At 32.0% G+C, this 72,089-nt stretch overlaps 3 protein-coding genes, 1 long non-coding RNA gene and 1 pseudogene across 4 annotated transcripts in view; 4 read left to right on the forward strand and 1 right to left on the reverse strand.

Annotated features, from left to right (window-relative positions):
* Positions 1-4,210: 4,210 nt before the first annotated feature.
* Positions 4,211-23,026, forward strand: LOC147802972 (uncharacterized). Its single transcript, XM_087153932.1, has 2 exons — positions 4,211-7,139; positions 7,516-23,026. The coding sequence occupies exon 1, from the start codon at positions 4,211-4,213 to the stop codon at positions 6,389-6,391; it is 2,181 nt and encodes a 726-aa protein (XP_087010058.1). The 3' UTR covers positions 6,392-7,139; positions 7,516-23,026.
* A 3,583-nt stretch (positions 23,027-26,609) lies between these two features.
* On the forward strand, positions 26,610-28,355 carry LOC147802973 (uncharacterized; annotated as a pseudogene).
* A 12,717-nt stretch (positions 28,356-41,072) lies between these two features.
* Positions 41,073-41,621, forward strand: LOC139426134 (uncharacterized). Its single transcript, XM_071183893.1, has one exon. It carries the CDS (start codon positions 41,073-41,075, stop codon positions 41,619-41,621), a length of 549 nt encoding a protein of 182 aa, XP_071039994.1.
* Positions 41,622-48,072: 6,451 nt separating this feature from the next.
* Positions 48,073-52,916, reverse strand: LOC147802974 (uncharacterized). The gene is made up of 2 exons (XM_087153940.1): positions 52,388-52,916; positions 48,073-52,079 (listed from the first exon to the last, which is right to left on the reverse strand). Exons 1-2 carry the CDS (start codon positions 52,591-52,593, stop codon positions 51,947-51,949), a joined length of 339 nt encoding a protein of 112 aa, XP_087010066.1. The 5' UTR covers positions 52,594-52,916; the 3' UTR covers positions 48,073-51,946.
* A 16,268-nt stretch (positions 52,917-69,184) lies between these two features.
* LOC122271212 (uncharacterized) overlaps positions 69,185-72,089 on the forward strand; it is a 5,909-nt gene continuing 3,004 nt past the window's right edge. The window contains exon 1 of the long non-coding RNA XR_015429941.1: positions 69,185-72,089. This exon is cut by the window's right edge and continues 43 nt beyond it. This is a non-coding gene — a long non-coding RNA (uncharacterized LOC122271212).

The raw sequence follows: 72,089 nt of genomic DNA on the forward strand, positions 1-72,089 counted from the left end.
ATCATTGGAATAGACAAAATAATAATAAATTAAATGAAATTTATCCTAATCTTGATAATTGTAAGACATTAACTGTTGATCGCAAAACCCAGACTTTAATAAATAGACTACGTATCGGGCATACTCGTTTTACGCATATGCATTTACTGGTAGCCGAACCTGCACCCAGCTGTACTCTATGTCAAGTTGACGTTTCAATTAAACACATATTAACTAACTGCAGACGATTCAAATATTTGAGAAAGAAACTTTTCGGCAGATTTTATCCCAATCTTTGATCCCTACTTAGTGACCCTATACATCACAATTTAATCAAAACAATAGGACTGTATTCACTAATATAAGTAAAAGTGCAATTCTTTTACCTAGTGACTGGCGCAGTATAGCCACTTCTGGCTCTTGTGCCATTAAACTTTAACTAACCAACCAACCATTTTTTTTACCCTCTTTTTAAGGAAAAAAAGGGATTAAACCATTAACATTTTTCTTCAATCCACTCCTTATAGGCCACCACCATAGCTTAGCCACATCAAAAGTTTTTATTGTGCTTTCCGCATGTTACAGTCTCGTACCCCTTCAAAAGTTCAAATCGAGGGCAGCCCAATACTTCCAGATCCACGTATTTGATCTTTAAACCATCCAAAATTTTGGCCAGATGCTTGTTTCTCTTTATGGCAACATACGGTCTCTTTTTGCTTCTGTAATTCTCACAAGAGTTCTCCCCATTTTTGCTTTATTTAAAATTTACTATATATATATATATATAATGCAAATTAATGCTGAATTATATCCAACGGCGCCCCCAGGGGCACACTCTTGTGTGACGGGCACGGCGCACCCGGGGCCCCGAGCTGGACCTGAGCATTTTTCTATTTCTCTCCTGCGACGGTCCTGTTTTGAGTTTCTGACTTTCATTATTTATTACATTGACCTAGTGAGCAAATATTTATACTTTTGATAATGCATTATTTTGTTGCGTTTATATATATAAATGTATATTTATTAATTGTGTTTCACTTCTTCATTCGTATTATAGTTATTTATTAAATTTTCATTCTTGTCGTGGTTGCCAAGTTGACTGGTAAAGGGCTTTTCGTCTTTGTTTCGGTTTTATATCGAACTCTGATGGGAAGAAAACCACCCGCGTGTTCGCCGTGCGTGGAGACCCGTGTCCCTGGAAAAGGGGATCCTGGTAGTTGAGGGGCATCTTAGTACCCCAACACACTGCTTTGGCCCCTGCTTCAGGTAAACGGGAGGTGCATAGTGGCCCGTATGCATCAATCGGCTAGTCACAAACTTCATCTGTTGGCTAGGGTCAAGCCCGGGGTCACTTACTGGGCACCTCGTTAAGGGTGGAGGCTGCTTCAGGGGTGACTTTCGGGCGTATAGCTATTGACCAGCACTGGTGTTAAGTAATGCATTTCTTTTTGATACTTGCATCCCCTAAGTTGGACTCCGTGGTGGGTGGTGCAGTTGATGGCGGAAGTTGATTATTTTTTCTATGGCTGAAAATGAAGAGATGGTGTTCAGTTCTGCACACCGAAACAAAAGCGGAACAAACTCCTCACCCAGCTTCAATCTTGCTAAATGCTTAAATTATGACCCAACTACAGCAAAATTTTTGATACTAAGCTCTACAGAAAGGAAACTATCATCTATGTCACCATTTTTAGTTCAAAAATCACTGGAAACAAACATTGGTAATCCTAAAAATGTCAAACAGATGCCATCCGGAGATTTATTAATCGAAACAAATTCCAACAAACAAACTGCTTCACTTTTGAAATTAACTCAACTCGGAAACGTTAAAATCACAGTAATCTCCAACAACACTCTAAATATATCCAAAGGAGTCATTTCTGATAAGACATTACAATCACTCCCAATTTCTGAAATAATCGAAGGTCTCTCCAGTCAAGGAGTTAGAGATGCACGGCATATAACCATAAAAAAAGGTCCAGATATAATTACCACTCAACACATAATCTTAACATTCAACACTTCTATACTACCTCATGATATTAAGGCAGGGTACCGAAACTGTAAAGTTCGCCCTTACAATCCACCAACAATTGTAGAGGAAAAGAGACTTGTTCTCGCTGCAGCGAAACCGGTCACACTTTTAAAACCTGTAATCAGCCAGAAAAATGTACTAACTGTTCCGAATCTCACTCTGCAAATTCTCGCCAATGTCCTAAATGGAAACAAGAAAAACAAATATTAAATATTAAAGTAATGCAAAACTTGTCATATTTTGAAGCCAAAAGTAAAATTTTAAGCTCACAACCTAGACTTAATGTTTCTTATGCTTCAGTGGTAAAAACTTCAAAAACAACTAAATCCATAGGTATACAGACTGACAATGGTGAATGTGAACTTCGAAATACAAAACTTACCATATCACCCAAATGTTCAAAAGCTCTGACAACAACTCCTTCTCAGACATCCAATACGTTAAAATCAAAAACTGTACAGCTTTCTCAGCAATCCAAAGTCTCAACCCCATCAACTTCTGATCAGTTATCTCAAAATACTATTAAAAACAGTCAATACCTAAAAATAACCCCACAAATGGTCAATGTTCTTCACAAAAAATTAACTCAATCCCCATTGGTAAGTAAACCTAAATATGTATCTAAAAGCAGACAAAATCGTTTTAATAAAAACCGGAAAAAACTACCAAACAGCCAACAGGACCAGCTTTCATCTGATACGATGATTACAGACGACGAGAATTGCTCAGATGCTTCTCAAAACTCTCAAATGCAAATAGAAAAAGGGATGGAAACTCCAGAAAACCTGAACCCAAAAACATTAAAAATAAAAAATAATGGCCGATAAACTCATATCGTGGAATTGACGTGGGTTTTATGTTAATTTTCCAGATATCAAAAATTTAATTGAAAAACATAATCCCGCTTGTTTCGCACTTCAGGAAACATTTTTGAAACCTAACCACAAAGCTAATGTACAAAGATATTCTCATCTAAGGAAAGATTTTATTGATGGAAATAAGGCATGCGGAGGTGTATCTCTCTTGATTTCAAAAAGTTATCCATTTTCACCTGTTCTATTGACAACTACCTTGCAAGCAGTAGCAGCACAAGTTACATTTCAATCAAAACACATCACAATATGCAGTCTGTACCTTCCACCAAACCAATCAATATTGCAATCAGATCTAAACAAACTAATAGCTGAACTACCGCAACCATTTATAATCACAGGTGATCTAAATGGGCATAGCATAACTTGGGGAAGTGATAACACAAATTCTCGCGGGAATCAAATAGAAACATTAATAGACGACCACCAACTCTGTATACAAAATATTGATGAAAAAACACATTTCCACTTTCCATCTCGTACATTCCATTCCATTGATTTGACACTGTGTTCACCATGCATTTATACCTTATTACAATTTTTTGTTTGGAATGACCTTTATCATAGCGACCATTTTTCACTAATCATCAATATTTTGAAACCTGGAAATACGAATACAGTGCACTCCCCTAGACTGCTAACACACTTAGCAAACTGGACACTTTTTCAAGAGTCCCTAGCATTCGACGAAGAAATTGTTTATAATGGTAATATTGAAGAAGCTGCACAACATATTACAAATTCTCTAATATCCGCATCTGAAAATTCCATTCCACGTACTTCAAATAATTTACCTAAATACCCAAAACCATGGTGGAACGAAGAATGCAGACAAACACATAAAGCACAAAGACGAGCCTGGAGAATATTCCGTAGAAACCCAACTGTTGAAAATTTAATTCTGTTCAAAAAATCCCGTGCACTTGCAAGGAGAACTAGAAGGCACAGCCAAAGAGAATCTTGGATTAAATATATAAGTACCATAAATAACAATACGAAAGCAAAAGAAATTTGGACTAAAATAAAAAAAATATCTGGACACTACAACCCTTTACCTATTACGCATCTTGAAGTGAATGGAAATAAAATCACAGAGATTAAAGAAATAGTAAATACTTTAGCTGAAAACTTTTCTCGAGCATCTAGTACAGAAAATTACTCTCAAACTTTCCAAAAATACAAAACTCTAACTGAAAAAAATTTATTTAAACCATCTGTTGAACCTCATAATGATTACAATTCTCCTCTAACAATAACTGAATTAAAATCTGCTATTAATAAATGTAAGGAAACATCTCCAGGGCCCGACAAAATTCACAATAGTATGTTTAAACATCTCTCTGATACGCATTTGGAAATAATTTTAAAACTGTTTAATAGAGTTTGGCTGAATAGACAATTCCCATCAATATGGAGAAGATCATATATAGTTGCCATTCCTAAACCAGGTAAGGACCCTATACATCCTACTAATTACCGACCAATCGCTCGTACTAGTTGTCTTTGTAAACTTCTATCTCGTTGCATATTATCGAAGAGACAAAGCGGATTTCGCAAATGTAATTCAACTATTGACAATCTAATGCTTTTAGAAACTGATATACGTGAAGCATTTTTAAAAAGGCAACATCTTGTGACAATATTTTTTGATATTGAGAAAGCGTACGATCGAACGTGGAGATATGGCATTTTAAGGGACCTTTTAAATTATAACATTAATGGAAACATGTTTTATTTTATTAAAGACTTTTTAACAAACAGGACATTTCAAGTTAGAATGAATAACACTTTATCTGACACCTTTAATCAAGAAGAAGGTGTTCCTCAAGGTAGTGTCATTAGCGTAACCTTATTTCTTATAAAAATTAACGATATTTTAACTACATTACCATCTACAGTGGACGGCAGGTTATTTGTTGATGATCTGCGAATCTCATGTAAAGCGTCTCATATGCACACTGTCGAAAGACAATTGCAGCTCGCTATTAATAAATTATCCCTATGGGCTGAATTAAATGGTTTTAATTTTTCAACAACTAAGACAACGAGTATACACTTTTGTCGACGACGAGGGATCCATCCCGATCCTGAAGTATATCTCAAGAACTTCCGTATTCTCGTTTTAAGCGAAACAAAATTTCTTGGTTTGATCTTGGACTCTAAACTCACTTTTGCATCTCATATTAAACACTTAAGAAAAACCTGTGGACTAAAATTAAATTTACTTAAAGTTTTGACAAACTCTTCTTGGGGTGCAGATACAGGTGCTATGCTCAAAATTTACAAATGTATCATTCGATCTAAACTTGACTATGGTAGCGTTGTCTATGGATCAGCCAGAAAATCTGTTCTTAAATATCTTGACACTATCCATAATTCCGGCATATGCATAGCAACAGGAGCATTTCGCACATCACCCATAAAAAGTCTAAACGTTCTATATCATGAACCAACTCTTGCTCAGCGACGGAATAAGTTAACATTGAGATACTATTTTCACATCAAAAGCAATCATACACATCCCATGTTTTCTCATGTTATAACTCCATTTTATGAAAGATTGTTTAGCAACAGACCCTCTGCAATACCGACTTTTGGTTTGAGAGTAAGAAAGCTTTTATCTGCCTTAAACCTAGAGGATTTTAGTATTTTACCTGCATATAAAGTAAGACCACCATGGGAAGCCATTTCCTTCCAAACTATTGATATTTTTAACAATTTGACAAAAGCACAAACTGCTGTTAACATTTACCTACAAATTTTTAATGCACACCGAGAACAATATAGAGATTTTAATCCCATTTTTACAGATGGCTCTAAAAGCCATGACCATGTTGCAAGCGCTGCTGTTACCCCTATCTCTACAATATCTGAAAAATTACATTCGCAATGCTCCGTATTTACATCTGAATGCCATGCAATTTATCTGGCTCTCCAATATATTTCCTCTCAAAGTATTAAAAAATGGTTAATATACTCTGATTCAAAAAGTTGCCTCGTTGCCTTACAAAATAAAGAAATAAATTCACATTCCATTATAAATAATATTTTAAACTTATACACCACTTTACTCCTAAAAGAATATGAATTAATCTTCTGTTGGGTACCAGGCCATGCTGGCATTTCAGGTAATGAAACAGCAGATTACGTAGCTAAGTCAACTAACAATATAACAAACAACCCACTTACTTACACAGATATCAAAAATGCGATTGACAATAAACAGTATTTACACTGGCAAAATGATTGGGAAAATGAAATAAGTAATAAATTACACGACATTAAACCTTCTATAGAATCTTATAAAAGTCTAAACATAAGTGGAAAGCAAGAAGTAATATTAAATCGCTTGCGCATTGGTCACTCTCGAATAACTCATAAACATCTTTTATTAAACGAACCTGCACCCGAATGTTCTCATTGTAGGGAACCGCTCACTATTAAACATATTTTAATCAAGTGTAACAAATTTAAAACACAGAGAACGCCATTTTGGTTGCTTTAATCCAACAATGACTTTATTAATTGGAGATAACCACACAATAACATTTTTAACTATCTAAGGAACATTGGTTTTTACAAATCAATCTAGTTTTAACTTATAGCAGAATGTTTCTTATAAAACAAGTTGTAGGTGCGGTATGGCCAAAAGTGGCTTTTGCGCCAATAATTCTAAACAAACAAACAATAAAAATTCGAAAAGTTTCAAGCAATTCAGGCGTCGTAACCCCATCAAAGAAAAAAAGATCGCGTCATTATTTTTTTTTTTTTGAAACAATATACATACACCATACTTTTTTTAAAAATGGCAAACGTTCAACTATATATATATATATATAATATTTTTCATTTCAAAACTATTTTATTCAGATCGTAAAGTCTTAAAACTTTCTAGAACAATTTGGATAATGGAGTGTTGAACAATTCCTAATAGCTTAATATCAATATATATATATATATTAATATATTTGAACGTTGTATTCAAAGCATAAGTTAGTCAATAATTTTTCAAAATAATCATATTTGTTTGAGATTTTTAGTCTAGTAAGGATTTTTAATCTTTAACCCTAGCGTCAATGACCGGGTACCTTTTTGCGAGAGTCATCGTAATTTTTATCATTTCTAATTAAGCCTCGGCAAAATCGTTATTTACATGAATCTGAACTGAAACATATAAATGTAATATTTTTTCGGAAAATTTATGGTTGGATTTTGTTGCTGTAAACTTTCTTATACCATTACTCAATGACCAGGTTATGGTAGATATTTATTTAATGTGGTAATTATTATTATTATTCTTTATGCTTGCATTTTCATTAGGGGCCTCGGGGCACTGTTAGTTTTGGCTTTGCCACTAACAACAGAAAGGCTCCTGTGTGTTTACAGACAGTGTGTCCCCTGATGAAGTGCTGCTCTGTAAACACACAACTTTATTTAATTTTCTTTTAATTATATTTATATAATTTTTTGAGTAAATTTATATTATTACTTGTTTATAAGATTTGAATTTGGTTTTAAATGCCTTGTGCGCTGTTCCAATTTGAATTTGAATTAACGTAGTTATGGTTATTTTGGTTACCTCCTGTTTTATTTATTTCAATTAAGATTTGAATTTATGTTTGGTTGCAGGTACCCATTAGTCTCTCATCTACATGTAACATCTATCCGACTATTATCACGACAAATATAATAATAATAATTATTATTATCGATACAAATATAATTATAGAAAACAATATTTTTCCGCACATATTATAGTTTATTGCTATTATTATTATTATCTTGACAAATATAACTGTATAAAAAATTACGTTTCAGCACATGATTTACATTGACATATTGAAATTGAATGCTCATCACAAACTCGGTTTCCACACGTTTTACAGGATTTTCTCCGCACCATCTTAGGAGCTAAAAGACATGTTTGGCAAACTCCAACAACTGACTTTCTTCCAGTTGAATCCCGTGCCTGAAAATCTGTGGTCTATCAGCTCTGAATTTGGATTCAAACTCATGCCTAGAAGCAAGGCTTTCCCGTCGAAAAGGAGGACATATGTAGTTTTCTCCTTGTTCATGAGGAAGCAGTAGGCAAATGGATAATATCTCCCCATGATACATTCGTGAATAGTGTAGAGTTGTACAAACAGTTTGGGTACAGTTTTGAAAGTCCCATCGATGAATAATCTTGGACTTAAACACATATATCTCAAACCCTCTTCTGTGCAGAAAACCTAAAATATGTTTAAGTGAGAGTTTATTATTGTTTTAATTTACATATTGTAAGACTCAATAGAAAAAAATGCAATACCAATAATCTATTTGAATCTTTTGTGTCATCAATCATTAAAAAGCCTCTTCCATTTCTGGTTTGATTCCACCTGCCCTCAATAACGATTTCAAACACAGATTGTAGCAGATTTGGTCTTTCTTTCATTCCGGAGGGATTGTCAAATGTTGGCAATACTGCTGCAGTTTCTGAATCAGAAACTGCAGTACACATAGCTTGCCTAAAAAATAAAAGTATTTTACTTAGAAACACTTATTTATTTTTCAAAATATAGATAAAAATTATGAGGTAAACAAACATATAAAAATAATATTTATGCTTATTTTTTTTAAACAAAAATATTGAAAATTGGTTCCCGTGATAAAATACATTTACTTAAAATAACTTTTAAAAACATAATTCTTTTTAAATCTTATAGTTTAAGTACATTTGTATTTTTAATTTGTAGCTTGAAATAATAGATAGAAGTGATTTCCTTGCAATTAGTTTAATAAGTTTGTGAAATGAGCTATCAGGGTTAGCAAAAATGGTTCTTTTTATTTGAAAAAAAAATCTAATTAAATAATATATGTGAAGCACTGAATAATTATCGCTAATGAGAATAAAGTAATTAAAAGCAAAAATGGTTTAAATCACGATATAAATTTCTGAATACATGATAAAAAGTAGGAAAAATAAACTTACCTATAAAGTTGTTGTAGAGGCTGGACTGGATTTTCCTTTACATTATTTTTTAAGTCGTTGACAAAAGATAATTTTTTTTATCCTTGATGTGTCTGGGGGGTGCATATGTGTATTAAGGACACCCTCGTATTGCTCATTTCGGGAAAGCCTTGCTCTACACCAGTTTTCTTTTCTGATACAAGACCTAGCTGTCTTGTTCTACAATTCTCCATGAAAATAATGGAGGTACTTTTTATGTTCCAGGATTTTTTTTCTCCAAATTTTGAATTATGAAGAAATATCTCGATCTTGATTGCTAAAAATACTATATTGACAACACAAGTAGGTATAATCTTTAGGGGTTGCTAAAGAGATGTTTCATTCGCCAAATGTTTGGTGATGGACATTTGTTAAAATTGAAGAGTCCCCACTTCAAAGATCTATTCATAACAATACTTTGACACATTGATGGATCATATCTATTGTTACCCCCTCTACCCCACCTTCAGGTTGGAAAATCCTAGGATAAACAGGGTTGTCCCCGACTCCGGTTACAAAAAATTTAACTATGAAACTGGGATGGTGAGCAGACCATTGATTGTCATTTAGGAATATTTTCTTTCTTTCCAAAACATTAATAGTAGTTTCAATAGCAGAAGCTTTATGATTATACATTGTAGAAATGAGCTTTGAAACTCTTCAGAAACTAATTTTTGAACTACCACGTATGCGTGCCAGATTGTATCAAAAATTTTATGCTTAGGGTATAGTGGGAATTACCTCTAACAACCTCTGTCTAACTCCAAACAACCTCTGTCTAATGTTTGAATGTAAGAGTTTTCAGCATTATCTGTAACATTAAATTTCTCTTCGATATCTGTGAATATGATAGATTTCTCACAAGATGAACAATTTTTACGTTTTAAATAACAATAGCAGCAAAAACTAGCTATATAAGTAAGCACAGGCAAAATACAATCTAATGGCATTAAATCATCTTCTTAAATTTCTTTACCAAACTTTAATATTTCATTTTCTACCTCATTTTCTGCATTATCAGTTTCTACCAAATTGATATTTATTTCACCAAAAGAAGATGATTTAATTTTTAACGGGCCAAAAGATTGTAATCTCAATTTGCTTTCAGTTTCCAAAAAACTTGTCTTATTGAAATATTATATTGCCACCCGAAATTTTCCAAAACACGTTCAATAGCATCAGTTTGTATTTTCCCCTTGAGAAAGTATCTGAAATTTAAATTTTCAAAACAATATTTTGATAACAGCTGTAGTAGTATGAAACAAAGCAGTAAATGTCTCTTTAGATAAAAATCTTGAAGAATGATTTGCTGTTTTCCATGCATTTAACCAATTAAGAAAGGTTTTGAGGAAAATAATTCTTTCATCATTACCAATATTTGATATTAATTCAGAAAATGTATCTCTTTGATGAACACCTTTATTTGGATTTTTTACGTTCATTATTTTCCACCAATTTAAAATAATTTGTATATTATCGCCTGTGTCTGAACAACTAAGGTCATTAGTTTGCTCACAAAGAGTTCTTAAACCTGAAATGACATGATCGTTAAATATTTGTGAAACATGTTTCACATTCTGTCTTTAACCTTAACGGTGATTCCATACTCAAATTTAATCAACATAATTTAATCGCATTAAAAATATACATTCTTTCAAAGAATGTATATTTATAGGAGTTTTAAAAGAGGCTGTTTTCGTTTCAGAAAAATCTAAAACGTCTAAAAAAATACATTTTTTGACCATTTTTTTTTTGCTTAGGCCAATTATTTCTTTAACATTTAAAAAGGTGTACAGGATCAAATAAAAAGAATAATGATCCTTGTGGATCTGCTGGGTGGGCATAAACAAAACTTAGATGAGGTAGAAAAATATGACATTGCTTTACCATTCAAAGAATTATTATCCGAAGTTACACATAACTTTGCAACATAAAAACATTAGCAGAATTAGCTGCTTTATCATTGTTGATAGATTTTCCAACAATATTACCAGCTTTGTAATCATAATTTTGTTTTAAATGAATCTCATCCATCATTAAGGAAACAATTGTTTGGTGTTCAACTAAACATTTAATTTTTTGTTTAGCATAAAGCAAAAAATTTTCATCAAATTGTTTATCTTTAGGATTCATGCTAAATGATGAACAAAGTCGTTCTATAGTTGATGAATGAAGCAAAATTAAGTGGTTAGAATTTCTAATAACTGTAAAACATTGAGGTGAAATAGAATCAACTAAACTACAAAATATTAGTAAATTTTAACTATGACGCAATGTATTTTTGTCAGCAGTAATCAATGAAATTTCTTCAGATAAAAACTCAATGACTGAATTTTAATCTGCGAGCAATAGAGGTTTTAACTTAGTAAGTAAAATTTTTACTGAATCAATAATATCTTTAGAGCTAAAATATAGTTTGTATTTTTAAATACATCCAAAATTTGTAGCGAATCATTTATTGAGGTTAAAGTATAGGGCATAGAAAAATCACATTAACTTTACATTTTTAAAAAAACAATCCACTGTTAATTTTTCATTGACTATGACATACTTTATAATGTTAGGTTGAGGTTCAAAACAGAAAGAAAAGAAACACGTTTTTGGAAGAAAATCCAGGCATTTTTATGAACGCGAACTAAATTCAAACCTAAAGATATGTAAAGTTGTAAATTTTTATGGTAAGTGATGTAATTTTCCTTATTATTTAAATTTGGAACTAGTTTAGTGCAAGAAGTATATTTTACACCGTTTAACATCCCGGTTGCAAACGGTGATAGATGCTCAGCCGTAATACTCATCTTTTCAGGAGCCAAAGGGTAATCATTGTGAATATCATGCAAGTGAGGGGGGGGGTACTCTAAGTCTACTTCTAACACGTACCCATCTTCACTATTGTCCTTTAAATTGAAAATGTGATCAACTAAAGTATCAGAAGGTGTAACCCATTCAAAGTTACCGTATGGTAAATACTGGGACATTGCCCACCCATACAAATTATTTGTGTCCAAATATATTATATGTTTCGACTCCTCCTCCGCGTTATAATTTGGAATAAGGGCATGATTTGCTACAGAGTGACGGTGACTTATCATGGAAACACCTCCTCGAATACCACGTTCGATAAACAAGTGCATGTTAATGTCTGTGAATAATTCGAGAGGCTGTTTCGTCATTTTAAGAGAAGCCTGCCATGCTAAACCAGGTGATGTCATGACATGACCGCAATCCAACCCATAGTGTTGCCAGGCGTCTAAAATGTTGAAAGACATCAGCCAACTGTAGCACATCACATTGTACGTATAAATCATGATATTCCCCCAAAGAAGTTAAATTAAAAGATTTTCAAACCGTTTTGGCATGTTGATAGTCCTCATCAGATACACTTTCCCCAGTAAGAGAACTGTAAAATTCAGTTATAGGGGACAGCGTATCTTCCTCCAACGTATCAAAGGAGGACATATACTTGTATGGATATATACCCTTCCTTAGAAGTAGACTTAGAGAAGGATGATTAATATTTTCTTTTAAAATTATCGAATCTTAAATTTGGATACTAATTTTTCCAATGACGTATTCATAAATTGGAAACTGTCAACGAAATTTAAAGAAACTAATTTTGTTATAAAATTTGTCAATGCTGAAAGAAATATGTTTCCATATTGTTGGCCATTACATTAAAACTATGATTTTTAATTTCCCCCAAACTTTGATGAAAATGAGATGAGCATCGTAATGCTTTAAATTATGAAAAATTCCAAAGTTACGAGAACGATGAAGGGGTGCACGTCTAGCTCCTGTGAGATGGTCTTGATCTCGAACTCTGTCATCACCAAGGGGTTGATCACACTCTCCGCAATTCACGGCAGAACGAAAGGCCTCCTCGTCTTCTGGGGTGAAGCCCATGGGGACGGGACTATTGTTGTTAATTTAGTTGCCAACTCCTCCTTTTCCCTTAGTATGTTTTACAAAAAGTGGTCTGCAGAATCAGGTCCTACGATTACGTAAGCATAATCGCAGGGTGTATGAATTGATATTTTCTCAGTATATGAGACTAAAGGATTAGGTTGACAACTATCAATTTTCTCAATGAGAGACTCAAAATCTGCGTAAATTATATAGGGAATGGGATGCTGAAAATTAATATTATGAAAAGATACAATTTTATTTTTATCATCAGGCATTTTAATATTTTGAGGGGAATTATGTTTACAAAAAGTTAAGTGTTTTTTAAGGGTCTCTTCTACTGCAAATCGATGAAGACATCGATAGCAATAGAAGCTTTTAGGATTATGTTTAGTGGCATCACCCATCAGACGAGAGAAATTTCGAATGAGGCAATAATGATTTTGCGTTTCATTTGAAATAAAAATAAGTTGCAGCATTCAACATCTTCACGCTTGGAAATATACAGTGGAAATATTACCTCGTCATACCCAAAAACGTTAATTCGAATGTTATTGAGTGTCTCGATTTTAGGAATTTGGAATATGGGTACTGGCAAGCTACAATTGCCCAAGTTAACCATTATTTAGCATTCGAATCAAATATTAACTCGTGGATTTTGAGATTTATGAATATTCATTCGAAAAGCCAAAAGACACCATACGAGATATTTTTGATCTAAATTTTGAATATTTAACTGCTTTTTTACTTAAAATTTTAGTGGGAAATGGAATATAACTGCTTGCGCTTAACGGGCAATATTTATCACTGGATACTTCCATAAAATCAATAAATTTGAGCATCCAACCTGAACCATTGTTGCAAAATGTTTCAAAAGCACCATGAATTTCTAGAAAACCAGTTTTTATATATACCTCCAGACCATTTTCTAACAACTGGATGTATCAGTTGCTTCTAAAGCAGGGGGTTGCGTACTCAGGTATCCCCTCTGAGTTTTTTCTACTGCACAAGGTCTTTACCACTAGGTAGAATTTAATGTTCCCCTTTTCTCGAACTTCACCTCTCAGTTTTTCGTTCAGTTTCGGGCGCATCTCGTCGAAGAATAAATTGAAGTCAAACATGGAGTCTTCGCTAGGAGTTAAAAATGAGGATGAGAAAACCCCTAACGCCGGTGATGGAGAAACTCTTTTGGATGATGATTCCTTACTCAACTTCCTTTTAAAATGAAGCAACCTTGTGTGAGCAAGCAGTTCGGATTTATTGGAAAATTTCGAAGGACATTGATCACATTGGTGAACCTGTATGAAATTATACTTACATTCTTAGTTGTGCAAACTTTATTTTTCACATGCTGGTTCATGTTATATTTCCGCGAGAAGGACTTGTTACATTGAGGACAATTAAAATCCTTAATTTCTTCATGAAAATTTTACTGTGTTGTATATAATTGTACTTCCGGCTGAAAAATTTACAGCAGATAGGACAAACTTAAAATAAAACAAATTATGATTTATACACTAACGAAATTTTAATCAATATGATTGAAACTAAAATAGTTTTAGATTACATTAGTAATTAGTTTAAAGAAAATTTAATTTAAGATACTTTTTCACAAATAAGTTTATGCATTGAAGAAATGTTAACGAATGTGATTGAATAGTTTTAGAATACATTAGTTTAAGCGAATTTAATTTAGGATAATTTTTCACAAATAAGTTTATATGTGAAATAAGTTTTAACAAATGTGAATGAAACTTAAACAGTTTTAGAATACATTAGTTTTTAAGAATATGATTTAAGATACTTTTTCTCAAACAAGTTTTTGCATAAAATTAATTTTAAACGAATACATTTTAAACAAAACTTCAGAATACATTTAAATTAAATACTGTCAACTTACAAAATTTGAAGGTGAGACTTTTTTGCCACAGCGTTTTTCCTTTCGATGGATCCGCAATAGGTAATGATGGTCCTGTAGTAGACAATGATGGTTCAACAAAGGGTGATAAAGGTCCGGCAGTTGGCATCTCAGGCTGCAATAGCAGAGTAGATCTTTCCATCTGAGGTGACACTGTTTGCGTCGGTTCAAAGTTGAACTGGATCAGCCCACACTTGAGTCATTTCTACTGCATTGCAAATTTCATTCAACTCTTCGGCGGAAATACCAAAATCAATGAACTTAATAAAGTATATTTATAAAATCATCTCAAGAGTGAAGATTGTAATTGTAAAACATGCACAAAATAGATTTTTAAACATAACATAGTCTAAAATTAGTTTAGTCCGATATAATTGTCAAACGAGCTTAAGTTCTTTTAGGAAAATTAGACTAGTAGTATACTAATATTTTAACACAATAAGAAATTAGTTTAAGGAAACATTTGTAATTGGTAAATTTGTCAAATAGTCTTAAGTTAAGTAGTGGTCATCGCAAATTTTTCAGTCTCACAATCTCTAATTTTTAAATACCAAAAACTTGAACATAAATCAACTTTAGAATAATATTTTGCATTCGTTAAGTCATCAAGAACATCATCAATTCGAGGAATTGGTTCAGTATCTGATTTTGTTATAAAATTTAAACGTCTAAAATCTATTTCTTTTTCCCTCATCTTTTTTAGTTACCACCATTGTTGCAGGAGCTGAATAGGGACTATGTGAAGGTTTAATTGTATCATTTTCTAACAACTTTTAAATTTGTGTCTCAATCTCTAAATTATATTGAGGACCGCAACGATATGGACGTAAAGATATTGGTAATTCAGAAGTAAGAATAACCTTCTAAGGCTCTAATCTTATAAGTCCAACATCATGCCTATCCTCACTAAAAATATCATTATACTTTTGTCTTAATAAAGACAGTCTCTTATCTACTATTTCCTGTGGTGAGTTACAATCCACAGATTCAAGTTATTTAGAATGTTGGCTGATTGGTGATGAGCAAAGACTATCCTTAACTACACAGAGACACAAACATTTTGAATGAGTTACAATATTTTTTGAGCATTTGAGCTCATTTTCGCCTTGAACAACTATAGATTTATCAAAATCTATTTTAATATTAAATAAGTACATGTCGGGTAGTGATAGCAAGCAATAAGCCAAATTCGTATTAATGCTGTACATTTTAGTTTAATTTGTCAATTTACCGATACAAACATCGATTTCAATTAAGTCAAAATCGTGAATTGTGTTTGTTGCAATGGCACCTTATATTTTCTTCAATTTTTCTATATTTATTAATTTTGATGGAACAATTGATATTGTTCCTCCAATATCACAAAGTGCCGGAATTTCAATTTTTGAGCCATCAGTTGCCGACATAATCATATCACAAAAATATAAAGAATTTAAGTGTCATTGTTTATTAACACCATTTTCAAAATTTTTGTCACATTTGTTTTGAGAGGGATTATCATTAACATTTTCATTCTTTTTGTCATATTTGTTCCTGGAAGATTTATCAGAAACAGTTCCGTGGTGAATTTTTTCAGTTGGTTTTTTTTATTTCATTACTATTATACTTAGAATAATTACTATACTGATTGAAACCAGCTCTATATGGGTGATTATAATTTCTTCCCATATAATGCTGTTGATCAGTCTGAAGTCGGAACTGTCCGGGGCCACTCTGATAATTATTTGAAAAATTTCTTTTTACTTGTGGTGCATTATTTGCAGCGCGTCTCTGCAAAGTAGGAGAAAATTGTTTTGGTTTTGTTCATGTCTGTTTATTAATACCGATTCTTAAAGATTCAAATTCATCTAGTTTTTCAGCTAAACTCAAAGAACTATTCATAAAATTCCATGTATCAAGAATATGTTGCTTTACTTCATTTGGTACTCTAGCTTTTATTTGGTTAGCAATAATTAGTTCCTTTAATTCTTCAAATGATTCTATCTTAAGCTCATCATTAAAGTATGCAGATATTTCATTGCAAAAATCGCGCCAAGAATCTTGAGATTTTTTGAGTTTTAAAGAATTTAAATTTTAATTGCTCTGGATTAAGTTTATACCTTTTTAATAATAAGGTATTAATATGTCAATAATCATGAGCCAATTCACCCCGTTCCCGTGTAACTTGGTTAACAATATCATGGGGTAGTATATTCAATAAATATATAACATATTCAGTTTCGGGAATATTAGCTAATTTGGCCTTAGTTTCGAAATACAAAAATATCTCATCTTTATTGGGATCAAACGGTTGTGACAATTTCATTAAAGAAATGTTTGTTAGATGAATTTACACTTGAACATTTTTCTTCATCATTACCTTGAAAACTTAATCTATAGAGTTCAAGTTCTTCAATTTTAGTTTTTAAAATTTGTAGTTCTTGCATTTCTTTCTTTTCTTCTAACATACGACTTATAATTTCTTTGGTTAACCTCTCATTGTAATTCTCATCTGATGTTATTTTTTTCTTGATTTCGGAAACTGGTTTGGTATCACTTACTAATATCCCTAACTCATCTGTCAAAACAATTTAATCAGATTTTACTAGTTTACCTAAATAGGATATATCTTTGTCATTATTTTCTAGACTTAAAACCTTTTCTCTTAAAAGTTGTAATTCTGATTTTTCCCGTTCTTCTTCTAAAATTCTATTAACTATTTCTTTAGTCATATTCGTCATAATTTTCTTGCGTAAAAATTTTATTTCTTATCTCTGTAACTGTGTTATTTTCATTTACATCTAATTCTTTCGCTAAATTTACCAGTTCCGATTTAACTAGTTTCCCGAGATATGACATTTTTCATAACATTAATTATCAATAACTTAAAAATAAGATACTTATTTTATCAATAAGAAAAATCAAAATCAATTGAAAAGAAAAATCAAAGTATTACATTGGCTGCTCTAAATATGCCGCCCAGACCATAGCCTTTTTGATACGACACACCTCAATAATAAGGTAAACCATTTCCCGTTTGGGAAGCATAATGGTCTTCCAACTTTTTGGAGCAGCAAACATTAGGTACTTTCATATTGACAGCTAATCTTGAAATGAAACATTTTTGTAAAAACACTCAATATTTATAGTATTTGTCGCATTCAGAAACGCAGTACTGCCATCACTTTACTTCTTTCAAACGGAACAAAATCACATGAATTCAGTCTGAGTTCAATATGAATTGTTTGAAATGAATGTCTCGTTAAGGGTAAGTAAGGTCTATCATAATACTGACTGCTTGTTTCACCATCATGTCCTATTCGATCGATCCGCAATAAAGGAGCTTGTGTATCTCCGACAATTTGGAGTGAAGAAAGATCTGTGTACACATAGAAAACTGAAAAATTAGACCACACAGCCACAAATTCGCTTACCTGGTTACCCGTAATGATTGTATCACGTTGGAACACTAACAATTCGCCTAACTTCTCTAAATGAAGGCTGCTACCTTGAACAGCATTTATTTTAACTCGTTTTGTAGCTTTGCTGTTATTTATTGTAAACCGACTTTGATTTTTAGGTAAAGCAAGTTGTATAGCTGATACAATATCGAACATTGATTCATAACACCCCCCATCAATCGTTTGCTTAACAGTCGATGCGATATTACCATTGCTAATCGTGTATCGAAATAATTATTAGTTTCATTAACGTTCAGCCAAGAATGCGGACATATGATTTCAGATAGGCCTACTTTCCATTAACCTCTTTAATCCACTGGCATAGGTAATTGAGTTTTGAAACGAGAGATTTTGTTATCAGAAAAGAATCGCGTTGAGCTATCAGAAGGTGCCATCATACGATACGCAGATGTCAGGAATATCTTGTGTATCAGTAGCATCCACATAATAATGTCGCCTAATTTTGTTATGAGAAGCTTTCAGTATTTCAAATTTAGCCTCTTTGTTACATAACACTAAATTATACAAACATTTAGAAAATGTTTTACTGTCAGTGCAAGAAAATATTTCTAGTGATGCATATCCCTTGCCAATTTACAAAAAAGATTGTACTACTTTGTTGTTGATACTGAAACTTCTGCTGGTTGATTCTCGAGCACTGGAAAATGATGGTCCATATTAAAATGGCATGTTTTGCAAAATAGCTTGATTTGTGAAAGCAAACCGTAGGCAAACATCCAGAGTTTTATTCTCACACTGTCTGCATGGCATTTCTGGTAAGAGAGAACTCCACATCCATAACTGTATATGCAGGTTGATTAGAATCAATCAAACTACAATTACTGGCAATTTCCGGTGAAATTTCGGAAGTCCCAACTTCTGAAGATTTATTTAATGATTTTTTATAGTGTGCTAGTCCAGCAGCACGTTTCATTGATGGTCGGCCCTTCGGCTTTCTGCACTTAGAACTGATGACGTGCATAATAACAAGACACATAAATTAAAAATGACAACAAAATATTTTAGAACTTAAGTTGTTTTATTTGCAAAAATCATTTTTAGCAGCAGTAAATAAAGCATCTAATTTAAATTCTTTTAAAAAAGCTTCACCCAAAAAGACTTTAAGGGGTTGTCGAAACAGCCTTCGTTCACTCACTTCATTATTAAAATCCAGAGCAATATTCTTCACATGTAAGTCCAAGCAAGATTCATTGAAATCGTGAACACTGCACAAAACCTGGTCAAAGAAGTCAGCAGACCTGTCTACTGACTTAAGACCTTTCTTCAGTCCAATGCATTTATACAACACAATTTTCAGGCAATCTTTCATAACAGGACCCGCTTCGTTGATGTCAGAATTATTTGGCACTTCTGGACACTGTTGTTGGGTATATTCGTGAAAAATGTTCAAAAAGTCCACGGACCAGTATTTTAAATTAATATAGCCGAATGTCACACTATCTCGACACTTCTGTAGTTCTCTCCACTGTTTGAAACTGATTTCCGTCTGATGCTTATATACGCGGCCACTTCTGGAGGTATATTCGTCCAGTAGTAGTTACTTTCCCTCGTTATTCATCAGCACATAAAATTTTTCATGGGGATTAGCTGGAGGGATCTCTACCAAAGCCATGTTGGTGTCTGCAAAGCCGAAGATACATATCGGTGGACCATGGCAGAAGCAAGCATTATATTGTTCAGACTGTAGAGTTATACCATATGTCGAAGGGTAATAGGAATCTGCATATCTGTTGAATCGACGTATATGAATGGCTGCTTTACCGTTGTGCGTGCTGGCCAAAAGGAATTATTCCTCACCAATTGGATAGTAATACTCTGGAAAGTTTCCCTCCTGGAACAAACCTTTCCTCTTTGGTTCATCCTAATAGAATAAAAAGAAACATTTTTTTAGTCACCAAGAATAATAACGCTTTAAATGAGTAACTAATATTAACAGAATTTAATTATGTGTTAAAGTTAATTTAATGAACAACATCTTTTAATTCAAATATTATTAAAGATTTTTTAAAGTAAACTAAGTTTAGTCACATGCTCTCCTTAAAAACGAATTAGTACTAGAAGTTAAATTAAAACAATTCTATTAACAATAAATTTAAAAGCATAGTAAATTACAAAGAAATGATTACTACTTACTTGAGTTTCAGCATGTTTTCTCTTCATTATTCAGTCCATAACGACCGGGTGAATCAAAAACTTTCAAAACTTAATCGAGATACAACAGAAGAACAAGTGAAATACTAATATAAGAGGGGGGGGGGAATTAAGTCACTCTATCTGTCTAAAATATTAAACTGTATAAATTATTACACTATCTAAAATATTAAACTGTCACATGCTAAACTATTTACCAATGCAAATGAAAGGAACTGAATTCAACAGACGTCATAGACCAAAATCTAGCATGTTTTATCATATCAGAATGACTCGCTACACTCTGCAATCAGTAGATGTTATCACACGGAACGCGTCAAACATTAACACACGCGTGCATGGTCAGTACTGTTTCCACCCTGAGAAAGTTATAATAGCATTAAGAAGGGCAGAAATAATTATTTAGTAATTGATAAGTGGAAACATGTCGATGAAACTAAAAGATATCAATATCAAACAGTTTTAATTTATGCATGTACTTAGAATACAAAGGTTTAACTTATTTACACATGTCTTACCAAGCATTTGTAGGTCAGTGGTTAAGATATCCAACTACTGACCCACGAATGCTTTTTGACTGGCTTGAGTTCGATCCTGAGCCTTATATTTATATTAAATAATTAAATAAATTTAAAGTTATTTTATTCTTAACATTCCCATATAGATGGCACCACTATAATATAAACATTTTCATGACTTCATAATGTACGATTTCTCCCTAATAACAAAGCTAGTAAGTATTGTCACCCTAAACAAGTGAAATAATATTAATTAGTGTTGGCACCATACAGAAATAATACATAGAAACCTTTTAAAAAACAATAATAAAAAAATGAAATTAATAGTAGAGCAGAAATAAGCTAAAGGGGAGAAATAAGCAGTCCATTACGTATTTCATATGATAACTAAAAACTGTTGTCGCCCTCAAAAACTAATAAATGAAAATATCATTTAAAAAACTAAATTAAAAAAAGAAACCGAAACTAAAACCCAGCAGGGCAGAAATAAACTGATTTCCAGTTTCCGACACTTACCCGGACAGAAATTAGCAATCCTTGACGTTCTGTTGTGATGTCACTTCCGTCCCTTAAATCTCGCGGTCTACTACTCACTCAACTCACCACTATCTCTTTTCCACGGATGTTCAAACTCATACCTACCATTTTTGATACATACTCTTTCTTTAAACATTTCATAATTTATATCCTCCTCACTACTTATACCCTTATCTTTGATACCAATAGATTCCAACTCCCAAAAACTCTTTTATGTAGTATTTAAATCACTATCTCGTATTCACCCACAATGAATTTTGTTATCCCTCATCTCATTGACATTTCCGTTAGCCACATATCCGAACACTGTATTTTGCAAAAGTTTTATAAATGATTATAATCAATTATATAAATAATAATAGTTAATTATAAATATAAGACAAATATTAAATTGAAAAAACTAAATAAATACAACTTTATGAAGCATTTATATACAGTAATTACCTAAAAATCTTTTTGTGTGTGATATATTTTAAAACATGGAATTGCTCATAATGGGGCATTACCAAAGCCTCCTAGAGTAGGGGAACAAGCCGTAATCATCTCACTGTGACGTCAACAGCCGGGTCCCTTCCTTCCGTAAGAATAGAGTCGATTTATGAGTTTTTTCATTTTGTTAAATCGCGGTGAGTGATTGCTGATTTGAGAAGGCATTTTTTTAAAGTATTTAACATATTTTTAGCAAGGCAAAATATGAAACATTTTTTAAGGGATGATTGAAAATGTGCTTACTTTTATTTACAAATAGTTTTATTATTGTTATTTTCAACGATTTTGTTATTTTGATTTGCTACAATTTTAATAAAATTATCAGATGCTACTGAAATGAATTTATAAAATAATGTTAAGAAACAGTGTTTCAGTTATCAAAAAAATTTAATTCAACATTAGCAGAGAATTAAATCTCGGTGGGTGATTGTTGATTTGAGGAGGTATTTTTTCAAAGAATTTATCATATTTTTAGAAAGACAAAATAAGAAACATTTTTTTAAGGGATGATTGAAAATGTGCTTACTTTTATTTACAAATAGTTTTATTATTATTTTCAATGATTTCGTCATTTTAATTTGATACAATTTTAATAAAATTATCAGCTGAAACGAATTTATAAAATAATGTTAAGAAACAGTGTTTCAATTATCAAGAAAATTTAATTCAGCATTTAGCAGATATACCACTTCAATTCATAAAAATCAAATTTCTTTGTTATTATAAGCATAATAATGCATTACTTTAATTAAAAAAATTGCTTACAACACATAATTTTATCATATGTTATACATAAATTTGATATATTACACATAATTATATCAAAAATATTTTTGCTTTTGAAATTTATTTGTTAAAATATTTCAATCTAATCTACTAATAATGTAAACATAAGCAATCCCAAAATCACCACTCAATCACCAATTGTACCCAAAAATCATTAATTAAAGACTTCAAAAAAGAGCACTACATTTCAGTCTCAGTAAAGTGTTTATTGTCATTAAATAAAAAATCCTTTACTAAAATTGTATATATCTTAAAAACATTGTTTTATCCAAAATTATAACAATAAAATTTTAATAAGGTATCCTAAAATAATTTTAAAAAATAGACAATAAAATCATCACATAAAACAAGTAAAGAAATAATGCTTTTTTTTTATTACAAGCAAAAATTATATTTTATTTAAAGTAAAAAATTAATAGCACATCAAAGCCTCCACTAAAAATGCTTTCAGTTTTGTTTAGAATTATACAATAAAATTTCAATAAGGCAGATTTTATTAATTTAAAATACATAGACAAAAATTTATAATTTGTTTAGTTTGCAGTTATTGTGTGGATTTTTAAAATTCACGCTATTTTTGAGTTCACCAGCAATTGATATTTATATTTAACTTTTGAAGGCAAAAATCATTTTAATGCTTAAAAATAAATACCTAATGCACTTATGTAAAAAGTGAATACATAGACTAAATTTGGAGGTGAAACTCAACAACGAAGAAAATATTTACCAAGGACCACCATAGTGCAAATTTGAGTTGTAAAAGTTTTCATTAATACAATAGATACTCAGCATTTACTGAAGTTTGAAAATTTATATCTAAATCGCATTATCTTATTATCTTGAAGTGAAGAATATATGTTTTTAAAACTTTTTCGTTAATTTTTAAAATTTTCCAACACCAAGTTTTGAACAATTTTAAAACTCTGTAACATAGTAACTGTACTTAGCAATGCCAGAATCTTTAAACATTTATATTTAAATTTTCACAAATCATAGAACTATGTTTTAACAACTTTTTCCTTACCTTCAAAGCTGTTAAGTGTAAAACTTCCAATGGACTGGCTTATTTTAAAAGCAAGTTTTATATACATATACTTTACATATGTAGATATATACATATGTAGATATATATAAAGTTGTTTCAACACTGTTTTTAAAGAAATTATCACTTAATAAAAAATATCTATAAATACACAAATACTTATTTATATATATACACACACTGTTAGGATTGACATATTTTAGAAAAGCATCAATTCTTCAAAACTTTGTAAAGTTTGTTACCTTGTAAGAAAAATATTAGTTAAAAATAAAATATTTGGCTTAAAATTACAAACGAAGGTGCAAATGATAGACAGTGAACCTACTTATGATATTGTTTTAAAATATATTGCTCGGTCATTCTTTTAACGCATTTCAGAGAAAAGTTATTTAATAATAAGTTAAGGTAACAGATCCAACATTTTGACTTAAATGCTAATCACTAGCAAAGGTTAATTTCGACTTTATTTTTGAAAATCACTCACAGATCTATCAATTGCAATTCATATAAATATCTATTGGAAGTAAATTTTTATAGGTTGATCAACTAAAATTTAATGAATATTTTTATATAATGTAATCACCATAAAATTTTATGTAATTGTGATTAAAATATAATTATAACATGAATATAAGAATCAACTAAAGAATCTTAATTCTTAGTATGCCTGCAGATACTTTTAAATTTAATTCTACCAGAAAGTTTTCACAATTGCAAAGAAAAGCAAATCTTAAACATTTTAAAATTACAAAAAAGCATAAATCTTAAAATTAAATACCTACGGGTTTAAAGCTATTAGTTATCTGTCTGTAACTTTGCTTTTATCTTTTGATGCATTAAAATTTGCATTTCTAATATTATCATTACGAATTTTAGCACAATTATTAAGCAAAATATTACTTATTATATTTATACATGAATAGATTAAAGATTTTTCAGTTTTACTACAGTTACAAATTGTATTATCCAAATTATTGCCTTCATCAGCCAGTTTTTCTTTGGAAAGTTCACAAATAAATTGTCATTGGTTTTTTAAGCGTAGAAATAAATATTTCTTCAAACCCAGAAGAAATACAAGTTTGAAAAATTTTCAAAATTGTCATGCACACATTTAGCAGAAAATCATTGGGCCAAAGTCATCCACCACGATCCAGAGCGGATAAATACTTCCTTGCTTCAACAGCAATGTCGCAGTTGAGTGTCTCCTCAATCTTAAGATGGCTTTTACAAACATTACAATCACCGGCTGCAATTTTAGCCACATAACCTGCAATATAAATCAAGACTTTCAAATTGTCCTTCGAGACATCGTGTAAATCACAGGTTAACAAAATATCAAAAAAAAACTCTTGGTTCAAAATTTTCACCGTCATTCACCTTACAAGAGTCTAAAAATTCTTTAATTTTAAAATTGCCTTCTTTGGCAGATTTTAATTGCATTAAACTCAGAAGTTTAAGCTTTCTTTCTGATTCAAGTACTTGCGTCACAGATACGTGATAGTAACCTCCGCACATCGTACGGTATTGGCCAAACCTAGCCTCTAAATCATCAGTTTGAAATTTACCGAGGAGAATGTAGGTTGGTGGAGGGACAACGTTTCTGAACAAATAGGCACATAATGCCAGCATGGTTTTAGTAGTATGTTCAAGGCAACAAAAGTCTCTTTGGATAGTTTTCCGCTCCTTGAATTAGGTTTTACGAAGGAGGGGCTAGGGAGTGTATCCCATTCCTCCAGCCACTGGATAAATTTTTCTAAATAGTCGACATTAGGCGAATTCAAACTGCTTATCGGGTCAGAATACATATCCCGCTTATGTTTGCCTTTGAAAGGCGTTTTTACATTAACAATTCTCCACCATTTTGATATAATGTTAATGAAAAGTAAAGTGCCAATTACATCCTTCCCAAGCGAACTTCTCATAGTATCTAGAGCAGCAATGTTCTTTTCATCAAACAGTTTCAAAGCCAATGAAACATTTTGCCGCTCTAATCGATTAGGATATAGTGATTTTTGTGTAAGACTTGGAGCCAACTTTATTATGCTATTTGATTCCTCTTTGTACAAGGCCTTTAAATGAGTTATACTGGCATAAAGTTGATTTACCAAGGAAATATCAGGGGACAGTTTCAATTCAAGAATCAAACTTTTCATTGGGCGAATGTAAAAGGTTTGATTTGTTATATTATTGTTAAGCCAATTATTATGTATACTTTTCAAAAGATGTACAGTATCAAAAAGCAAGAATATTTGTTCACCTGGAGATACTGGATTTTCAATGCTGGGCTTTAGAATTCTACCACACAACTTTTCATAGGTTTTGCGATTTACACGATTGTTATCAGCTATTACACATAGAACAGTATAGCCAGCATTTTTAAGTACTTTTAAAACATCCATTAAGGTGACACAGGGCTTTCAAAATCGAAGATTTTGCACAAAATATAGTTTTTTTTTGATTTTTGCATATTTAAATAGTAAAAGTTAGCCTGATTATATTGCAAAAAAAATTTTTTGAATCGGTTAAAAATTTATGAAGTTATGATGATTTTTGTTAAGCCACGCCCTTTTTTTCGTCTACCAAAATAACTGTCAAATTTAGTTTCGTTTTCAGTTAGCTTTAGTTTTTGATTGTCTTACCAATTGTTTTAGTTTTTTTTTTTTTTTCTATTTCGAAAATTATCAAACTTTATTTCTATTTGAATTTGTTGGCAACGTTAATAGATACTGTAACTGTGATTGTCTCAAATGTTTTGTTTGTTTACGAACTATCATAGCGAATGTTTATGCATCGATTTCTTTCATAGTTATTTTAATTTCCATCACCGTTTGATATTTTATTTTTTGTTTTGTTACGTTATTAAATTGCCCTCTTGTTTTACTCTATTACGTTTTATTGTTTTTTAAATTTGTTACATAGTTTCTTAGCCATGAACAGCACATGTTCTCGATGGCATAAGCTGAAAGGTCGTTCTTCTAAACGGAAGAAAACTCTAGCTAACAATTTCAAAAAACGTTGTAATGCTGAAGTAATTACTTCTCCTGATTTAGATATTGATAATGTGGTTCTCTCGCAACCAGATGAGACTGCTTCGACCAATACACAGTATAAACTGATTGATTTGGGATCACTGAACAACCTTCTCAAAACTGTTGCGTGCTCTGAATGCAAATCCCAAACATTGGAAATAAATTCAGGATCTGCTTTTGGATATTCTTCAAAACTCCAACTGTCATGTGCATCTTGTGGAAATATTGCAGGTTCTTCCTTTACCAGTCAGCGTTCTCATAATAGCCGTCGCTTTGACATAAACAGCAAAATTGTTTCAGCTTTCATTGGAATGGGCAAAGGACACGCAGCCTTAGAAACTTTTTCAATGGTGTTGGGAATGCCAACAATGGACTGCAAAACATATCGACAGTGTTTGAACTCATTGGTTAGTTTTAAATCCCAATTCAAACTTGACATTTTGAAAACGTCACGTGAAGCTGTGAGAATTGAACGTGAAGTCAATTGAAGTTGTGACAGGTTTGGTAGTAGATTTTGAAATATTATCCAAATACTGTCACGAATGTACCACAACAGCAATTGACCTTGGGAAAGATACCGCAGACTTTCAAATTTGGTATGATTCGCACAAATCTGATTGTGAAAAAAATTTCAATGGCACTTCAAACAGTATGGAAATGCACGCTGCTTTATTATTATGGAAACGCTCAATAACCTCAGGTAAATTTAGATATGCAAGTGTTCTATCTGATGGGGACACTAAAACTTTTGAAGCGGTGAATGCTGCATGTGTTTATGGTAAGGATTTTAAAATCGAGAAGGAAGAATGCCTGAATCATGTAGCGAAAAGAGTTGGCACTGGACTTCGAAACAAAGTGAAGGAGTGGCGGACAAAGGGACTAACTCTTGGTGGTAGAAAGGCGGGTAGCCTGAAGGAAGAAACAATTTCTAAGCTTCAAGGCTTTTATCGTAAAGCTATCCAAGTCAATGCTCCCGATGTCGACAAAATGAAAACAGCAATATATATGCAACAATTTTTCATTGCATGTCAACTGACGACAAACCACGCCACAATAAATGTCCTCCTGGTGCAGAGTCCTGGTGCTTCTTTCAAAGAGCCTTAGCTACAGGCAGCACTCCAAAGAAGCATTCTTTGATGAAAACAAAATTATCCGAAGAAGTTGTCGAAAAAATATTGCCCATTTATCAACGTTTGGCTTCAACGGAACTTCTTCAGCGTTGCACCAAGGGAAATACTCAAAATGCAAATGAATGTTTGCATAGCTGCATATGGTCAAAATGCCCTAAGGAAATATTTATTTCTAAAAAACGATTAGATATCGCAGTCACTTCTGCTATAAGTGAATTTAATCTTGGATATGCTAAATCACTCGAGTTCGTTTCTTGTGATTCACTAATGAATGATTGCTCATTGACAATTGCACAGAAAAAAGACAACAGGCGAGCTTCTCAAAAGAGAGTGCGGCAGTCAGAGGAATTTGTCCAAAAACGAATTCGTAAAAAATATAAAAAGTCTTTTGAAGAAAAAAAAAACAGAAAAAGGAAGGTGTTACTTACCATGCTGGAGGGTTTTGAAGAATTATATATTTCCTTTATTTGTTCTTGCAATTGTTATAAAAAGTACATTTTATTTTTTGTTCCATAGCAGCAAACATTCTCTTTATAATACTTTTATTTGAAATTGGTGCCATTATTATTCTCTCTCTATTTGGTCGAACTGATCAGGTTTATAAAAATTTACTGAAATTTTTCTTGATAATATTTTTACTGTAATTTTGTATTTCTCTTATTTACAATATATTTTTTAAATAAATTTTTCACATTTTTAAGTACAAATATTGATTAGTAAATAGATTGATATAAATGACAAAATGGAAAATTTGAAAGTTTTGAAAAGAACTCTAACTTCGATATTATTGTGTTCGTTTTATTTAATTAAAATATAAAACTAATGAATAAATATCTCGTTCAATTGTCAAAGAAGTATATTTTTTTTAGTATATTTAAAAGTTTGGGTTAAAAATATCGGTAATAAATTATTTCAGTTGCAAAAAAAATTGAAATTTTGATAAAATCCCGATCTTGAAATTTAATATTTTTCTGTTAAAATTGTGTCTATTTTCCAACAATTGAACATTTTTATGTAGTAAATGTACTTAAAATGTATTATATTGTCATATTTTATAAATATTAATAAAATTTAATGCCATTATACTGATTTACTATTAGTAAGTTAAAAATTGTCTTTTTCTCAGAACATCATTTTTAAGCACGATCATACTTTTCAATTTGTTCCACGCGTAAAATTTTTAATCGGATTTTTCTGAAATTTGCTCAATATCTTTGCATGGATATATAAAGAATTTTGTTGGGAGCAGTTTTTTTAATTATTTAAATTGTTATTGTTCACTTGTGATTTTTGTGTTGCGAAATATGATATTTTTTGCCAAAAACAGATATATTATAGATTTTTTTTAATTTTTAAAAATTTTAATGCAAAATTCAAATAATTATTCCCAACAATTTTCTGAAAATGGTCTAGAGAGTAAATTAAAACTATAGTTTAGTTAATTATTTCAAATTTGAGGCGCGTGGAATAGTTTAAAAAGTTAAAATTTTTAATAATTTAAAATTTTATAACTTTTTAAATTTTAACAGTAGAAATATGAAATTTAATATATGATTTTCGCATTAAAAAACAGAACATCTCTGAAAAATTCAACACTTTTGGACAAAAAATAAAAAAGTTAAAAATAATAGCCCTGTGTCACCTTAAGGCATCAAAAAGCTGGTCTGCATTTCGATTTTTGATGGGATACAAACCAACAACATCTTTATTTTTTGTAAATACAGAGGAAATTAGAAATGCTTGGAGAGTTGATGCTTCGGCATTATCTACATTGGTGGCCAATCCATCAATTTTCCCGCCTTCATAAGTAGCACCAGGTATAACATAAATTTCATCCATCATTAAAATTACAATTTTTTCCCTATCAGAAAGCAGCAAACATTTTTGTTCTAAATATTTGATATGAGAATTTTGAACTCCACTTTCCAATGGACCAAGGTTCTGTATTAAAGTCTTTAGATAATGAGGATGAGGTAAAACAAGTTTTGAACTATTACGCACAACCTTATATGCCGCAGGATGACTAAAATAAAATTGAGCAGCCCATAAAAGAATATGTGGCTGATAACGAGGGGAGGACTTCAAACATAAATCCAGTTGATCTCGAAGGAATAGAAGAGTTTCTTTATTAGAGGCATCTTCACACTCTTCTAATACTTCAGTAAATGCTTTCAGTATACTATGTAGTTTTATGTCTACATTGAGTTCATTCTCTAAGCCATTCAGAAAGCTAATCAAGGAATCATACTTGGACCACAAATCACATTTCAACTCAGAACCGAGAAGCCAATTTAGCTTAGATTTTGGTAGAGGTAAGTTGTTTTTCCAAACTGCAACCACAAAATTAGAAGAGATCTTCAGAGATACACTGAAACTAGGGGCTTCAGACAAGTCGACTTTTCCTTGAAAAATTTCACAATCTGGAATTAGCATCCAGTCCTGTGGCACTTTATCTCTTATTTTGTTCTTGAATTCGTTGAAATCAACTATCTTATCCTGCAAGCACCCTTCTTCAAGTTTTTTCTCATCCTGTTGAAGTAGTTCATTTTGTCTCTCCTCAGGAGTTTTCCGCTTTACAGGCAATTTTGTTGATAAGTAAGATGGCTGACCTTCAAAAACAGTAGGATATGCCTCTTTTGTTAAAATGGGACTTTTACGAGGAATAACAAGCAATGTTCCATCATCTCTCGTAGCTTCATGATTTCTTATAATAAATCTCTCTTCAAATTACTTGATACAAACAACTGAAGAATTTGTCGCTTTGAAATCAGCACGATGTATTTGTTTTTCCCATTGTAATCTTCGCTCTTCATCCTTTGAAAAACTAAAAACATTTGTATAGCATTCACCCTTGTAATTGGAACGACAACCTGGCACACTGCAACGCCTTGGCATCCTAAAAAAAAAATTAAAAAACTTTTATAACAAACAAAAACTATAATTTATTAAACAGTAACAGTATTTATATTTTAAATATATAAGAATATCAATTTGAGCCATCATAGAAAACTTTAGTAAAGAAGTGCCAAATAACATTCCAAAAATTTTTGCCAAATTTTGATATAAAACAATTTTGAATGAGTTAAGAAATAAGAGAAGGGTGAATAGAGAGAAGAGAAATAAGAGTGAAGAATCTACAGCATATAAATACATAAAAACCAATTTCATGTTCATATATGTATAATATTAAATAGCAATAGATCTTTTAATATGTCTTCATCGAAAACATAGAATAAGTCTTATTCTTAAACTGTATCATAGTATTGTGTTAATTTTGTATTGTTTGTTTACTTTTTAATTAACTATGCTATGCTATTTACCAATTCGACATTAATCCTAATATTATGCAACAGCATAACAAATTTATTCAACAGCATATAAATACATAAAAATTGATTTCATGTTCACATATATAATATTAAACAGCAATGCAATGATTTCTTAATATATCTTCATCGAAAACATAGAATAAGTTTTATCCCTAAATATTTAAACTGTATCATGGTATTATGTTAATTTTGTATTGTTTGTTGAATTTTTAATTTACTATGCTATTTACCAATTTTAAATTCACCCTAATATTATGCAACAACATAACAAACTTATTCTACAATATATAAATACATAAAAATTCATTTCATGTTCATATATATATTATTAAACAGCAATGCAATGATTTCTTAATATCTCTTCATCGCAAACATAGAATAAGTCTTATTCTTAAATATACTTATACTGTAATGGCATTATGTCAATTTTGTGCTGTTTGTTTGTTTATTTTAAATTTACTATGCTATTTACCAATTTGACATTAACCTTAATATTATGCAACAGCATAACAAATTTAAGCTACAGCATATAAATACATAAAAACTGATTTCATGTTCATATCTATAATATTAAGTAGCAATTCAATAATTTTTTAATATGTCTTCATTGAAAACATATAATAAATATTATTCGTAAATAACAAAACTGTATATCAATTTTGTACTGTTAGTATATTTTTGTATTTGCTATGCTATTTACCAATTTGACATTAACCTTAATATTATGCAAAGACATTCCAAATTTATTCTATAGCATATACATACATGAAAACTGATTTCAAGTTTTTTAATAATTTTAAGTAGCAATACAATAATTTACAATATCTCTCCACCAGAAACATATATAAAGCCAGATTCTTCAATCTTTGAACCATATCCTGGTAATTTTATATTGTTTAATTTAATTTTATATTTTGTATAGTTTATTTATTTATATATTTACTATACTATAAAATTATATAAAAATAATTTTTATTTTTCCACTCTTATATTATTATATCTAGAATTATTCAGCTATTTAACTGAATCATAACATACCAGTTATATATAAATTGCGTTGCAATTTTTTTAGCATATAAGGTCATGATTATTACAAATTAGATGTTTTAATAGCAAAACACAAATATAATTACTTAATTTAAGCAACTCAATAATGTATGCTCCAATAAATCAGTAAATAACATAAAAGAAAAATGCTTATATTTACATAAGCAAAAACAATCATCATAACATAAACATAGATTGACATATTTTAATTGTACTTAAAAATTATTTTAAATATACATTAATAATATGCTTCAAAATTTCAGTGCATTAAATATAAGTAAAGTTAAAGCAAATTTAATTTTTAAGTGATGTAAAATACAAAAACATTTACTCACCTTAAAAATTGGAAGTACTTCGATATGTTTACAAATTGAAGCACAGCGGTCTTCTTTTTCTACTTGATGAAAAACTAACGCATAATTTATCCACAAATACTATCAATTGAAGGAGGAATAGCTGTGTCATTCATAAATACTATAAAGATGTAGAAATAGTATTGATATTTAGTAAAAGAACTATAAATTCGAAGCTTCAATGAACCGAGCACACTCATAACGTGCCGACGTTGATAGAAGAAAGGGACCCCGTTGATGACGTAGCATTCTCTCTCAAAACTAGTATTACGGCTTGTACCCCTACTCTAGGAGGCTTTGGCATTACAGTCTTTGCAATAAGTACATGTTTCACGGCGAATTCTTTTTCCATTGGCATCATTTTTGCTGCAACATACCACACATTGTCTAGTAGGTTCTTCCTTTTTTTTTCTGTAGGCGGAATATAATCAGGAAAGTGGCGTGCTGATAATCTTTAAGTATTCGAAACTCTTTCAGCAGGTTTTGATTTCAACTGTCTGTCAGTGTGATATTTTTAAACAATTATTTCAGCTAGTTCAAGTCTGAATTCCAAATTTGATTTTCTATTCCCTTTTTTTCATTCCCTTTCCCACAGCTGAATAGCATTAAAAATTGTTATGTCCAATAAATAACGAAATATTTTCTTTTAATCATTTGACGAGATCGAGTTACGTCATAGTATCCAATTTGCTGATCCATGCGATCTACACCGCCCATCGTATTATTATAATCTAAAGCAATCTTAGGCTTCTCTATTTCCACATTTTTGGATTTATTTGGACCTTTTTACGATTTCAGGATTATGAATTGAGCTTATAAAATGAACATATTTTTTATCTCTCCATCGCATGATCATCATCTTACCTTTGATAAGCAAGTAAGTCTCCCTTTTTAAGATTTTCTGTTTTCAGTTCCTTCGGCAAAGCTTTTCTGTTCGGTCTTAACCCCTTACCTGCCGAGTAAAATTTACGTGATTTAATTTAAAATCAGTTTACTTTCACAAGAGTAGAAAAAGGATAAAAAGAAAATTCAAAACTTGAAGAATAAAAATACAATATAAAAGATGTTCAAACTTAACTGTTGTATGATAAATCCTGAAACATGGTTGGACACATAAGCCAACATCACATTCATTGCACTGATAGCGGGATTCACGGCGAATTTTTTTTCTTGAACAAACAGCACATTTTCGATACATTTTTCTTTGAAAACGTTGATGGTACTATTGATACAACTATGATATCACTTTAGTATGCATCATGTAAGTTAGGGTTAAAAATCTAATACTCATATTAACGTTAAATTAAGATTTTAATGATTTAAAATTCTTGAACACATAATTATATAATTACAAGTGGGGGAGAATCTAGAATCACTCCCCAGGGCGTCATCTCTGCTTCGTCAGGATGCAACCCCTACTGCAAGAGGGAACCTCGCCAAAATCCCCCTTTGGCTCACTTTATCTATGTTTTTGGCGCACTTACTATTTTGGGACTCCTTGCTCTGCATCATCCCTCCCACGCCACAGACGAGGGACTGCCGAGAAATTCATTGACGCACCTGGAGAGGAACCTAGTTCTCTAAAAGTGAAAAAAAAAATTATTAGTATCCAAGGCAAAAGTCCATGGTTGCACGAAGTTGCGATTTTTAAAGACATCTTCTGGCACTATAAACAATGTCGAGCTGGATCACGAGGATAATGTCCAAGCTTTTGCTTCGTTTCTCGTAGTCAGATGTAGGCTGCTGAATAATTTCGGAGGAAATGGTGAAGCAGGTATTTCAGATGCAGCTGTTTTGCCTAACAAATAATGCAGGAGCGTTGTTATTTGAGTTTGATTTTGAAATAATCCCAGCCTTTTCTAAATCACGTATTTGTGTTCGAATTCTTCAAGCAAATGAAAAGGTATTTTATAGGAAGGACATTATACATATAGTATAGGAATCTATAACAACAGCTGGCTTCATAACTTTTTTTTTCAGTTTCCGACAAGTTTGCTGTATGAATAAAGCTAAGAAGTGACACATACTTTTTGTCCCGCCATCTCAATATGGTAATTTTGCCTTTCTTCAAAGTTAGTTTGTTAAAATTTCCCGGCAAATCACGTCTATTAAAATGAAGAGTTCCACATACATCAGACCTGCTTTGGATAAGCAGGTCTGCTAATTCTGGTGAGAGATAGAAGTTGTCAGCAATGACGCAATAACCTTTTCCCAAAAAGGGCTCGATAAGCGTCATCACTGATTTTGTTGCGACGCCATACTTCTCATATTTTTTGTCATAAATTGTGCTTTTTCCTGTGTAAACGATGGTGTTATGAATATAACCTGACTCTGCTTCAGCAAGAACAAACAGTTTTACTCCAAAGCGAGCTCTTTTCAATGGAATAAAATGTACCCATGATAGCCTACCTTTGAAAAGAATCAAGCTCTCATTAATGCTCAAATCCCTTTCGGGTGTATTAACACTGGAAAATTTCTCCACCAAGTCAGAAAAAAACGGTCATATTTTTCTGAGTTTTGGGTTTGGATGCGACTCTTCATGGAAAGAGCTATTATCAGAAAAATGTAAAAACTTCATTATCAGCTGGAAACGATTTCTACTCATTAGTTTCGCAAAAATTGGAGTCTCAATCAATTGATTTTTTGACCAGTAAAGCGCTATTTCAGGTTTTACTGTTATTCCTTGTAAAATCTAAATACCTAGGAAAACATACATTTCTTCTAAATTTGTTGGATACCACTTTTTCTTTCTTGATTTGTCTTTTCTAGGATGCATATTGATTAATTGGTCAGCAAAACGGTTAGTTTCATTAACAATATGAAGAACAAAGTTGCTCATCAAAAAAAAGAAGTGGGTTTAAAACATCTGTAATATTTTTCTTTATTCCTGGTTGTCCCAAAAATGGAAAGCGTGGAGGTGGCAATGGTAAATTTTTCATATCCAGTCTTGTCCACTGGCGGGCATCTTTCAGAGAATAATGACAATCAGAATCCTCTTCATCTGAAGAAATTTCATATTCTGACAAATCTGATCCTGAAGATGATGGATAGTAGTCATCTAACTCACTATCATCACTTTCCGACATTATCCAAAAAATAAAAAGCACCAAATACACACGGTAATTGAAAGCGAAAGAAGAATAAACCCGACCTTATTCAAATAGACACATCCCCTTCCCTCTCCTCCGAAATTGGTAATTCGCAAACAATTTCAAGGTCATTTTACCGCATTCCGAAGTCGGGGTGTAGTTCTATTTATAGCAGCGCAATGCAAAGCATCGTACTTTGGCAAAGCTTATATATACGACTGCAAGGCATCGTCTGGCCTAGACATATATATACGCCCGCGGCAGTTAAGGGGTCAATGTTCCGAAAAAAATCAATTTTAGATTTCAATAGTAACGTTCCTCTCACAATTCATCATATTTTAATATCTTGTCCATGTTTTAATCAACATCGTTTAAAGTTTTTGGAGAGTTCCATTTTATGCATGCAAGATTTGTTGGACGACATTCACCATCCTAAACATGTTTGCATTTTTACGTGTCGTTGGTATTTATTAACTGCATATAAAAGTTTTAACACATCTACTGTTTTATACACTTTTGTAAATATCTTATCACCTTCGTACATTTTACTACCTTCCTGCGTTTTATACTGTATTTATACTTTTTATCTGATTTTACCCATACCGTTTATCTTGTTTTATTCACTTAATACTGTTTTATCAGTTATAATTGTGCTACAATTAAAAAATTTTATGCACTTAGGCTTAATCTGGCTAACTGTTTTATTCTGGAACACGTCTATTTCATTGTATTCGGTTTTATAAATTCCATGTGATTTTAGTAAGGTGAATACATATAACAAATTTTTCTAAGATGTATCTTAAAACCGTTTGTTTGACGCAGCATGTCCTCCATTAAACCCTACATTCAATTCTTGCTACAGCGTCCGATCATTTTCATCCATCGCAAAATGTTTAGCCAATTGACGCAAGAAGGTTCTCCGGTTTTTCACTTCGTAATTAATTCCTGTGTGTATAATTTGAGCATTTATACCTGCTACATTGAGTAAGGCGAAATAAATTAACATGTAACCAACGTCGAACATTTCGAGTTACATTATACGTGGCTTATAATTTATCAACGGTATCCACTGCCCCTTTTGTTTTATTATAGTATGTCACGATCTCGGGTGTTTTTAGAGACCCCGAAGATTCATCTATTGCCGCATCAAAATGAAGAGAGGATATGAATAGTAGTACCCGCGATATACGGAACGGAAGTGACGTCATCATGGACAGTCAAAGAATGCTTATTTCAGCCAGGGTGATAAACGAAAATGTGTCGTAAACCGGAAGTCAGCTTATATCTGCCCAGTTTCGGTTTCTGTGTTTAATTTAGTTTTGTTTTTTAATATTATTTTCAATTATTCCTTTTAAGGGTGGCAACACACATTAGTTTCGTTATTCATGTGAGAATTCTTATAATATGTCATCTGCTTTTAATAAAGGAAAATATAATGTAATTAAATAATCTATGAACTAATTAATCTAGTACGTTATTTATGACACCTGGTGGCTGAGTGGTAGCTCGTCGCTCTCCCGTGCCACAGGTCCTGATAATACATTACAAAATAATTACATTTTCAAAATCTTCAACCAGTAATTTAATGCGGCTAATGAGTACAAAACGTCCATATACCAAGTTAAAAAGACCAAAACATACCAATCCAGAGGCTGCTACTATCGAAGATTCTCCATCGAGCGTAGATTTTAACAACCCAGAAGAGATTCGTGTGACTGCTGATCAGCAAGTACTTCACATGAAACAGAAGATATCACACAACAAAGAAAGTTTCAACGAAACATAGCAAGCTATTTTTCTCGTCCAATAAATGCCCCGCAAAGGAAACTTTGGACAATCAGTTAATGAAAATGGTTTGCTAAGAATATCACCCCACTTCTATTGAGGATAAAGAATTTAAAAAAATTATTGGGATGCTAAACAGTTCCTTCAACTTGCCTAGCAGAAAAGTTTTAACAATCAGCTTAATCCCATCTGTTTATGAGAAAACAATGGAAATGATAAAAAGTCAAATATCGGACCCTGGCATAGTAGCTTTAACCACAGATGCTTGGACTTCAACGGCAAATCAAAGCTATATTGCAATAACTTCCCATTCTGTAGATAGAGAATGCAATTTAAAAACTTTCTGATTAGAATGTAGATGTAGACAATCTGTGGAAGTAATTTACGCGTGTAGTAAGAAAATGGAACCTATCAAAAATATTTGTGTTACAACAGACAATGCGGCCAATATGAAAGCAGCTGTTAGTTTATGTCAATGGACTCAAACGAGATGGAATACCACTTCGCAGATTCCGAGATTATAATGAGAGACTGTGATGGTAAGGTAATTTTTAAAAAATTATTAGTTGTTTGATTTATTTATTTTAATTAGAAATGAGTGTATGGTTCTTATTTTTTTTAATAATTGATTGTAAAAGCTGATTACTGGTGATCTAGAACGTTGTTGCCAGGTGAAAATATTGCGCTAAGATGATTATTTGGTGTGTACTGGTCACCTAATATGTCTAACATTCGAACGTGGCACAAAAATTTACCCGACTTGTACAACCAGCCTCACCGAAACATATACTTGATTGTGTCGGACTGTCTAGGGCGGACTTAATTTCCGATCCCCTTCTTGTCATTGACTTTCTGGCTGTCAACAATTTTTTAGAGTTGATTTGACTGATGTCAGATCTATGAGGATAAGCAACAATAACATTTGGTGTGTATTTTTAAAAAGCTGTTTTTAATTCTTATTTATTTACTCTTAGTTAGTTTAAAAGATGATTCTCAAAACTTTTAAGCACTTGACAATATTCAGCAACGGGGGTCTGGGTTACAGGGGAATATTTTTTTAAAAATCTGTAATAGATTATTAGATTTAAATCTTTGATATTATATTCTTTTATTAATTACGTAATTTTAGAATAATCCTAGTCCATCGCGAGAAGAAGCCAGTTCATTAAGCGTATGTAATACTTTTTGTTATATTAGTCGAGATTAGAAAGAGAATATTGTTTTTAATTTATAATTCTTTTCTTTTAGTTGAATGATGCTATATTATACCAAAAGATATTGCACCAAAGAGAGAATCAACGCTATCAAGGCAGTGAAAAAATATTTCATGGATATATTTCCTCGTTACTTGATAGATCGCTCTTTAATTGCGGCCGCAAAGGAAGCAGTGAAGGATTTGTTTAGGTTATTAAAGGACCGAACTTTCATCAATTTGAAACGTAGTGAGTATGCCCGCTTTTGTATTGCCCACCTCCTTTAGGTAAACACAGGGAGTCACGCCCCGGGGTACCCTAGTTATCTGTCCTCCCTTCCGTTTCCTCTTTTTCTTCCCCCTTGTCGTGGTTGCCACATTAACTGGTGAGGGCTTTTTGTCTGTGTTCGATTACCACCCTGTTGTAACGGACCCGGATGGGAAGAGACCATCCGCGTGTTCGCCGTGCGTGGAGACCTGTGTCCCTGGAAAAGGGGATCATGGTACCCCAATACACTGCTTTGGCCCGTGCTTAAGGTATACGGGAGGTGCATATTGGCCTGTGTGCACCAATCGGCTTGTCAAGAACACCATCTGTTGAGTAGGGTCAAGCTCGAGGTCACTTACTGGGCACCTCGTTAAGGGTGGAGGCTGCTTCAGTGGTGACTTTCGGGCGTATAACTATTGGTTAGAATCGGTGTACAAGTAACAGATTTCTATCTGTTACTTGCATCCCCTCAGTTGAACTCCGTGGTGGGTGATGCCGCTGATAGTTGAAATCAGCGATATTTTCTATGGCTGAAAATGAAAATGTGTTCAGTTCCGTACACCAAAGAAAAAACAGCGGAACATCCCTTACACCATGTGACCACGCTCGATACTTTATGATACATTTAATCAATCCTGCTGTACCAAATACATCTTTTAACAATGTGTCTCTCATTTTAATAAACAAGGCTCTTCTCTCTGTACTGGGAGAAGTTGCATCGGTGAAAAAACTTCGCTCAGGTGACCTTCTTCAGGTCTCCTCAGAAAAACAAGCCACCATTTTATCCACATGTACCAAGATATGGTCAATTGATGTTACTATCACACTCCATAAGTCTCTTAACACCTGCAGAGGTGTCATTTGAGAAGAAGATTTTACGAACGATACAGAAGAAATGATAATGAAGGAACTCGAAAATCAAAATGTTACTGAAGTACGAAGGATTAAGATTCGCAGGGATGGTAAACTCATCCCTACGAAGCATCTTATCCTTACGTTTAATTCACCCAAACTGCCGTCTTCAGTAAAGCTTGCTTGGCATAACTGCCAAGTTCGACCATATGTGCCCAATCCTTTGAGATGTTTTAACTGTCAAAGGTTTGGACACTCTAAAACATCATGTCGAGGCAAGCCTACCTGTGCTCGTTGATAAAACTTAGTTCGCTTGCATCTGTCTTTCTCCCCCCCCCCTTCCTGGGAAGGGTTTATTCGATTAACAAAACTATAATGAAGATAAACAAATTTGTAAAGGGTCCGATTAAAAGATAAATTATTTTGTGAAGGGTCCGTTAACGGACCCAAATTTCTTCTAAACAGACCCCTGTAGAGTTAATTTAAGGAAAGCTTTTATTTAAATTTTTTTTTTATTATAGTGCCAGAAATGAGTGATCAAGAAAAAATGTTTGAATCATTAAACATTGAAATAACAAACTTGAGGGCTGAGAAAATGAAGTTGGAAGACAAATTTAAACATCTTAGAAGATGAGAGCAAATTGAATTTTTATACCAGCCTGCCTAACAAAAAAAAATCTAATGTCTCCTTGGAGTGATGGCTTCTGATGTGCCAGACTCCATACAAACCATATCTAGGAGTGAATTAGGAATTAATTGTTTTAATGAGATTAAAACTGAATTTGTTTGCCACGGATATTGCCTATCGATTTGGGACATTCAGAAGGACCGTTAGAAGGATCTTTAATCTATGGTTTGAACCGCTTGCTGAGAAATTGAAACTTTTGATAAAGTTTCCCTGTAAGAAGGCTCTAAAACAAAATGTTCCCAAGCCTTTAAAAACCTCAAATTATAAAAACTGTAGTGCAATCATTGATTGTACCGAAGTGGAAACTGAGAAGCCTAGCAATTTAAAATCTCAATTACAAACCTACAGTTTATATAAGCATGAGCATACCATCAAATTTCTGGTCACCACAACACCTTCTGGGTGTATATTTTTTCTGTCAAAGTGCTGGGGAGGCCGGACATCAGATAAAGAAATAACAATAAAATCTGGATTTTTAGATCACGTTCAGTCAGGAGATATTGTTCTGGCTGATCGAGGTTTTATTTTCAATGACTATTTTGTAAACAAAGGATCGTTACATCATTGTCGTCCGAAGCATTCATGCAAGCAATGAGAAGATTCTTTGCAAGAAGAGGGAGGTGCTCGGTTATGTATTCGGACAACGAGACGAACTTCACTGGAACAGAACCAGCCCTTCTGTCATTAAACTGGGAGGAATTGCAGTCTCAATTTGCCTTGCAAAACATCAAGTGGTATTTTAGCCCACCTACCGCACCAAGGTATGGTGGATGGCGGGGGAGAATGGTCCGTAGTATCAAAGAAGTTTTACGAAAGTGCTTGGGAAGGGCTTGCGTGACGTACGAAGAAATGCTCACTGAAAGTGTCATCAATGGGAGACCACTCACCTACCTTTCAGATTATCCGAATGAAATGACACCAGCTCATTTCATACAAGACATAAGTGGATCAGAAACGCATGACATAGACATTGTGAACTTCAAGCATTTACTGAAAAGAGTAAGGTATCTACAAAGTTTACGAAAACGCTTCCAGAAAGAATATTTAGGTGAACTTGTACGAAACCCAAAATCTAGGTCAAAGCAGAAGGAAATGTCTGTAGGAGAAATAGTTCTTATTGGATGTGAGGGCACGAAGAGACTGAACTGTTTCCTGGTAAGGACGCAATACGAAGAGTAACGAAATTACGAGTCGCTAATGGCTACCTCGTGAGACCATTGCAGAGACTATCCACTCGAATTGTCTGTCAGTGAGTTTCCATCTGACACAACAGCAAATGACATAGATAAACAGGTCGATGTCGACTCTGGTGATTTAAAGTCTTCATCAACTCCTATCCCAAGACCTCTCAATCCTAATGCTGAAACTTTCATTCCTATGACAGAGGTTTCCCCACCTGTGAAACTGACTAGTAGAGGTCGAAAAATAGTTCCACTCAAACGATTGGACTTGTAGACTGCATATATTTTAAGCTAGGATAACTGACTTTAAAACACTTGTTTTTCATAGAGTGTTTATTAATATGTTTACTTGCTAATTTACATTTGTGGTTAGTGAATTGTAAGTTTTGTATTGTGTCTAAGCTTGATTGCAATACAGAAGGTGGGAGTATGTCGGAACTTGTATTATTACTGAAGTTACCATAAGCAGATCTGGCAACAGAAAGAGAGATGATTTTTATGTTCCATTTAATTTTGTTAACATACGATATTAAGAATACGAAATAAAGTTTAATTATTATTATATGTTTATATTACGTTTTAGTTACTTAAGATTACGATAAATTAGATCCTGTATAAGCAGCGATTAAGAATCTTTATTGAGTAACAACAGTGCCAACCTTCAAAAAAGGTGTAATACAAATTAGCCAGTTTGATATAATACGATCGAAAAACATATCTAATGTCAGAATTCATGATGAAAGGGTTATCAAACAAATTAAACGTTTTCATATTTTGAAGGGAGTAATTCCCATTTCTTTTTTAAAACACATAGATTTTGCCCTAATTATTTGTAATAACTATAACCAACTATAATCAACTTACAAGTACTGCAGCACATTCTTATATTACCTATTTAAAACTATAACTAAAAAAATTTGAATTTTTTGACTACCAAACAATCCAATAACAATCATATGGCCTAGCATTACAAGCCATCACAACAGCATTGAATCATCAAGAAGTCATCAAATTTTTCTCATGAATACAATTCACACACATTCAGCCTACAAAATAAAATTAGGTGTTAAATTATTCATACAATTTGTTTTTTTGTCCACTTCGTAAATCTGGAGAGAAATTGGGCAGGGACCACCTGCTTCTATGTTGGACCCTTCATGGACACACTGAGTCCTCAAGATATTGGGAAGCAAGAGAACTTTTAAGGCAATGACTTCGGTCTTCTTTCTTTGTTATCCTACGTACAGTCCGCAAAAAAAAAAACGAATCACCCTGAATAACTTTCGTTCTACTGATCGGATTTTCACGAACTAAGTGTCAATCTTAATGGTTCCTGGGGGTGACCTTAAATATGCTAATTAATTAGTGCTAACTATTAATTAAGTTACGAAATCAGACACAAAAACGTACTTTCTCTGAATAAACATGCATTTTTTTTTACATATTTGGATTTCTTATCTTCAAAATATAGGGGGTAGCCGCAATCTGGGAAATGTGGTCCCCATAGTTTGGTCAGGAGAGCGATTCAAAGTTCGTACCCCTTAATGTTAATTTCGCTTTTTGCGTTTTCAGTCATATTTTCAAAACTAATGAAGCAATTTAAAAAAAATTGCACCCACTCATAAGACTCATTTACCCAAAGATAATTTCATGCGAAAAATAATTTTTAATAATTATTTATTATTTTTTATTATTTAATTAAAGTGAGGATGAAAAAATATTGAATTATAAGGTATGAATTTTTTTATACCATATTAATCTACATATTTTTCAATTGAAAAATCTAAAGTTTCAACTGTTTTTATATATTAAAAGCTGAGAAAAATTAAAATTAATTAATTTTAAAAAAATAATTTGGCGACAATAAAGAAATAACTAATTGGGGCGATTAATATTAAAATGTGATAAACCTGGGAGGAACTTGACTTCGCGCGCGTAGCGTAAAATTTCATTCATATTTTTTTCGCTAATAATCGTTTGCTAATCTTTTTATTTTTATTTCTTTCACACTATAAAATACGATGGTTCTTTTTCAGTCATTTAATAATTTATTTGCAATTTAGTAAAGAATTTTGAATAAAAAACACTTTATTCAACAAATGTCTAGTTTTAAAAAAGCGTGCTTCTGATAGAATACACCAGATTGTGCTTATTTAATGTGATTATTTTTTATTTTTTTTATTTTGTTTTTCAATAACTGATACAATTTCAATAATATACATGCGTATGCATAGATTTGGAATAATATATTTATCAATTTCTTGAATATATATTTTATAAATATTAATAAAAATACGTAGTTAACATTTTTAAACATCTCTCACAACATCGCAAATTTCTCAACATCTTATATGGTAAACTAAACAATGAAGAAACACTTAAGCTTAGCTTGCCTTTAAAAAAAATTCATAAAAATTTCAAAATTTGTAATTTTAGCTAAATGATGGTGTCGACATATTTGTTATTAAATGCAAATTATGTAAAAAAAGTTAGATAACTTACATATGTTTTAAGCTTTTGGTGGCTTAAATAATAAGTAGTAAGATAACCAAGTGAAGGAACAGTTCTTACCAGTGAATAAACACTAAATTTTCCAGTGAATGAACACTTAATTTTGAGAATGTTTAATGCTCGTTAGGAATCCATAGGCCACACAAATGCCTAAAAACAAGATTTTTCTTGGAATTACAACATTAACGTGGAAAATGTTATTTTTTTCAGGCATGGAATGGAAAGTAAAATATGTTTGAATACATAATTTTAAAAAAATGTTTTTCATTTTTTTCTCACAGTTTAATAGTCCGTTCTAAATTATGAATGTTTATCATTGTGAAATCTGATGATGTTTTTATTATTATTATAATTCGATAATTTTTTTGTTTAATCTTTTCCTCATATTTTTTAAGCTTTTTTTAAAATCTTTTTAAGTATTTTTTTTCTCTTCGTCATGAGTAATTTATTTCTTTTTCTTTTGATTTAACCTTCCTCTTTTTTCCAAATTTTTGGCCAATGTAAATGTATCTTCGAAATTTCTTTTGATTTTCCAGTTCCATTTCCAGAATTCCTCACTGGATAATAAATGAGAAAAAGGAGTTTCGAAGTTTGAGTAAAACCCATCTCTCATTGACTTATATCTAGTAGTTACTTATGAAACCAATCGTTTTTGCAACTAACAATGCCTCAAGAGGACTTATCTCAAAATCAGTTTTCAAGATACTTTCATTATTAATGTTAGTTGTCTCAGCTTCAGAGTCAAAATTTGATTATACAATTGTTCTTTTTGAAATAAATTCTTCAATATTGAGAAAAGCACAGACTATTGGATATTTGGGAGATTAAACTTTTCTGTCAATGTTCCTTTAAAAATTTGCAACATAACTTGTGAGATTTCCTTCTCAAGCTTCCGAAGAAATAGCGCATCGTTACTCTCGAAGCATGTGTTTTGTTGATAAGTTGTCTTGCTCATGAACTCTTGGTGTCTGTTTTGCATACATTTGTTACAGTCAACGTTTTCTACATCGAATGAAAAAATATCGCATTTCATAAAAGCATTTAAACTTCATCAGTTGATGCCTCAAATCTTATTTAAAAATGGATGTAAAATTTTCTAGACATATTGTCTTACAATTCTTTTGTTTTCAAGATCTAACGAGATTTCCAAGAATTACGTTGAAAACTAAATCAGAAAATTTGTTTTGAGGAACAAAACTTGCTCAGTTTCAAATTGATATGAGATTTATACCTATCCAGAAGAAGCAAAATATGGAATTTGATTGCATTTTTAATTAGCCATGGGTAGAAACAATTGCAATATATTTGTAAAATGTTGCTGCGGTCATCGTTTCATTTCATGAATAGCTTTTTCCAATGAAATATGTAGCAGGGACTGATTCTGTAATATCTCAACGAATTCTTCTGTAAGGAAAAACTACCAATGGAGGTACTTTTTCTTTCCTAGGTACTTTAGAATATAAATCCTTATAATTTTTAAGGCCGCAGATTTTTCCCGTTTAAGGGCAGTATTCAACTCTTGTTTCATTCGCATTGTAAATGCAATCACTTTATAAAAGGATGCCAGGGCTACTTCCTTCCTAAAGATTCTCTGAAGTTCTTAAAACAAGTATTTCGAATATTATTCTCTAAGGGAAGTTTTGCCATTTGAAATTATCTTCGCATTGCACTGAGTTATCGGTGGATGTCGCCTTAAAAAAACTTCACCCATTTTTCACCTAGATAATTGTCTTTAAATGGATTTTTTCTACCAGTTCCCGTTAGGACAAAAAGAGACGGCAATAGGATAATAATATAGCTAATTATTGGCACAAAATCCTGCAAAGATTCCATTCAAGCTTTTATTATTATATTTAGTTGTTATATTTGGTTAATAAACATAGTTTATTAAGGTGTCTAAGGTATGATGTAATAACTAATCACTACATTTATAAAGATAAATAATGAATTAATTATTATTATAATTCTTTAAATAAATTTAGCAATTAAATTTGCATATTTAAATGAAATTGTTATAGGACCTATTCATACAACATTTAACTGAATTTTAGGAGTCCTCTATGTCGCTGAACTACTAATTATCCATGTAAAATCATATTTCACACATACTATTCATTCACTGGGAAATCTATTCTCAGTGAAGGAACATGCCTGTTCCTTCACTGGTTGGAAGTTTTTATTTTATTTTTAACATAATTTTGATTTATAATATGACAAAAGGTACAAGAAAATTAAAATTTTTCTTTTATTTTCATTAACTTGAAAAAATCCCAGTAAAGGAACACTTGTTTATACATTGGTTTTTCATCGTTCGGTAATCCAGTTAATAAACACCCCCTAATCTCAGTACTTGCTTCTGTTATGATGCTTAAAATAAATAAAACGTAACTTCAATGACCATATTTTGAATTCTTTTTTTCACAATGAAAAGAAAAAGCATTATTATATGCAATTAATTGTAGTTTAAACGGATAACAACAAACACTGACCTTATAATTTTGTCAAAGAAACAAGGCGTTGAACAGATACTAACAAATTCAAAACTTTTTCCAGAGAAGACTCAAAGACCAGATAACTAAATGTATTGTTAGAGGACTTCCTATTGTTAGGTAGTAAGCTACTCTTACCAATCAATCTAAATTGAAACGTTTAAAATCTTATTTCTAAGAAATATCTATGAAATGCTCCATCATTTATTGGTTTACCCTTTATCATCCTAATCTTAAAAGAAATTTCCGGAAGTGTATCACAGAACTATTTTACCAACTATTTAATAAAATTTTAACATTTTAAAATTCTTATTCTTTTCCATTTTACGTTTATTATTTCTTCATTAATATACTAATAATTTTTTTAGAACTTTAATTTAGATTTTCTTTAATTTAGGTTTCCTTTTCAAATTATAGTCAAGTTTTTTTAAAGAATTATTGTCTGCTAGCTAAGAATAAAACCTTGTTAAGAAATTAAAAACATTCAGCTGTTTAAAATTATTTAATGCAAAACAGCTGATTATTTACTTAGCATACTATTTTTTTGAAAAAAGAATATAAATTAGAGATTGTCTTTTTTTTTTTGTTTCTTGTGACTTCAACTTAGATTATCTAAAATAGTGTTCATGTTTTATAAGTCACTACAAAGAGGATAAAGATACCGAACATAAAAAGCTGTGGAATACGTAGCCAATTTTTTCAGTGTCTTAAAATATCTCAGTATCTTAAATGTCGTCCTACTATCTTAGTTGTGAAATTAAATTTTTAATTATCTGACCACGTGTGATTCACTAATTATTTCATTATATCTTTTACTCTTTATGATACCAAGTAGATTTTTTTTTCTGATAATATACTAAACTATTTAGTTTAATTTTTTACTTTAGCATGATTTCCAAGATATTATTGTAGTATAATTTGTTATCAGGAAAATGCCTTATTTTGTTAAGCAGGAAATATTAAAAATTGAAATTTGTAAGGATTCCGAAGCTGTGCCAATTTTAGAGTCATCTGATTTTTAAAAAAATGCTATAAAAAATACACAATTTCCGACCTTATTTTAATAAAAAAAAATTTTTAAAAAAACGTGGCAAGTAGGCTATCATACTTTTTACAGAAACTGTGAAAACTAATTTTTCCTATATTTCGTCAAAAGAGGATAAGAATGATATTGCTCCGAGGGACCTACTCAATAATTTCACTATTTCCAGAATGAAATCTGTTTGATCGAAACATGTTATTCCTTGAAAATTAAAACGAGGGAAAAATTAACTTTTATTACTTATCTAAGCTTATTCCATTTATTTAATGATAGCGGTATTAAGGTTAAGGATATGCGTCGGAAGCTCCGTTTATTATTATACTATAAATGCATTAAATCATGTAGCTTGAATAATTTATTTTAAGTAAATTATTTAATAATTTTAAGCAAATAAGGGTGTAAAAATAAACTCGATCGAAATACTCCGAAAGTATACCCTGAAATATATGTCGAATAAACTTTGGAATCGATATATAAAAAATACCTTTTAAATAAAATAAAATAAAATTTTTTTTACTGCATTAATTTTTTTACAAAGTAGTGAATTATTTTTTTTTTCAATCTAAGAACCTGTGCCTATAACATATGTAAAACTTATTTTAATATCGAGTGAAATAATTTAATATGTTGTGTAACTAAATGGATAATCCCAAGAAACTGAATCGAAAATATAAAAACTTCATTGATTTAAAAAAAATAATAGATGATAATAAAAATAGACATGTTTTGAGCGTCCAATAATAAAAGTCACAAGTTATCCAAGCCTGACAAGTCTTGAGAATGGGCGATTATATTTGAAAACTCGAAACATGTCGACTTTTACTTCCCTCTTCATATGTTTTGAAGCCAGTTGAGTTTTTATCGTCAATTATACTGTTTTACATTTGGGTCTTGATTATTATTTTGATAAGGATTTTACACTAGTTAAAGTAAACATATGCATTTTAATATTTTATCAGGATTCATATGGTCTTTAAAAATGTAAGAACATCAATATTGCAAAAGTTATATTTAACTTAAAAATTAACATTTTGACACCAGATATTTTGAGTTAATGAAATTAAATATTTTATCTCTTAAGTTTTTGTGCCCCCATTTCAGTATCTTAAGGATCTTACGAGCTCTGTTTAAAAAGAGATCATCAGATATATATAAGAAAGCAAAAATAACCATAGTAGCAGTATTTGGTGGTAAATGTAGCTTATCGTAATTGAAGAATATGCGGTGCGACATTTTATGGTGAATTTGCGAACGTATAAGTTTCAGAATGTATCGAAACATGAGGATGCTATTTGCTAATCATCTTTATCCAAAGGAAACGAAGTAACCTAAATATCTAGTAGAAGGAAGCGATTTTTTAAACAATGAATCCTACAATTTGCAACATATTATTTCAATATCTTATTCTTAAACATAACATATTTCAATCTTTTTAAAATGCCACTAAACATTCAGCAATTCCTTGAGTTATAGAAAAAAGAAATATCGTAAATTATAGAAAGCCTTGTGAATGTGGATTAGAATTATTATATAATCTACATTTTATTTTTCAAGCACTTTTTTTTCTTCAAACTTTCTTGCCTAGAAGACTCGATTAAAGCTGTAAAAATGATTATCCCTAAAATTTTGTATATAGCTATAATAAGTTACGCTCATTTTATTTTAGTATAAAATCCACGAATAAATATAGTAAAAACAGTGTAATCTAAATAATATCAGATAAAAAGTTCATGTATTTAAACTCTAAAAACTATCATAAATAATTTATAAATCGATTCAAATTTACTTTTCAAAGGAGATTAAAATAATATTTTTTTTGCTTTTTGGACAGAAATCCCCTAAAAAAATTGTTTATGGCCTGGAAACTTCGAGATATTTTCTATTAACAATAAATTAAGCCCCTCCGAGCAATCACTGAACATTATTTCAATTTTTTTACTATCAGAGATTGGTTGCGTAGCAACCTAGTAAAATTAAGCACTCCTCTTTTGAATTAGTCAATGGGTTATCTTAAAATATTTATTTGCGCAGGCGACTTTTTTTGGCGGTTTTCTGGACTATCGCCAAATATATAAACCTTTATTGCGGCCCAATTTACCACCCAATTTTTTTAAAATTTTGTCTACCCCCACTAATTCAAGGGTCTAGATTCCAAATATGTAAAAAAAAATATATGTTTATTCAGAGAAAGTACGTTTTTGTGTCTGATTTCGTAACTTAATTAATAGTTAGCACTAATTAATTAACATATTTGAGGTCACCCCCAGGAACCATTAAGATTGACACTTAGTTCGTGAAAATCCGATCATTAGAACGAAAGTTATTCAGGGTGATTCGTTTTTTTTTTTGCGGACTGTACATTTGTATTCTTTATTTATTTCATCTTTCTATTAATTTGCACCTTTTGCCTTGCCATTAGAAATAAAAAAAAATATTTTTAAATGTAAAAAACACTAATTATTACATGCTGTATTTTAAAACTTTAAATTATTAAAATGTTAAATATAATAATTTTTACTTATTTTGATAAAATTATGAAAAATATTTTTAATAAAAATTCTACATCAAAGGGTTCAAAGCATATGCAAGCAGCTAATTTTTTATTAGCTTTTAATACTGTTCATTCGAAACTCACGCTACATGTTACTCAAATCCAGCAATTAAAAAAAAATGAAAGGTGCAATTTATATATCAGGCATTCTGTAGAGCATGCAGGTATAAAACAAAAGGTGTTACTCAGCAAGATAAGTTATAAAAATAAAATCTTTAAAGACAAGACTTTGTTCCAGCTTGCAGAATCAATCATCATAACTCATTAAGGTAATGGTAAGGCTTGTAATTTACTTTAGTAGAAAGCTGGAAAGAAACAAAGAATGATTTTAACGATTTTACAATATCTTATTTGTAATTGATTTTTTTATTTCTGGATTTAAAACTTGAAAATAGAACTTATCTATAGCCAGTTTTGCTGTGTTCCAGACTTCTTTATTTTGTTTCATCCTGTAAACTGCAAAATCAACTGCAAATCAAGTCCATATAACCATATCACAGTAGTCTACTTCTGATACTGCTAATTGCCCCTGAATTTGGAAATACTAACTGTGGTTGGTCCTGATTTCGCCATCAGTATCTAGGATAAAAGGAGAATCTTTAATATCAAATGCCAAAATATTTTTATGCTTGAAAGGGCACTTAATTTCAACAATCCCTTTTCCTTCTGAGATTGTACGTGGGCATCAGGTGAAACTCCTAAATGTGGAAACTTGCTGTTAATGCAGAGACCACTCTTGCTATGCTGGAACTTAGTGTGGACACTTTTTGCCTTCTGCACGTACATTCTCATTGCAACTTCTTCATTTTTGCGCCCCCATTTAATTGCCTGCGTGCGTAATTCAGAACTGAAAATCAAATCGAAAATTTAATCAATTTATTAAAAACAAAAGTAAATGAACTTCAAAACCAGATAAATAATTACCAAGGAAAGATGAACTTTTAAGCATAGGAACTAGTTAAAGTTCTTTTAAACACCTCTCCGAATTTCGAGGCTGTAATGTGGCACTGGCAATGTTTATGCCAATGTTCACAGCTGCTTTGCTCTTTGGTCAGCAACTCAATCTCTTTACAGCGACTCTTCGCAGAAGTAACCTTTCAAATAACTATCTTCATCTGGAATGTTGTGGCTCATAATGTGTCTTATACACTCCACAAGAGTCATTGGGGGCTACTTCATTCTCTTCACCTGAATCTGTGTCCTCCTAGTCCGAAAATGAAGTAAAATAGACAGCATTTGGAGATATCTTCTTCAGATTCTGGATATCACTAATAGTTAGAGGTGCCACTTGAATAGGTGAAGTTATCCCAGAGTTTGAGGAACTTCCCACATCAGACCATTTTTTTTTTTTTCAAATTGATGCGTGAAATCGGAGCAAAATTTACCTAAAAAAAATTATAACAAAAACTCTATTTTTTAAAAGAACTACTGCATTTAATTTATGAAAAGTTTGTTTCTTCTTGTTTTTGTGTCGTCAATCTTTTTAGGATAAATATTGCATTTAACTCAAACATTACAAGCTAGAGAAATGGATCGAATATACATACTGAATCTGATATACATAAATAATAAAAGGATGAAAAATATCTTAGGACTTATCGAGATTTCGTGAAACCTGTAAACTTTAAAAAATTTGTAGAGATTTCATGCAATAAGAGTATAGGTTTTATAAATAAAAATTTGTTATTAATTTCAAATATGTTATTCAATTTTAATATCAGCTAATCACTTCATACCTTTTTTGAAACCTTGCAATTCCACTGACAAGCAGTTTCTGTAAGAGCTTGTACATTCAATCCAAGGCGAACTGTTAGCTCAATTTTGAATAGTAAGGCAGCAACATGACTGAAAGTTTCTCCTAAACTGAAAGATATGTATGTTTAAATTTTTTTAAGCTAAACATTTTTAAATATCGAACATCAAGATATTCATTCTATAGAAATTTGCTCAACAAAGCAAAAAAAAAAAAAAAAAAAAAAAATTTCATAGTAATAATTTAAAAATGTTAGTTTCGTCCTTTAATTTTTTCCTAAAAAAGAATTGGAAGTTTCAAAAGTTTTCTTGTATTACTTACCACAAAACAAGATTTAATAATAAAGAAGAAAAAAAGAATAGTACAATAATCATGGAGTAATAAGAGCAAAATCATAAAAAGTGAAAGATTTAATTACCCAGCAACACATGTGCAATGGCCACATTGAATTCTGCCATCAGTATGAGCCAAGACCCATGGCTTGTAGTTAGCATCACGAACTCGGAATGAGGGCTGAACTTCTCCAAAGACAATAATATAATCTTTCAAGCCATTAGGCATCAAAAACATGATATTACATACTTTACCTAGAAAAATAATCAGACTTATTTTATTTAAGAACATTGATTTATTAATTGCTATTCAATTGTTACAAAAACTGAAAGATTAATTGGTGCGGTAATGGGATAATGACGCCTTATATTTCAAATGCAGATCAATTTATGATAAATAGATCCTCAAACAGTTTTTATATTCAACTTGCGTTGAGCTATGACATTTCTATTGCACAGCATAGTTATTTAGTAATTTTCAAACACACATTGTAATTTTTAAAAAATACAAAAATAAATCAATACCCTATTGTAGCAATATTGCTACAATAACTACCTTATAAGGCTTCAAATTACTAAAATGAAACAGCCATAGGATTGTCTGTGTACCGTTTTATACTTGTCGGCCAGATAGTAGTTTGCATTAATTTTATTGTGCACAACAATATTCAAAATACTTCGTATACCACAGAAGAATTTTAAAATAGTTAGAAAATGTTAATGGATGATGCACACACCTGCTAACGGATAAAAAATTGAAAAAGAAAAAAAAGTAATTAATAATATGATTTATCTTTTTCTACTCATGCTTATTACATTGCAATGAAGATTATTAAGACAAACCTATCCTTCGACAAAGATAAGTAACATTCAAAATAAAAATTATAAATCTTTCATAATTAAAGCCTGTTATTCTAAGTTTACAAGACCATATCATATTTTGACAAGATCATATTTTGATTTAAAATAAAGCTTAAGTAAAAGCATGTTTGAAACTTTCCTGAAGTAACATATTCATATGCAAACAAAGATTTATAATTCTTCAAACAGTCAGAATTATAGCCTCCTGGGTTTGATGTGAGATAGTTGAAGATATCTGGATATGTAATTTGAGGGCAGTACTTAAAATTCTTATAGCATTTATTTTCGTTGACAGAGTAAGGATCCTGAATAGAAATATTTAAATTATTATTTTGTATTGTTAATTTATCATAATATCTTACCTTTGCCTCAACACTTAAATCCAAAACATATTTGGAACGCGATACAACTTTACTACAATAATCATGGTCTGAAAAAGCCATCTTTACCTGAAATTAGAATTTCTATCCAATTAAAAATGTAACACAAAATAGAAAGCCAGTTACGGGGTATCTGCTACATTTTAGATTTTTAAATTCATGACTAATTCCAAGACTTTTTAATGACTTACCAAAATTACTATTTTCACCGACAAAAGCACAGAAATAAATTTAAAAAAGCATTATAATAACATTAATTGAAATGATAGGTATAACTAAAACTGCTCTCTGCATCTTCATATTTATTTATCTTAAATTTAAAAAAAACAGAGCAAAAAAAAGTTAAAGCAATAAAATAGCTAAAAAAATACAATACAATAAAAAATACGAAATTACTAAAAACAGTTAGAAATATGTAGTTATTTAAAGCTGTTTTATTTCTTCTTTAAAGTATAATATAAGAAGCTTAAACTCTCGATCACAGCTAACTTTTTTTATTTTTTAACTTTTCAATTTTCTCATTTATTTCAATTTCCCCTTTCTCTCTATCCAAACGTATTTTCTTTTTCACATTTTGCAAGTCTTGCAATTCACTTTCTGTTTTTCTTTTTTCTAAAGTAATGGAAGTTCTTTTATCTGATACTCTCTTCTTCTCCGAATCCTGTTGATACCGCTGTCTAGCACACGAACAGCTTGTAAAATTTTCTTGTCTATTTTGACATTTGCAGGTCCTCCAGTAGCCTTAAATCCATCAAAAACTCTTCTCTGGCTCACAAGACTCTCTTCTTGGAGGTTTTCTACCAGCATTGTCTTGTTAATAGAAAAACCTTTCTCCACTGAAGCATTACCATGTGAAAGTATAAAACACATCTTCACAACACTCCAAAGATCTTCCATGCTCTTTTCAGAAGATAGTAATTTATAGTAAAAAGTATCGAGTCCTACCTCAGCTTTATCTGATAAAAAGGAGTTAGTCTTCTTTGTAATTTTCCTTAACAGTAGAGCAAAAAGAACTATACTGTTTTTTCAGCTACAGTTTCAGTGATGCGATTCGCATCATGTAATGCTTCTAAAACAATAATGAACCTAGATAGTCCAACACTTGGATTGTTCAATATCATGGATGGGTGAAGACTGGACAAACCCCGACAATTTCATATTTCAAAGGACTTTTTTCAACTATTTTTGATGCACCTGCCTGCAATATCTTTTGACATTCTATATAAAAAGTTTGACTTATTTTGTCAGAGACTTTAGCCTCTTTTAAAAACTTCTTTGCCCCAAACCCGATGTCAATCTTTTTTGGTTCAATCAGATTATCTTTAAATTTCAAATCAAAATTCAGCAATGCTGATCCTTCAACTATTTTGTCTGCTTTAAGGAACTTTTTCATAATACCTCCCAACAATAGAGACAATTCTGAATGTAAATATGGAATGAGTACTTTTTCAGACTGAAACTTCTTCAAAAAATCTTCACAGTGAAGAGAAAGTGATTTGTAAAAAGCAAGTTTACATTTTAGGACAGGATCAGAAAAATATTTCTGTAACATTGCTTTAACCTTGCTTTCTGTGCACTTTGCTTCTAACAAATATTTGCCGACAGAATCTATTATTTCCAGAGCTCTATCTACACAATCACTATTCTCAAGCCACCTCACAGCACAGAATTTTTTAAGAAACTTAAAACAGCCTTTTATTTGGATGAACTCTGCTCTCCCCATCTTTACTATCTTTACAAGGACTATCTTTAAACAAATAATGCAAGTTCCTTAAAACACCAAATAAGTCGTCCCAGTCAACTGACTTCAGTTCTGTTGTTGTTGCACCATGGATGACGTGTAGGCCACAAGTACCCATCTGAATAAGTTGCTTGCCACATAGATTTTCTTCAAACATATATTCTTGAAGTTTTTTCAAAAATGACAGATTGACATTAGGTCCATCCATTGCAACATGCAATAATTTATGCAATGGAATAGAACCTAATGCTTTTCCTGGAGCTATTTTTTAGAAAAAATAAATCTAAAAATAAAATAAAAACTGTCAATATATAAATTATATTAAAATATTTATAAATATGTTTAATTAAATATAAATTCCTCAATTTTATGAAGCTATATAGCTATTTATATATTCATTAAAATGCATAATTTAGATTAAGATTAAAAATTGAACGAAATAAAAACAGACAATCTGTTTTAAGTATCAATTAACTGCATTAATTTAATTAATAATTAAAGGTTTATGGTAAAATAATTTCTATCCTTGCTTTCAGAATTTTAGCTACATTATAATTTATAACCCTAGTTATGTGATTATGTTGAAATAATAATTTTTCTTCGAAAATTATTATTTAAATAATTAGTTGAATATCCATGAAGTACATTCAGAAGAGGTTTGAGAAAAATATATAATAAATATCCTGCTTTAATTTTTTTTCTTGTTTTTAAATAATGTGTTGAGTTATTACTTGTACTGTGCGAAGCACAAAGCTCTGAATTTCTCGAATACGTCGGCGAGAAGGAGTGTATCTGTTTTTACATATAGATTATGGTCGTCTTTTAATGTTTGCATGTTGAAAGTTTGGAATACAGCGCGTGCATGATTGTACTCTGATTCGCTAATCTGCTCATCATTTAAACTATTGAAGAAACTCTCCCGTGGAGGGTAATTAAGTTTCATCAAATTTACTCATGCAATCGAAATATTCATAGGGGTAAACACCCTTACGCTTTAAAAGGGGAAGCTGATCGCTCGGAAATTGTAAAGATAACACGGGAAAATCGTCATCATCTAAATTGGAGACAAATTTATCCAGGGAGGCCGGTAAAAATTGGAATGAATCTAAAAATTGAAGATGACCGGAGGAGAATGTGATAAACTTTTGCGCGTTAGTTGCAATACATAATATTTTTTTTCTTCCAATTTTGCTTAAAGTTTTAATAATATGATGACTGTCATACCCTTTTAAGTTGTGAAAGATAACGAGAATTTTTTTTATCAACTTATAATTTAAATTGCAACTTGGATGCAATGCACCGCGATATTTAGATGCAATATGACAGTGGTCCCTAACTCGTTCCCTACCTAATTGTTCTTTACAGGCAAAACAGTGTGTTTCGTTTAAAAATTCCTGTTTTTCCTCTGCCGACAACCGCATTTGCTTATTGATGGAAAGCAAATCTAGAATCATTTTCCTTTCACACTTAATAAACAATGCATAAAATGTTCTGCAGCGTTTTCCCCGTGATAGACGACTGGTGGCTTAACGCATTTCCCCTCAATGTCTATAATGACGTAAGAATATCCGCAAGGCACATGCCGAGAATTAATTTCTGTGTGCGATCCTAAATTAGAGGTACTTTGTACTAGAATGCACTCGAAGTCAGCGTAGATGACCTAGAGTATTTTATGCGTCATGTGCTCTGATTTGAATTTTAAAATACGATCCTCATCGCTAGGCATTGCTATCTTTTGTATTTTATGCTCTTTACAATAGGTAATATGATCATCGAGTGCACTTCTAGAGTAAAAGCGATGGGGACAAAAGTCACTATAAAAAGTTGCTGACCTATGCGTAGTTAAGTAAAATAGCAATCTACTCATGCTTTTAATTAAACAAAAATGTTGCGTTTCCTCCTTCGATATCAGTAAGAGATTAATATGATGTATACCGGATCGATTTGTAGATAAGTGAAGGGGAAATATGTTACTTTCCTCATCACCGAATTCATTTATTGACAAGTTTTTTAACTTTTCAAATATAGATATTTGGTTTAATTTCATGGGGAACGTTATGCCTGTTTAATTTAGCTCGTGCTCGAACTCTCTATTTGCTAACGCGATTCGTATTCTTGGTATCATTACACGGGTGGAGGCTTGCTAAACTTGCCCAGAGGAAACATTTAGTCAGAATTTTTTATGTTTAAAACCGCTCTCTTCTTCGCTATTTCAGGGGGAAGAGGAATATAAGATGAACCGCTTAACGGTACATATTTTGAAGTATTTAATTCTAAATAGTTCACCTCCTCCAAAACCAACCTCGATGAATTCATCGAATGATGAAATAATCTTCGCGAAGGCACAATTAATTTGCTCTTCCAAACTATTACAATTTAGAGATATAACATTGCAACTGCGGAAAAAGGAGGTAGCTAATTCACGCTCCTCATTATGTCCTTTCCTTAAAAACAGCGCCTTAAGGCATAAGTGCCATTTAATGGATGATGAGAGAATATCTAATTGAAGAGTTTCTTCAAGCTTTAATTCTACGTCTTTTAAGAAAAGAAGTAAATCATGATTCTTACTACTGTGGACTAGACGGTTTCGAACAATTCCTTCAAAGGCCGATCTATCACACTGCTCTCCCACAGGGTCGATCCGGGCTGCCTTACTCCTGTTCGGGGGATCCCCAGCTGGGTCACTCCAAATTCTCTTAGAAGTCTGTAAAAGGGGGGGGAAAAGAAAATTTAAAATAAGTTAAACTATCCATGAAACAATTATTATGTCAACACAAAAGAAGGAGTTACAATACATACCTGCCAACTTTTACGCATTTGGCGTAAAATTTTATTTTTATATTTAAAGTGGTTTTAAATATATACTATTTTTCTTTTATAAATTAAATTTTTGAATGATTTTCATCACCACTATTCTTAAAAAAATTAAGCATATATATTAATATGCGTTACTATCATGGTAGGCAGCATTAGCTTTTTCAAATACAACGTATTTTTTTTGCTTAAAATTGAAATTTTATTCCATTTTAATACCACTGGAAAAAATAATAATGGAAGGGATTAAAAGTTGGCAGGTATGCAATAAGTATTTTTTTTTCATTCCTTAAATTTATTTCATGCATTCTAAAACGCATTATCGTGTTTACATGTACTCATTTATTTAACTTAATTTAGTTTTATTTCCCTAATATATTCTGAATGGATTCCTTTATAGTTTTTCATTCAATAGGTAGACGGATAACATACTTTAATAATGTATAATTTATTTTATAAGAGGAGAAAAAAAATCTAAACAATAAACTTACGTACGCTTGGAGTGTGTTGGCCCACTATATCTACATCAGAGGGCATATTTGCTATGATTTCGACTGCTATGAGGTCGTCCATCATTTCCTGACTACTATCCTCATCGCTGCTTGACAACAATCTTATTCTTTTTCTCCCATATCCTCTTATAGGCGAATAATCACAGGTAGAGGATCTCCTTTTTCTCCCTGTAGATTCTGATGTGGGGCAGGGATACTCTTGACTTCAGTTCCTGAAATGGGGAAGAGATATAAATAAATAAAGGAGGTACTATATATATATATAGAGAGAGAGAGAGAAAATTATTTATATAAATAGGAATATATGCTATTACGATGAATTAGAATAATCTGAGTGGTTGAGGGTCCGACGCTACATTACTTATTAACATCTCCCCATTCAGTTTTGAAAAAAAGTCTGAATTTATGTAGTTTAAAATGTGGGTGTTTATGCTCACAAAGTATTGACTCAACTGATTTAAATCAATGCTTAAAATGGCTATATCTTCAGAGCTTAAAAGTTTATGCTCGTTATTGAATGTCATGCATTCGTGTCCAAGTTGATTCGCGTAATATTCAGCACATCCAAAGCACTGGAATACGGTGTTCACATTCGCCTCGATGTGCGCTATAAATAACTCCAACAGTGAGGTAGTGAGCGCATCCACAACATCTGAGAGTTCCAAGGAAGTTGGTGTTTTTTCACTTCATTCAGCACAGCGCTGGGAAACACATTTGTATATAGAAGTAAGAGGGTAGAGGATACGATCTTTTTTTGTAGATCGAGGTCACTCGAGAGTTTCACAAACTCTTGTTCTGATAGTACACACATTGATGTGCAAAATAGTCTAGTAAAGTCTCTTTTTTTGTAGAACCTTTGCAAAGTAACATGGGTTCCGATGTCAAGATCTGCTTTCGAAATGAACAGGCTATCGTTGAGAATAACGGGATCTCCCGCCATCACTAGTTCCTTGTAATCCCTTGACTTTTTTAAGAAGGCTGTCTAGAGAGGAGTCAGTGTAGTACCTTTCCTCGTTGGAATCAAATTTCCTTTTTCCCCCAGCAGATATTCTCTCACATGTATGAGTACAGTGTTGGAAAAATACGTGACTGCCACATAGTTCAATCCACTATGATGGTAATGGTGATTTGGTAAAGTGAAGGCTTCCGCGGCAGTTGTTGATGCAGGAGCTGGGGTACTGGCACTTTCTAACATCGTATCGAAAGAACGTTTCATCTCAGACTAAAAGGAAATAGTGTCGGCTCTAAAAAGAACTTTTTGGAAATAATATTGACTTCTGAACTGGTAGAGCTTTTCAAGCGCTCTTCGTCCAATCAGAGCTTAACACACATGCGATTAAAACGAGTTATCCCTATCGAAAATTCATTTTATAGTCTGATGATACGTTTACTTAATATTTTTAACCTTATGTTGATGTCACCGCTAATTTATCATTATTCTCAGAAACTTTCTTAATCACAAGAATTTTAACAGAAATGTCAATGCATGCTTGCCAATTTTAACGGATTATCCGTAAAATGTACGGATTTACGCCTAATTTTACGGGCCTACGGATTAACCTGAAATTTATACGGATCCCCCGTTTTTAACGTTGCGCGATTAGTGCATCGGCAAAATTCCGCGATTATCAGCTGCTACGGAGCTAGAGTAAAACTATTTGTAAAGGGGGAAAACAGAAAAAATGACACGAGTTTTCCGATATATTCCAAAGCAACACGGTAACCACACACCCCTTATAAGTGGCTTATCCTCGTAGCCATAGTAACGGCACGTTCACGTGTAAACCAGTTGATTGGTTATTCTCCTTTTCTCCCTCGTAACTGCTTCCAGTCTCCTCTAGTGAATGCGCTGTTCCCGTCATTATTGCCACTCCCCGTTTCAACTACGCCACTGAACTAGCCGATCCAAACGTCGTTCTCCCTCCCTCTGTAACGAACGAAAACGGTACTGAACTGTCGACTACTACTTAGCTTGTAATCACGCGGTGTGCGTTAAAAATGAAACCGAAGAAAACTTATACTGCAGAGTTTCCATGCATAAAAAAATCAAACAAAGGAGAAAAGTATGCTTATTGTACGATTTGTTTTTCTGACTTTCTAATATCGCATGGAGGTAGAAATGATATACATCGCCACGTAACCGGACCGAATCATGCCAAGAACATTGAAAACGCTGAAAATAACCAAAGACTAAGCAAATTTTTTAAGCCTCCTGATAATGTCCAAGATGAAGTAATGCGTGCTGAGTTATTGTTTACCTCTTTTTTAGTTGAGCATAATGTTCTGCTAAATGCCGCCAGCCATGTGGGTCCGCTTTTTCGAAAGATGTTTCCGAAAAGTGAAATTGCGAAACGTTACGGATGTGCTAAAACCAAAACTGCATCCCTTGTCCATGAAATGGCTATGGATCGAACTTCAGAAATTATTAAATATTTGCAAGAACAAGCATTTACTGCAGCATGTGATGGTAGTCACGAAGCTGATTATAAGTTGTACCCAGTTGTGGTGAGTTATTTTAACGTGAATCTTCAACGCATTGAAAGTACTTTATTGGCAATCCCAAATTTGGAAGGAAACTCCACAGGTGAAAATATAAGCTCCCTTCTTTTAAATGTGTTTGCTAAATATGACATTTCTTTTTGAAATTGTATAGCATTCAGTGCAGATAATGCTTCTGTTATGCAGGGAAAGAAAAATGGTGTGATTTCATTTTTAGAAAAAGAAAATGAGCACATAATATCAATTGGATGCTGCTGCCATTTAATACATCTTGCCTCTGAAAAAGTTGCTGCAACTTTTCCCGTTAGGATAGATGAAGTTTTGGTAGATATTTTTTACCACTTAAAAAGCAGCGTTAATCGCAAGGACTCTCTTAAGAAATTTCAGGAAATGTATGGTAAAGAAGCACAAAAAGTGCTTAAACATGTGTCAACTCGCTGGTTATCGTTAGGGAGAAGTCTTACACGCTTGGTTAATCAGTGGGATCCACTTATGAGTTATTTTAGAGCTGAAGTTTCTACTTGCAGTGTGTCTGTATCATCTACTTTGCCATTTTTCAAAATTCCAAAAGTAGTTGATAAAGAAAGCAGCACAGGAGTAGATAAATTGAAGAATAAGCCTAAAGTGGAAACTAAGACTTGTGCTATAATGAAACAGCCTTTGACTCATAAACAGGACCAAACTAATGATAAAAAAAGGAAAAGTTTTTCAGCAAGAAAGTGTGATTCCGATTAAAAGACATAAAGCTAAAAAAGATTCAACTTTATCCAAAGAAGAGAAAATTTTTATGTTTTTATCTTCAAATTTAAATAAGTGCTTTAGTTTATTTCTTTTAAGTGTTATCCCTACATTTGAAAAGGTAAATGTGATTTTGCAGTCATCTTCCCCACAAATTCATCGGTTAAGAGCTCTTCTTTTGGATCTGTTAAAAGAACTTTTTTCTAAATTTGTTAAACCTTCTGAGGTTAAAGGAAAAGAGTTAACATGTGTCAATTTTCATTCTTCTTTCAACCATAAAGATCAGCGAGATTTAGTTATAGGCAACGCAGCAATGGACTTAATTTCAAATTCTTCGGAAGAAGAAAAATCATTGTTTTATTCAGCTGTTATCAAATATTTCATAACTGCCTGTGAATATATTATTAAGAAATTCCCTTTAAATGATCAAGTACTCAAACATGCTGAAGTTGCTGACTTAAATAAAATTGAAAACTCCAGTTTTGAAAGTGTGAGATATTTTGTAAATTTGTTTCCCTTCCTTTTAAAAACAAAAAGTAATGAAACCAAGCTTACAGCAATGGATGAACTGCAGAAACAGTTTTGCCAACTTCAGTTGGAAGATTTGAGTGAAATAACTGTTCCAGATAGATCAATTGATGTGCAGTGGTCAATGATAAGTCAAATGAAAGGTGCGGATGGCATGTTTAAGTATGAAAAATTGGGAAACATTGTATTGTCAATTCTTCTCATACCACATTCAAATTCAGAATGCGAGAGAATTTATGTCTAATAAAACTTTAGAAAGCCTGCTTATATTAAAAACCAAATTTTCTAAAATCTGTCACGAACAAGTGTTTGAAAAAGATTTTTTAATTAAAGCAAAGAAGGCTACTTCAGCTTCTTTAAATTCAGCATCCTCTTTTGCTGTTGATTTAGAGGAAAACCCTTAAAGAACTATTTTATTTTGCATATATTATTTTTTTAAAAAGTAGCATCATTGTAATAGAATTTGAAATAATTGTAATAGAATTTGAGATGATAAATGGATGGTTGATTAGATATTTCTGTACATTTTCTAACAAGTGCAATTAAAAAATTTAATGAAAATTTGGTTCTCACTTCATCAACATTCAATCATGTGATAGATTCTATAATTAATATATTTATTATTCATTTGTAGTGTATTGTTACTTATTAAATAATTCGAATAGTCTTAAATTTTTCGTAAAAAAAGTTTTACTGATGGCAGTTTTTTTAAGTTGGCAAGTATGTCAATGCATTACATACTACTGATAATGAGTAAGCAAAAATTCTCAAGTTTTATCATATTCATTATCCATAGACACATTATTTGAACAACTAATGTTCCAATAATAAGAATTTCTCACTAATTATTAACTGCTAAAATGTAAACAGTATATGAATAATATTTTTAATTAAAAGTAATTTTTTTCACACAAGCATTAACAAATTATAAATAATAAAAGTGTTACTTGTCATGCCTCCATGTTGTGATGGCGCTGTTATCAAGGTAGATGTTGTAAAAAGACAGAGGAGGGAACGCTCTGATGGAGAGCGGAAGCGAATTGTTTAGATGTCTTGGTCATATTAATTTTCTAATTTTTTATCATTATTAATAAATGTTTCTTTTGTGTTGTTAATTGGTTACCATTTTTTGACCAATTGTGATTTTTGGAAGTATCTGAGTGAAGAAGGGAAAAAGGAGGAAAAATTATACATTATATCACAGCACGCTCTCATACGAGAAACAGAGCATAAATCAAGGTATGAGATTTATCATATTCTGTTTAAAAAAAACATTTTAAGAATTGAATTATGAGAAGTATTGATTTTAAGTGATATTCTTAAAGAGGAGAATAATTGTGATTTAAAGAAATTATAATTATTTTGGGAATAGAAATAAATAGAACAATTATGTTTAACATAAGGGGGATGAAAAAAGAAGATTTGGTAGTAGCTGCCGAAGAATTAGGTTTAGAAGTAAAATCGGAGCATAAAGTTGTTGATTTAAAGGATTTGATAGAAAAAAGTGATCAATTTAAAAATGACTATGACTTTGTTAAAGAATTTTTAATTACTACAGTTTCCGAACGTATTGAACGAGAGAGGAAAGAAGCAGAATTGTTAAGTGCAGAAAAGAATCAAAACAAAACAACAACTGAAGCAGCATTAGAACTCGAGAAGACTAGGCTTGAGATTGTTAAAGCACAATTAGAATTAACTAGAATGCAGACAGAGAGTAATAGCTGTAACTCCAATGTAGGGAATGATTTTAGTTCGAATAATAATAACTTAGAAACATTAATCAAAAGCGTTAAAACTTTAACTATTTCCGTTCCTAGTAAACCCGAATCTTGGAATTTATTTTTTACGTCTCTTGAAAAAGCATTTGTAATAAAAAATGTTCCGGAAGAATTAAAAGTCGAAATATTATTTAATCTGTTAGGTGAACGAGCGGCACATTTGGTAGTTTATGCAAACGCGGAAGAAATAAAAGATTATCCTAAAGTTAAAGCTTTAATTTTAAAAGAATTTAAACCTACCCCAGAAGCCTGCCTAGAAAATTTTCTAAATGCTAAAAGATCAAAAAATGAAAACCATATGCAATTTGCTAGTAGACTAAGGGCCAATTGGGACTTTTATTGTGAACTTAAAAATGTAAAAGATTTTGAGACGCTGAATGAATTAATAGTTTGCGATAGATTACTAAGTGCGTTAGACAACGAAACTCGAAGCTATGTTAGAATAAAACAATTAGACACTTGGCTTAAACCTAGGCAGAATTGTGCGATAATTGGTTTACCTCTAAAGGTAGAAATTTCTCAGAATTGTATGATAATTCGGTTAACAATCGCAATCCAAATGGAAACACTAAGTATGTTCCACCACCTTTGAGAAAAACCCCATTTACTAGAGAAAACAAATATTTTCCCCACACACGCGAATGTTATATCTGTTCTAGTAACTCACATATGGCTAAGAGTTGCCCAAATAGAAGAAATAAATACTATGATCAATCAAATAAAGCCGGTAATGATATTCAAAACAAAACGCGAAGTATCACACAAACGTCTATGAATAAATCCAGTGGTAATACTGCAGTTGTTACAAATGTAAATTCGAAACATTTGCAGAGTTCTAAAACTTTAAATGAAATTAATTTGTACCCGTTACAAAAAGTCACAATTTCTATTGCAAGTAGACAAATAGACGCGATCATCGATAGCGGGGCTGAGATCTCTATTTTGAATACGACCCTACTTCCGTCTTTAGAAATAGAAGCTAAGGGAAAAATAATTTTACAATCCGCATTTAAAGAACAAGTCGAGGCGAAATTAGCAATATTGCCAGTTTATTATAAAAACCCTGAGGATTGTCTATTTTATAGTTCAAATATTTTGTTTGCTTTAACAGATAAACTAAACATCCCTTGTTTAATTACACCGGACGCTTATAATTCTTTGATTTATCAAAATGATGATTCAGCTGAAATCGAAAACACTTTAGTTTTAGAATGCGACCCGTCAGTAGACGAGGGGGAAGAAATGAATAAAAGTTCATCAAGGTCAGAGGATTCATTTTCACAATCGGAAGAAAGTGAAACAGGGTGCGATGTTTATTTAATGTCGAATACTAATAAATTATGCAGTTCTAGCGATGAATATTCGGAGGCTAATAAATTTCGAGAAATGCAGAAAGATTGTTTAACTTTAAAGAACTCTTTTAAAGATGCTAGTTTGAAAAAGAATAATTTCTTTTTGCGGGATGATTTATTATTTCATAAAGATAAAATTTGTGGCGATTCAATATATCAATTAGTATTACCCAAAATTTATAGGGATAAAGTTCTTCAATTAGCTCATAATGAGAATCATTTAGGAATACGAAAAACTAAGGAACGCATAAAATTATCTTTTTATTGGCCTAATGTTTCAAAAGATGTTGAAAATTATTGCAAAACCTGCAAAAATTGTCAATTAAAAAGTCCGGAGCGAAAATCTGATAAAATTCCTATAACCCCTGTCGTTAGAGCTCCATATCCTTTTCACACGGTAAATATAGATTTAATTGGAGAAATTGTTCCACCCTCGGGTAGAAAACATAAGTATTGTTTATGTTTAATTGATCAAAATTCTAGATGGCCCGAAGTCGTCCCACTAAAAAATTTGTCTGCTAAGACAACATGCGATGCCCTTTTAGAGATATTCATGCGTACCGGAATTCCAGAAGTAATTTGCAGTGACCAGGGTACTAATTTTACTTCACAATTGACGAAAGAATTTGAAAATAGGTTAGGAGCAAGTCCTCGATTTTCCACCCCATCTTACCCAGCTTCAAATGGTTTAGTAGAGAAATGGAATAGGGTATTTAAACAGATGTTACACCATGTTATCCGTTCAGATCCTACCGATTGGGATAAACATATTCCATACTTACTTTTTGCGTACCGCTAAGTACCAAATTGTACGACGGGAATATCTCCTTTTAAACTTATGTATGGACGCGAAGCTAGAGGCCCTTTGTCAGTTCTAAAATCTTCTTGGTCAGGTGAGATTCCATTACCCTTAAATCTTAGCAATTCGGCTGTAGATTATTTACAGGAATTAAAAATAAATTATGAAAAGGCCGCAGATCTCGCTTCTTTGACTACGACTAAGAAACAAAATTCTTATGCTCATTATTTTAATCGAAGTACAAGAATGAAAGAGTTTAAGAAAGGTGAATTAGTCTATTTACTCATTCCGGATTCTTCGAATAAACTGTACGCAAGATGGACAGGACCAGGCGAAATAATAGAACGAGTTAATCCTAATTCATATAAGGTTAAATTACCAGATGGCAATGCGCGACATATTCATGCTAACAAAATAAGACATTTTCATGCTAGAACACAAACCGTGGGAGTTATTTTTGAAGATGATGTTGAATTTGGTGAAATTCATCCCACACCAATTATAACACCTTCGTTAGGAAAAGATGACATTGAGGTAGATGTTAGTCATTTAGAAAAAAGTAAACAAACAGAGTTGCTTGAACTTTTGCACGAGCATGCATCATTATTCTCCGGTAAAGTACAAGTCGCTAATGTAGGTGAACATAAAATTCGATTAATACCAGGTGCTGAGAGGAAGAAACCCTACATTTACAAAATCCCCGAATCTTTAAAGACTGAAGTCGACAAACAAATTTCAGAATTAGAAAATCTAGGTCTTATTGAGCACAGCGAAGCAGATATTGCTTACCCAGTAGTTTGCGTGGCAAAGAAGGACGGTAGTATGCGTTTATGCATCGATTTCAGACAGTTAAATGCTGTAACAAAACCCTTTGATTACCCAATGGAAAATTCAGCAGACCTCATCAACCAAATTGGGCATGCTAAAATTATATCCTGCCTAGATGTATTAAAAGGGTACTGGGAAATTCCTTTAGAAGAGGAAAGCCGTGATCTTACTTCATTTAAAACTCATCGAGCCCAATATAGATGGAAGGTAATGCCATTCGGTCTCCGCAACGCAGCAGCTTCTTTTCAGAAAGTGATGAACAGTGCTTTAAGTGAATATCGTGAATTCTGCAAAGCATATCTCGATGATATAGCTATATTTTCTTGTGACTGGGATACACATCTTAAACAATTAGATATGGTACTGTCCAAATTAACTGATCTAAAATTCACTGTTAATGTCAAGAAATGTGTTTTCGCAAAACCACAAATCAAGTACTTAGGTCATATTATAGGAGATGGTAGACATGAACCAGATCCTGAAAAGCTTCGTGCTATTGAAATCATCGAAACACCGAAAACCAAGTCAGCTTTAAAAAGTACTTTAGGTCTCTTTAATTATTATAGAAATTATATACAAAACTATGCTGAGATAGCAAAACCACTGACTGATTTAACCAAAAAGAAAGTTCCAGAGCTTATTCCTTGGACTGACGTAGAGGAATTATCCTTCCAAAAACTAAAGAAGAAGTTGAGTGAAGCTCCTTCTCTTTATACTCCAGATCCTAAAAAACCGTATGTTATACAGTGTGATGCAAGTTCCTATGGTGTTGGTGCTTGTTTATCCCAAAGAGATGATAACGGTCAACTTTGCCCCATCAGTTTTGCTAGCCAAAAACTGAACAAAGTGCAGCAGAACTGGGCTACGATTGAACGTGAAGCGTATGCTGTAGTATGGTCGATTAAAAAGTTCGAAAATTACGTGTTTGGTGCGAATATTGACATTATAACTGATCATAATCCTTTAATATTTTTACAGAAGTCAGCACCCCAATCTGCTAAGTTGCAACGGCGGGCTTTAGCTCTCCAAAGGTACAATATTCATATCACACACTGCCCAGGTGCTCAATTAAAAAATGCTGATGGTCTATCAAGACTAGTAAGTGATTAAATGTTTTGTGTACTTATTAAAAAACAATCTAACATATATGATAACCTGTTTTATAACAAGGCTTCTTTTCATCTGTAAATATATATATGAGTATTATTGAAATTTAATATCTATTGCAATATTGTATCAAGGATTCTTTTCATCTGTAATTGTTTATACATACCAGTTTTATAGAAATTTGATTTGTATATGTGTTATAACCAATTTGATTTGTATATATTATGTGTTATAGCCAGGCAACTATACATCTGTCATATTTCTACTATTTTCATTTTGCATAGTTTATGTGTAAGTATTTGTAACAAGTATTCTATTCATATGTTTTATTTACAATAAGTGTTAAATATATTTTTATATATATTATCCTACTGTGTAGATCAGATTTCGCTATACCAGGTGTAGCGCAATCATGTCGGGGGGATGTCATGCCTCCATGTTGTGATGGCGCTGTCATCAAGGTAGATGTTGTAAAAAGACAGAGGAGGGAACGCTCTGATGGAGAGCGGAAGCGAATTGTTTAGATGTCTTGGTCATATTAATTTTCTAATTTTTTATCATTATTAATAAATGTTTCTTTTGTGTTGTTAATTGGTTACCATTTTTTGACCAATTGTGATTTTTGGAAGTATCTGAGTGAAGAAGGGAAAAGGAGGAAAAATTATACATTATATCACAGTTACTGATTTTTTAGAATTTAAATAAAGCTTTATTATTATTGTCTCATTCCACTTTTATCTGTTAAATTTAAAGCCCCCTCAGCTCTATCAACAAGCTCTAAAAATATTCATTTTAGAACATAACTTTTCCATAGATAAATTTAAAGTCCAGAAAAAAAAGTTTCTCATCACATTAGCAATCAACTCAATGAGTAAACTAATTAAATATAAACATTCTGATTATGAAACTATTTAATTAGTTTAGAAGTTTTATAGTCATTTAGTATAAAATTAATAAAAATATTTTCTCTGAAGGTTAATTTTTAAAATTAAATTAATGAAATTATAATGCATTATTGAGAAAAAAAATTCACACATTAATTTAAATATTGAGAGCATAATAAAATATACTAGCTCGCGAAAAATTTCTAAGTCCCGAAAATAAGAATAATTCTTCCATTTTCCAAAGAAGAGATAATAAAAATCTTCCTTTTGATAAAACCTTATCTAAAGAGAGGATCTCACAATCTCCCTCAATTTCAGAAAAAAATCTCTGAGTGAGGTTGTATCCCCAAGTGAGGCAAGTATCTCAAGGTAGTGACTGAAGTCGGGAGGTCATAGACCTTTAGTGAGGCAGAACCCCCATTTTTCCACTACTAGCAATCAATGAATACTATTGAACTGGACAATGGTTTTTTAATTGATGCCATTACTATTTTGCGGATATCGGAGCTGGCCGTACACATCGCGTAATAAATGAAAGCGTGGATGCTCTAAGGAAGTCTTCAGTTTTGGTTATTCATAGCGATGATGAAGGCTTGTGTTGTGCCAAAGCAATCGTTTATGCAGTAGCACACTTGAAAAATCGCACAGCGAACGAAGCTATTACGAAGAAAAGGCGCCCAGCCTTAATGAAAAGAGCAAATGAATTAGGACCTTGTTTGTACCAGCAGATTAAACAATTTGAAGATTACCTTAACATCAAGATTGCTGTAATTTCATCCACAAATTTAATGAAGGTAAGTTTATTTTCAGTATTTAACTAATATTCATGGTAACACTTATTAAAAATAGTCTACAGCAAAGTAAAAAGTTAACTTACTTTATAATATTTTTATAAATATCCGTAGTATGCATTTTTATTGTATTTTAATATATTTTCATTTGTTGTTAGGTTTCATATAAGGATGAAATAACTCCAAGGCCCAGACGTATTACTTTGTGGTTGCATAATAACCACTATGACGTTATAAAAAACTTGCAGGGTTTCTATGCTTGGAATTTTTACTGTACGAAGTGTGACAAACCCTACAATAGAATTGAAGAACGCTATTACCCAAGCAGTTGTTGGGTTTGTCGAAGATCTATTTGTTTGAAAGATAATGCGCAGAAAAGATGCCATGACTGTAAGAGTTTGTCAGTCTGAAGATTGTTTTAAAGCATACAAAGATAAAACAGAATCAACAGTTTTCCCTTTGTGAAGTTAAATTTTTTTTAGCCAATTACATTTGATTTAATTGTTAATTTTTTTCCTAACAACTGATTTATTTATTGAAGATTTATCAATGTATCGGAAGGTTTTGCAACGACGAGTTTGTCCCGAAACATCGCATCAATACTATACTACAAAATGTGCATCATGTAAAAAAAAAAAAAAAAAAAAAAAAAAAACGTGATAGCGGCAGAACATATGTGCTAGTTGCAAAGAACAGCTGCTTAAGCCCCATCAGAAAAACTGATATTTTTTTATTTTGAAATTGTTCAGACAACAGGGGAGCATATGGTTAATCTGGCTGTAGCTCAAACTGCAGAAAGAGCAGAATGTGTGTTCAAAGGATATAATGCTTGTCATGATTTTTGTACATGGCTGTTTGATAAGAAGCATAAAGGTTATACTTCTATAGCACACAATATGAAAGCGTGATTCCATTTTTTATTTGAAGAATTTTCTTCTTTTTGCTCAGAAAATATAATATATCAAATTTATTATTAGTTCAGTTTAAAGTTTTTTTTTCTAGATTTGATGGTCAGTTTATACTATCCTGGCTACTTTATGAATGGTTAAGCCTGACATTATACTAAATGGCTTATTAATCATCAAGGCATTACAGTTGCGTATCATTGACTCCATCAATTTCATGCCAATGGCATTGTCTAAACTGCCAGCATGTTTCGGGTTGGAAGAATTACGTAAAGGGCACTTCACTCATCTGTTTAATACCCCAGAAAACCAGTCATACATTGGACCCATTCCTGATGCACATTTCTATGCACCCGATGCAATGAATGGCTCGGCTAGAACCAAGTTCTACAAATGGTATGAACAACAGAAAGAGAAAACTTAATTTTAAAGAAGTATTCTTAATTCTAAGAAGAAATTTTATCCTATTGCAGGTAATGAGATAAAAAGTATTTTATTCTTTGAATAATTAAAAAAAAAGATTTTATTTCATTTATTTTATATCAGACTGTGATATTCGAGACGATCTTGTTTGTTATACCGAGAACAGTTCCTAGATACTGCCCTGGATTCTCTTCTAATACTACAGGATCACAATAATATCTGGATACTCTCTGACAGTCTCAGTTCCATACAGTACTTATCGCATTGGAGGAAGGTTAAAGACAATACAGGAGCTTCAATCCTGCACAAATTTAAAACCCTCTCACGATTGCGTGAAGTCCTTCTCCAGTGGATCCTTTCTCACGTTGGGGTTCTCGGCAATGATATCGCCGACACTCTGGCTAAGGAGGGGACAGAAGAAACTTTGATGTGTTCAGATTCACTCACCTTCTTGGAACTGGCATCGAAAAAAAAAGAAGACAATGTTTCCTGGCTCGTACCCCCCAAATATCACTGGTACCATAGCATCCATCCAGGAGGTGAGCTCAACATTCGGTGCAACCGCAAGGAGCAGACGGCGATTACCAGCGGCCACCTTAAAAGCCATATCACACATAGCAAAAATTCGTTCAATTCAACCTCCAACTCAACCCCAACTTCAACTCCGAAGACAACCCCGTCCGAAAACATAGGTGTGCTATACTTATCCGAGTTGAAACAACTGTTGTTCAACTATTTCACTTCCCTACAAAAGTGTTGAAGCAACTTCACAAGTCAACCAATCAGGTGGCAGCAACTGCATGGGATTATGGGATAGCACAAGTCAAAACAATATGGCCGCAAAGTTT

This window comes from Parasteatoda tepidariorum, chromosome 10 (assembly GCF_982258835.1).
Source record: "Parasteatoda tepidariorum strain Cologne lab strain chromosome 10, Ptep-v5.0, whole genome shotgun sequence".
NCBI lineage: Eukaryota > Metazoa > Arthropoda > Arachnida > Araneae > Theridiidae > Parasteatoda > Parasteatoda tepidariorum.

What these genes read in the sequence shown, in the direction of transcription:
- LOC147802972 (XM_087153932.1), top strand. Translation starts at nt 4,211, where the DNA reads ATGTTTAAACATCTCTCTGATACGCATTTGGAAATAATTTTAAAACTG.
- LOC139426134 (XM_071183893.1), top strand. Translation starts at nt 41,073, where the DNA reads ATGTATTCGGACAACGAGACGAACTTCACTGGAACAGAACCAGCCCTT.
- LOC147802974 (XM_087153940.1), bottom strand. Translation starts at nt 52,593, where the DNA reads ATGTTCTTAAATAAAATAAGTCTGATTATTTTTCTAGGTAAAGTATGT. An exon ending in CATTGCACATGTGTTGCTGG is followed by an intron (nt 52,080 to 52,387) that starts GTAATTAAATCT and finishes CATATCTTTCAG; the next exon opens with TTTAGGAGAAACTTTCAGTC.